At 50.5% G+C, this 70,273-nt stretch overlaps 3 protein-coding genes across 3 annotated transcripts; all 3 read right to left on the bottom strand.

Moving 5' to 3' along the window:
- Positions 1–27,220: 27,220 nt before the first annotated feature.
- LOC134810791 (exonuclease GOR-like) lies at positions 27,221–28,957 on the bottom strand (the record flags this gene model as incomplete). The annotated part of the gene is made up of 1 exon (XM_063816829.1): positions 27,221–28,957. A coding segment is annotated over exon 1 (1,737 nt), but the record flags the coding sequence as incomplete, so codon positions are not given.
- A 6,421-nt stretch (positions 28,958–35,378) lies between these two features.
- LOC134810789 (putative exonuclease GOR) lies at positions 35,379–37,397 on the bottom strand (the record flags this gene model as incomplete). The annotated part of the gene is made up of 1 exon (XM_063816828.1): positions 35,379–37,397. A coding segment is annotated over exon 1 (2,019 nt), but the record flags the coding sequence as incomplete, so codon positions are not given.
- Positions 37,398–51,976: 14,579 nt separating this feature from the next.
- LOC134810788 (exonuclease GOR-like) lies at positions 51,977–52,924 on the bottom strand (the record flags this gene model as incomplete). Its single annotated transcript, XM_063816827.1, has 1 exon — positions 51,977–52,924. A coding segment is annotated over exon 1 (948 nt), but the record flags the coding sequence as incomplete, so codon positions are not given.
- Between the last annotated feature and the right edge of the window lie 17,349 nt (positions 52,925–70,273).

Genomic DNA, 70,273 nt, shown 5'->3' with positions numbered 1-70,273 from the left:
GAAGCAATTGTGAATGGGAGCTCACTCATGATTTGGCTCTCTGTTTGCCTGTTATTGGTGTATAAGAATGCTTGTGATTTTTGCACCTCGATTTTGTATCCTGAGACTTTGCTGAAGTTGCTTATCAGCTTAAGGAGATTTTGGGCTGAGACGTTGGGGTTTTCTAAATATTCAATCATGTCATCTGCACACAGGGACAATTGGACTTCCTCTTTTCCTAATTGATTTCTCTTTATTTCTTTCTCCTGCCTGATTGCCCTGGGCAGAAGTTCCAACACTATGTTGAATAGGAGTGGTGAGAGAGGGCATCCCTGTCTTGTGGCAGTTTGCAAAGGGAATGCTTCCACTTTTTGCCCATTCAGTATGATATTGGCTGTGGGTTTGCCCTAAATAGCCCTCATTATTTTGGGAGATGTCCCATCAATACCTAATTTATTGAGAGTTGTTGGCATGAAGGGCTGTTGAATTTTGTCAAAGGCCTTTTCTGCATCTGTTGAGATAATCACGCAGTTTCTGTCTTTGGTTCTGATTATATGCTGGATTATGTTTATTGTTTTGCATATGATGGACAAGCCTTGCATGTCAGGGATGAAGCCCACTGCATCATGATGGATAAGCCCTTTGATATGCTGCTGGATTCGTTTTTCCGGTATTTTATGGAGGATTTTCCCATCGATGTTCCTCAGGGACATAGGCCTAAAATTCTCTTTTTGGGTTGTGTTTCTCTCAGGCTTTGGGATCAGGATGATGCCGGCCTCATGAAATGAGTGAGGGAGGATTCCCTCTTTTTCTGTTGATTGGAATAGTTTCAGAAGGCATGGTACCAGCTCCTCCTTGTCCTTCTGGTAGAATTCGGCTGTGAATCCGTCTGGTCCTGGAGTTTTATTGCTTGATAGGCTGTTAATTATTGCCTCAATTTCAGAGCCTGTTAGTGGTCTACTCAGGCATTCAACTTCTTCCTGGTTTACTCTGGGGAGGTTGTATGCGTCCAGGAATTTATCCATTTCTTCTAGGTTTTCTAGTTCATTAGCTTAGAGGTGCTGATAGTATTGTCTGATGGTAGTTTGTATTTCTGTGGGATCGGTGGTGATATCCCCTTTATCATTTTTTACTGCATCTGTTTGACTCTTCTTTCTTTTCTTGTTTCTTAGTCTTGCTAGTGCTCTATCAATTTTGTTGATCACTGCAAAAAACCCGCTCCTGGATTCATTGATTTGTTGAAGGGTTTATTGTGTCTCTATCTCCACCAGTTCTGCTCGGATCTTAGTTATTTCTTGCCTTCTGCTAGTTTTTGAATGTGTTTGCTCTTGCTTCTCTCATTCTTTTAATGGTGATGTTAGGGTATGCATTTTTGATCTTTCCTGCTTTCTCTCGTGGGCAATTAGTGCTATAAATTTCCCTCTACACACTGCTTTAAATGTGACCCAGAGATTCTGGTATGTTGTGCCTTTGTTTTCATTGCTTTCAGAGAATATCTTTCTTTCTGCCTTCATTTCCTTAAGTACCCAGTACTCATTCAGGAGCAGGTTGTCCGGTTTCCATGCAGTTGAGCGGTTTTGAGTGAGTTTCTTTATCCTGAGGTCTACTTTGATTGCAATGTGGTCTGAAAGACCGTTTGTAGTAATTTCTGTTATTTTACATTTACTGAGGAGTGCTTTCCTTCCAACTATGTGGTCAATGTGGAAATAAGTGTGATGTGGTGCTGAGAAGCATGTATATTCTGTCGATTTGGGGTGGAGCGTTCTGTAGATGTCTCCTAGGTCCGCTTGGTGCAGAGCTGAGTTCAATTCCTGGATATCCTTTTTAGATTTCTGTCTCGTTGGTCTGTCTAATGTTTACAGAGGGCTGTTAAAGTTTCCCATTATTATGATGTGGGAGTCTAAGTCTCTTTTGATCACACTTTAAAGATCAAAAGGTAGAAGCGCAAAGACATTATCTGTGCAATATTAGAAACCTAGTAAGTGGTGGAATTTGGCCTTGAACCCAGATATCTAACTCCAGAGCCTAAGTGCTTCACCCACCTCACTGTGGTGCCTCTCGAGAAAAACAGGTAAGCACACATTCAGAAAGCTGGTGGGCCGGGGGGCTGGCCTTGTACTCAGAGGCCATGGAAGTCCCACGTGGGGTGGCTAGTGGTGTAAGGACAGAGGTCTCGGATGGGCAGAGGGATGTGGACAGGCGCGAGGGGGCGCGGCAGGGACTCGGGGGACCGGGAGTGGCGGCTCGGTGCTGCGGGAGGCGATTAGTGGAAGGACAGAGGTCTGGGAAGGGCAGAGGGATGGGGACAGGCCCGAGGGTCCGCGGCAGGGATTCCGGGGGACTGGGAGTGGCCGGTTGGGGTTACTCTTGGCTTTTTGCCCTCTCCTGCCGTCGACTGCTCCGGTTTCTTTGGCCTTGCGGCGAGGTGGACAGGGTGAGCTCTCGGGACTGATGGCGGTTGTGGAATGGGCCTGGGGCCAAGGACAGGCCAGGGCGGCGGGAGAGGCGGACCGGTGGCGTGGCTGGATCTGGGCGCGCTGTCGGACCTTCCACATCACCAGCTGCAGGCAGGCGTTTGCGTCCTCGCTGGAGTTGTGGCCGTCCTGGCTGTCCTGGATGATCTGTCCCAGGTAGTCGGCCGCGAGATTCCTGAGGGAACGCTTGTAGGGGAAACCCAGGTAGTGCGGGAAGAGCACGGCCGTGTCCAGCACGGTGCTGTGGATGAGCTTCAGGGCCAGCAGATCGCTCTCCAGGCTGTGCCCGATGAGGATGGTTTGGGCGCTGAAAAAGCTCAGCAGGATGGCTTGCACTTGGGGCAAGGTGATGCTCGTCTTGGCGACGTCGGCCTCGGTGACTCCGGAAAACCTGGTGTTGTAGTCCACGATCTCGTTGTCGGGCTTGACGAAGGTGTCGTACACCACTCGCATGTCGGCGTCCACCACGGTGACGCGGGTCAGCTCTAGGCCATGCGTGGTGTAGCACATCTCACAGTCCAAGGCGTAGATTCCTGGATAAGCGTCTCTGGACAACTCTTTCTTGAAGGTCTCCACGAAGCCATAGAGGCTGTCCTTGCGGCCGTCCCGCACGTGCTGCTTTGCCACCTGGCAGCCCACAGAGCCAGGAGCAGCTGCACAGCAGGTGTACTGGCTAACCCGGCCTCCAGCCACCTGGCTCCAGCGGACCCGCCCCCAGTGATAATAACACAACTGGTCACGTACACAGCGGCCCGAGGAGGACACCAGGTACTCGGTGCCACAACGGCAGCAGACCCTGCAGGAGGAGTCGCCGGGCCCCTTCCCCTGGCCAGTGAAGAGGACGGCGCCTCCGGGCCGCTCGGGGTGCGGGAAGGGGTAGCCGTTCTCCTTGAGCTGGTCCTGGCTGAGCAGGAACTCCTGGAGGCGGCTGTACAGGGCGGCCCTGCTGAGGCCCGGCATGGAGCTGGGGGTCAGGCCCTTCAGTCTCTTGAGGGTGTTCAGGACCACGTTCAGGTACCTGTTCTTGTTGGGGCTGCAGTCGTAGGCCACCTTCTCCTCGTTCAGCGCCTTCTCCACGGCCTCCTGCTTGGAGGCGCAGAACTTGAGACACTCTTCGGTGAACAGTTGGAGATAGCCTCGGCGGAGGACGGTGGGGACTTGGCACCCAGACCTTCGGAGGATAATAGGTTTCTTCAAACTCGGTAGGGATGGACGACGGACGATTCGCTTAGAGCTGATGGTGGTGGTGGTCTTGCATGCCATCCCTGACCTGTTGCGCGTCTTCCCTGGCTGTCTGCCGACCTTGGAGCCACTGGAGCGTTGGCTGCTGCTGGCCACCCGGGTTCTCTTGGCATCTGTGCAACCTGTGACCAAGCAAGGGCTGGAAGAGTGGGCGATCGTCTTCCTCTTCCTGGGGGCTGAGATGCGGACTCCCGAGGGCCTCTCTGTCAGCCTTGGGGCGGCTGGCAAGCAGCAGGCCGATCCCCTCTGCGCAGGGAAGTAGGACGCCTCCGTCACCATCTTGAGACACGCTGGGGGCACCGCCGGACCCCTGTTCTGGGGCTCCGCCTGGATGTCCACAAATGCGGAGGCCTGGTTGTGCATCTGGGGCACCCGGAGCCCGAAGCTCTGGGCAGGCTGATGAGAGGGCAGGGGGAATTCTGGAGCCTCGAGGGCCGCCTCCTCGGCCACCTTCTTAGCTTCTGGGTATCCAGGTGGGAACCAGCAGGGAGCTGTGGCTCGCAACATCTTGCTGCCTTCGGGAGCAGCGGCCTGGCTCTGCTCCGCTCCCAACTGGCGGCTTCTTGCCTCCAGGGCCGCCTCCTCGGCCACCTTCTTAGCTTCTGGGTATCCAGGTGGGAACCAGCAGGGAGCTGTGGCTCGCAACATCTTGCTGCCTTCGGGAGCACCGGCCTGGCTCTGCTCCGCTCCCAACTGGCGGCTTCTTGCCTCCAGGGCCGCCTCCTCGGCCACCTTCTTAGCTTCTGGGTATCCAGGTGGGAACCAGCAGGGAGCTGTGGCTCGCAACATCTTGCTGCCTTCGGGAGCACCGGCCTGGCTCTGCTCCTCTCCCAACTGGCGGCTTCAATGAGTGCCGCGGCCGCCACCCGTCGCCTTTATAGACGCACAGGGCAGAGTGGGTGGGACTTCTCCTTGATAGGTTGGTGCTTCCATCCAATCACACTGAGCCTCATCTTCCACCAGACTCCAGCTTGGGAATGCCTCAAGGGGTGCACTAATGGAATCAACTGGAACTCCTGGTTGCTAACCTTGGAGCTAGGTTGCTTTTCCTGAGTTAATTAACTGTCCCTGTAGGGCAGTCCTATCATGGCTACTGGAATTGGGCCACCTAGGATTCATTTCAGCGTCAGGGAGTTTGGTCAACTTGCTTGGGCCCACACAGCACCCCATGGAGCCAGGACTGGGCCAGCAGTCTGCTGCATGCTGCAGGGCAGGATCTCTCTGGGGTTGCGTTTCCCTGCTCTGTGCACTCCTCCGCTGAGGGCAAATTGAGGACAGGAAGTGGACCGCACCCACTTCTCTCCCACGACTTGGGCAATGTTCAACACAGGGGTTCTTCAAAAGGTTCATAGAAAATGCACATGGTGAAGAAACTATGCATGGGTTTCCACTGGTTTGCACTCAAATAAACTTGTCCGAACTTCTTATAACCTTTCTGAACTAGATCTAGTTTGAGGCACTGAGAAGGATGAGACATCCACTGAAAAGGACTCCTATCAGAGCAACATGAATTCCACGAAAATTGCAGCAAGAGCAAACATCAAATTTCTGGTGAAGCTTGGGTGGAAGAATGAAGAAATCATTGATGTTTTAACAAAAGCTTCTAAGGACACTACCCCAAAGAAATGAACTCTTTACGAATGTATAGCTTGTTTCAAGAAGAGGTGAGAAGATGTGGGAGATGAATCCTGCAGTGGCTGTGAAAACCACTGTGCCCAGATCAGCTGCAGTTACGACGAGAGCTATCAGTGGAAATTTTAAACAGGAGGGATCACGATCCTGACGCATCCCTCTGACAAATTGTAACCGGAAGTTGGAACATGGCTTTACCAATATGACCTCGAATGCAAAGCATCATCAAAGCGACGGCTACCGAGAGGTGGCAGTGGTCCAGTCAAAGGAAAAGGAGGCCAGTCAGGAGCCAACATCATGGCATCAGTGTTTTGGGACACTCAAGGCATTTTGCTTGTTGACTTTCTGAAGGGCCAAACATCTGCTTATTAGGAGAGTGTTCCGAGAAGCTTAGAGAAAGCTTTGGTAGAAACATGCTGGGAAAGTCTCACTAGATCCCTGTTCACCACCTCAGTGCTCTGCTCATTCCTCTCATCAAACAAGGGCAATTTTGTCAGTTTCAATGGGCAGTCCTTAGGAATGCACCTTACGGGCTGCTTTCATGCCTTCTAAATTCTTTTTGTTTCCTAATTATAAAAAGTCATCTTGCTTGGAAAGATGAGAGAAAGTCTCCTTGCCATGCTTGGACAGATGAGAGATGAGATCCTCCTCTTCTCTCCCAGGACAGAATGGTCAGACTTGAGTTTCCTTTCTCCTCACTCTTCTCCTCCTTGAGGGAGGTGCTGTGCCGGACAGACCTGCTCCCGTGTCTAGACACGGGTAGACTCGTTGAAGATCCTCACAGGCAATCCTCCTTGGGGTCAAAGGAGAAGGATTTATTTCCTCAGGGGTCAGTAGTCCTCATCCTTACGCGCACCTTCACCAGCCCAGGGCGGGGTAGCGGAGGGTGAAAGGGCGTGGCTCACAGCCCGTTTCTTCCGCTCGGGCGTCTCCTGGGAGGAACCCTTGTCCAGTGAGCGGGTCTTCGTCTCCACCAAATTCCCTAGGGGGACACTTCTGGCAGCCCTTCTTGTTCAGCAGCTTACGGGGGTCAGGTGGACCTCTGCTAGTCACCAGCCTGAAGCCCTTACTCCATTTCAGCTATTTTTGCAGTTGCCTAGGTGACTTTTGAACCACATTACCCAGAACAGCCAACGGAGGAGGGGTGAGAAGAGTGGCCGTCTGGGTTTGCCGCATAGTGCTGCCTTAGAGGAGTGGTGCAGTCTTCGGTTGTGTGATACTTCACCTGGCTGATTTCTGGGAATGCCTCCACAAATTCGCTAAATTCAGTAGCTTTTGCCTTCCAAGATTCACCTGGTTGGTGTGTTGCACCCATTCACTAGTCATTTACATTAGGTATATCTCTTAATGCTATCCCTCCCCCTCCCCACGCCCATGACAGGCCCCGGTGTGTGATGTTCCCCTTCCTGTGTCCAAGCGTTCTCATACTTCAATTCCCACCTATGAATGAGAACATGCGGTGTTTGTTTTTTTTGTCCTTGCTATAGTTTGCTAACAATGATGGTTTCCAGCTTCATCCGTGTCCCTCCAAAGGGCATGAACTCATGCTTTTTCATGGCTGCATAGTATTCCATGGTGTATTTGTGCCACATTTTCTTAATCCAGTCTATCATTGATGGACATCTGGGTTGGTTCCAAGTCTTTGCTACTGTGAATGGTGCCGCAATAAACATACGTCTGCGTGTGTGCTTTTAGCAGCATGATTTCTAATCCTATGGATATATATACCCAGTAATGGGATGGCTGGGTCAAAAGGTATTTCTATTTTGAGATCCTTGAGGATTCACCACACTATCTTCCACTACCGTTGAACTAGTTTACAGTCCCACCAGCAGTGTAAAAGTGTTCCTATTTGTCCACTACCTCTCCAGCACCTGTTGTTTCCTGACGTTTTAATGATCGCTCTTCTACCTGGTGTGAGATGATATCTCATTGCGGATTTGATTTGCATTTCTCTGATGGCCAGTGTTGATGAGCATTTTTTCATGTGTCTGTTGGCTGCATAAATGTCTTCTTTTGAGAAGTGTCTCTTTATATCCTTCCCCCACTTGTTGATGGGCTTGTTTGGTTTCTCTTGTAACTCTGTTTGAGTTCTTAGTAGATTCTGGATATTAGCCCTTTGTCAGATGAGTAGATTGCAAAAATTTTCTCCCTTTCTGCAGGATGCCTGTTCACTCTCATGGGAGTTTCTTTAGCTATGCAGAACGTCTTTAGTGTAATTAGATGCTGTTTGTCAATGTCGGCTTTCGTTGCCATTGCTTTTGGCGTTTTAGACATGAGGTCCTTGCCCATGCCTGTGTCCTCAATGGTATTGGCTGGGTTTTCTCCTAGGGTTTGTATGGTTTAAGATCTAACATTTAAGTCTTTCTTCTGTCTTGAATTAATTTTTGTACAAGGTGTAAGGAAGGGATCCGATTTCAGCTTTCGACATATGGCTAGCCTGTTTTCCCAGCACCATTTTTTAAATAGGGAATCCTTTCCCCATTTCTTGTTTTTGTCAGGTTTGTCAAAGATCAGATGGTTGTAGATGTGTCGTATTATTTCTGAGGGCTCTATTCTGTTCCATTGGTCTACGGTAACCAAAACGGCAACCGATAGCATGCTCTTTGGTTACTGTAGCCTTCTACTGTAGCTTGAAGTCGGACAGCTTGATGCCTCCATCGTTGTTCTTTTGGCTTAGGAATATGTTGGCAGTGGGGGCCGTTTTGTGGTTCCATATGAGCTTTAAAGCAGATTTTTCCAGTTCTGTGAAGAAAGTCATTGGTAGTTTGATGGGGATGGCATTGAATCTATAATTTACCTTGGGCAGTATGGCCATTTTCACGATATTGATTCTTCCAATCCGTGATGGTGGAATATTCTTCCATTTGTTTGTCTCCTCTTTTAGTTCGTGGAGCAATGCTTGGTAGTTCTCCTGGAAGAGGTCCTTCACATCCCTTGTTAGTTGGATTCCTAGGCATTTTATTCTCTTTGAAGCAATTGTGAATGGGAGCTCACTCATGATTTGGCTGTCTGTTTGCCTGTTATTGGTGTATAAGAATGCTTGTGATTTTTGCACCTCGATTTTGTATCCTGAGACTTTGCTGAAGTTGCTTATCAGCTTAAGGAGATTTTGGGCTGAGACGATGGGGTTTTCTAAATATTCAATCATGTCATCTGCACACAGGGACAATTGGACTTCCTCTTTTCCTAATTGATTTCTCTTTATTTCTTTCTCCTGCCTGATTGCCCTGGGCAGAAGTTCCAACACTATGTTGAATAGGAGTGGTGAGAGAGGGCATCCCTGTCTTGTGGCAGTTTGCAAAGGGAATGCTTCCACTTTTTGCCCATTCAGTATGATATTGGCTGTGGGTTTGCCCTAAATAGCCCTCATTATTTTGGGAGATGTCCCATCAATACCTAATTTATTGAGAGTTGTTGGCATGAAGGGCTGTTGAATTTTGTCAAAGGCCTTTTCTGCATCTGTTGAGATAATCACGCAGTTTCTGTCTTTGGTTCTGATTATATGCTGGATTATGTTTATTGTTTTGCATATGATGGACAAGCCTTGCATGTCAGGGATGAAGCCCACTGCATCATGATGGATATGCCCTTTGATATGCTGCTGGATTCGTTTTTCCGGTATTTTATGGAGGATTTTCCCATCGATGTTCCTCAGGGACATAGGCCTAAAATTCTCTTTTTGGGTTGTGTTTCTCTCAGGCTTTGGGATCAGGATGATGCCGGCCTCATGAAATGAGTGAGGGAGGATTCCCTCTTTTTCTGTTGATTGGAATAGTTTCAGAAGGCATGGTACCAGCTCCTCCTTGTCCTTCTGGTAGAATTCGGCTGTGAATCCGTCTGGTCCTGGAGTTTTATTGCTTGATAGGCTGTTAATTATTGCCTCAATTTCAGAGCCCGTTAGTGGTCTACTCAGGCATTCAACTTCTTCCTGGTTTACTCTGGGGAGGTTGTATGCGTCCAGGAATTTATCCATTTCTTCTAGGTTTTCTAGTTCATTAGCTTAGAGGTGCTGATAGTATTGTCTGATGGTAGTTTGTATTTCTGTGGGATCGGTGGTGATATCCCCTTTATCATTTTTTACTGCATCTGTTTGACTCTTCTTTCTTTTCTTGTTTCTTAGTCTTGCTAGTGCTCTATCAATTTTGTTGATCACTGCAAAAAACCCGCTCCTGGATTCATTGATTTGTTGAAGGGTTTATTGTGTCTCTATCTCCACCAGTTCTGCTCGGATCTTAGTTATTTCTTGCCTTCTGCTAGTTTTTGAATGTGTTTGCTCTTGCTTCTCTCATTCTTTTAATGGTGATGTTAGGGTATGCATTTTTGATCTTTCCTGCTTTCTCTCGTGGGCAATTAGTGCTATAAATTTCCCTCTACACACTGCTTTAAATGTGACCCAGAGATTCTGGTATGTTGTGCCTTTGTTTTCATTGCTTTCAGAGAATATCTTTCTTTCTGCCTTCATTTCCTTAAGTACCCAGTACTCATTCAGGAGCAGGTTGTCCGGTTTCCATGCAGTTGAGCGGTTTTGAGTGAGTTTCTTTATCCTGAGGTCTACTTTGATTGCAATGTGGTCTGAAAGACCGTTTGTAGTAATTTCTGTTATTTTACATTTACTGAGGAGTGCTTTCCTTCCAACTATGTGGTCAATGTGGAAATAAGTGTGATGTGGTGCTGAGAAGCATGTATATTCTGTCGATTTGGGGTGGAGCGTTCTGTAGATGTCTCCTAGGTCCGCTTGGTGCAGAGCTGAGTTCAATTCCTGGATATCCTTTTTAGATTTCTGTCTCGTTGGTCTGTCTAATGTTTACAGAGGGCTGTTAAAGTTTCCCATTATTATGATGTGGGAGTCTAAGTCTCTTTTGATCACACTTTAAAGATCAAAAGGTAGAAGCGCAAAGACATTATCTGTGCAATATTAGAAACCTAGTAAGTGGTGGAATTTGGCCTTGAACCCAGATATCTAACTCCAGAGCCTAAGTGCTTCACCCACCTCACTGTGGTGCCTCTCGGGAAAAACAGGTAAGCACACATTCAGAAAGCTGGTGGGCCGGGGGGCTGGCCTTGTACTCAGAGGCCATGGAAGTCCCACGTGGGGTGGCTAGTGGTGTAAGGACAGAGGTCTCGGATGGGCAGAGGGATGTGGACAGGCGCGAGGGGGCGCGGCAGGGACTCGGGGGACTGGGAGTGGCGGCTCGGTGCTGCGGGAGGCGATTAGTGGAAGGACAGAGGTCTGGGAAGGGCAGAGGGATGGGGACAGGCCCGAGGGTCCGCGGCAGGGATTCCGGGGGACTGGGAGTGGCCGGTTGGGGTTACTCTTGGCTTTTTGCCCTCTCCTGCCGTCGACTGCTCCGGTTTCTTTGGCCTTGCGGCGAGGTGGACAGGGTGAGCTCTGGGGACTGATGGCGGTTGTGGAAGGTGCCTGGGGCCAAGGACAGGCCAGGGCGGCGGGAGAGGCGGACCGGTGGCGTGGCTGGATCTGGGCGCGCTGTCGGACCTTCCACATCACCAGCTTCAGGCAGGCGTTTGCGTCCTCGCTGGAGTTGTGGCCGTCCTGGCTGTCCTGGATGATCTGTCCCAGGTAGTCGGCCGCGAGATTCCTGAGGGAACGCTTGTAGGGGAAACCCAGGTAGTGCGGGAAGAGCACGGCCGTGTCCAGCACGGTGCTGTGGATGAGCTTCAGGGCCAGCAGATCGCTCTCCAGGCTGTGCCCGATGAGGATGGTTTGGGCGCTGAAAAAGCTCAGCAGGATGGCTTGCACTTGGGGCAAGGTGATGCTCGTCTTGGCGACGTCGGCCTCGGTGACTCCGGAAAACCTGGTGTTGTAGTCCACGATCTCGTTGTCGGGCTTGACGAAGGTGTCGTACACCACTCGCATGTCGGCGTCCACCACGGTGACGCGGGTCAGCTCTAGGCCATGCGTGGTGTAGCACATCTCACAGTCCAAGGCGTAGATTCCTGGATAAGCGTCTCTGGACAACTCTTTCTTGAAGGTCTCCACGAAGCCATCGAGGCTGTCCTTGCGGCCGTCCCGCACGTGCTGCTTTGCCACCTGGCAGCCCACAGAGCCAGGAGCAGCTGCACAGCAGGTGTACTGGCTAACCCGGCCTCCAGCCACCTGGCTCCAGCGGACCCGCCCCCAGTGATAATAACACAACTGGTCGCGTACACAGCGGCCCGAGGAGGACACCAGGTACTCGGTGCCACAACGGCAGCAGACCCTGCAGGAGGAGTCGCCGGGCCCCTTCCCCTGGCCAGTGAAGAGGACGGCGCCTCCGGGCCGCTCGGGGTGCGGGAAGGGGTAGCCGTTCTCCTTGAGCTGGTCCTGGCTGAGCAGGAACTCCTGGAGGCGGCTGTACAGGGCGGCCCTGCTGAGGCCCGGCATGGAGCTGGGGGTCAGGCCCTTCAGTCTCTTGAGGGTGTTCAGGACCACGTTCAGGTACCTGTTCTTGTTGGGGCTGCAGTCGTAGGCCACCTTCTCCTCGTTCAGCGCCTTCTCCACGGCCTCCTGCTTGGAGGCGCAGAACTTGAGACACTCTTCGGTGAACAGTTGGAGATAGCCTCGGCGGAGGACGGTGGGGACTTGGCACCCAGACCTTCGGAGGATAATAGGTTTCTTCAAACTCGGTAGGGATGGACGACGGACGATTCGCTTAGAGCTGATGGTGGTGGTGGTCTTGCATGCCATCCCTGACCTGTTGCGCGTCTTCCCTGGCTGTCTGCCGACCTTGGAGCCACTGGAGCGTTGGCTGCTGCTGGCCACCCGGGTTCTCTTGGCATCTGTGCAACCTGTGACCAAGCAAGGGCTGGAAGACTGGGCGATCGTCTTCCTCTTCCTGGGGGCTGAGATGCGGACTCCCGAGGGCCTCTCTGTCAGCCTTGGGGCGGCTGGCAAGCAGCAGGCCGATCCCCTCTGCGCAGGGAAGTAGGACGCCTCCGTCACCATCTTGAGACACGCTGGGGGCACCGCCGGACCCCTGTTCTGGGGCTCCGCCTGGATGTCCACAAATGCGGAGGCCTGGTTGTGCATCTGGGGCACCCGGAGCCCGAAGCTCTGGGCAGGCTGATGAGAGGGCAGGGGGAATTCTGGAGCCTCGAGGGCCGCCTCCTCGGCCACCTTCTTAGCTTCTGGGTATCCAGGTGGGAACCAGCAGGGAGCTGTGGCTCGCAACATCTTGCTGCCTTCGGGAGCACCGGCCTGGCTCTGCTCCGCTCCCAACTGGCGGCTTCTTGCCTCCAGGGCCGCCCCCTCGGCCACCTTCTTAGCTTCTGGGTATCCAGGTGGGAACCAGCAGGGAGCTGTGGCTCGCAACATCTTGCTGCCTTCGGGAGCACCGGCCTGGCTCTGCTCCTCTCCCAACTGGCGGCTTCAATGAGTGCCGCCCCCGCCACCCGTCGCCTTTATAGACGCACAGGGCAGAGTGGGTGGGACTTCTCCTTGATAGGTTGCTGCTTCCATCCAATCACACTGAGCCTCATCTTCCACCAGACTCCAGCTTGGGAATGCCTCAAGGGGTGCACTAATGGAATCAACTGGAACTCCTGGTTGCTAACCTTGGAGCTAGGTTGCTTTTCCTGAGTTAATTAACTGTCCCTGCAGGGCAGTCCTATCATGGCTACTGGAATTGGGCCACCTAGGATTCATTTCAGCGTCAGGGAGTTTGGTCAACTTGCTTGGGCCCACACAGCACCCCATGGAGCCAGGACTGGGCCAGCAGTCTGCTGCATGCTGCAGGGCAGGATCTCTCTGGGGTTGCGTTTCCCTGCTCTGTGCACTCCTCCGCTGAGGGCAAATTGAGGACAGGAAGTGGACCGCACCCACTTCTCTCCCACGACTTGGGCAATGTTCAACACAGGGGTTCTTCAAAAGGTTCATAGAAAATGCACATGGTGAAGAAACTATGCATGGGTTTCCACTGGTTTGCACTCAGATAAACTTGTCCGAACTTCTTATAACCTTTCTGAACTAGATCTAGTTTGAGGCACTGAGAAGGATGAGACATCCACTGAAAAGGACTCCTATCAGAGCAACATGAATTCCACGAAAATTGCAGCAAGAGCAAACATCAAATTTCTGGTGAAGCTTGGGTGGAAGAATGAAGAAATCATTGATGTTTAACAAAAGCTTCTAAGGACACTACCCCAAAGAAATGAACTCTTTACGAATGTATAGCTTGTTTCAAGAAGAGGTGAGAAGATGTGGGAGATGAATCCTGCAGTGGCTGTGAAAACCGCTGTGCCCAGATCAGCTGCAGTTACGACGAGAGCTATCAGTGGAAATTTTAAACAGGAGGGATCACGATCCTGACGCATCCCTCTGACAAATTGTAACCGGAAGTTGGAACATGGCTTTACCAATATGACCTCGAATGCAAAGCATCATCAAAGCGACGGCTACCGAGAGGTGGCAGTGGTCCAGTCAAAGGAAAAGGAGGCCAGTCAGGAGCCAACATCATGGCATCAGTGTTTTGGGACACTCAAGGCATTTTGCTTGTTGACTTTCTGAAGGGCCAAACATCTGCTTATTAGGAGAGTGTTCCGAGAAGCTTAGAGAAAGCTTTGGTAGAAACATGCTGGGAAAGTCTCACTAGATCCCTGTTCACCACCTCAGTGCTCTGCTCATTCCTCTCATCAAACAAGGGCAATTTTGTCAGTTTCAATGGGCAGTCCTTAGGAATGCACCTTACGGGCTGCTTTCATGCCTTCTAAATTCTTTTTGTTTCCTAATTATAAAAAGTCATCTTGCTTGGAAAGATGAGAGAAAGTCTCCTTGCCATGCTTGGACAGATGAGAGATGAGATCCTCCTCTTCTCTCCCAGGACAGAATGGTCAGACTTGAGTTTCCTTTCTCCTCACTCTTCTCCTCCTTGAGGGAGGTGCTGTGCCGGACAGACCTGCTCCCGTGTCTAGACACGGGTAGACTCGTTGAAGATCCTCACAGGCAATCCTCCTTGGGGTCAAAGGGGAAGGATTTATTTCTTCAGGGCTCAGTAGTCCTCATCCTTACGCGCACCTTCACCAGCCCAGGGCGGGGTAGCGGAGGGTGAAAGGGCGTGGCTCACAGCCCGTTTCTTCCGCTCGGGCGTCTCCTGGGAGGAACCCTTGTCCAGTGAGCGGGTCTTCGTCTCCACCAAATTCCCTAGGGGGACACTTCTGGCAGCCCTTCTTGTTCAGCAGCTTACGGGGGTCAGGTGGACCTCTGCTAGTCACCAGCCTGAAGCCCTTACTCCATTTCAGCTATTTTTGCAGTTGCCTAGGTGACTTTTGAACCACATTACCCAGAACAGCCAACGGAGGAGGGGTGAGAAGAGTGGCCGTCTGGGTTTGCCGCATAGTGCTGCCTTAGAGGAGTGGTGCAGTCTTCGGTTGTGTGATACTTCACCTGGCTGATTTCTGGGAATGCCTCCACAAATTCGCTAAATTCAGTAGCTTTTGCCTTCCAAGATTCACCTGGTTGGTGTGTTGCACCCATTCACTAGTCATTTACATTAGGTATATCTCTTAATGCTATCCCTCCCCCTCCCCACGCCCATGACAGGCCCCGGTGTGTGATGTTCCCCTTTCTGTGTCCAAGCGTTCTCATACTTCAATTCCCACCTATGAATGAGAACATGCGGTGTTTGGTTTTTTTGTCCTTGCGATAGTTTGCTAAGAATGATGGTTTCCAGCTTCATCCGTGTCCCTCCAAAGGGCATGAACTCATGCTTTTTCATGGCTGCATAGTATTCCATGGTGTATTTGTGCCACATTTTCTTAATCCAGTCTATCATTGATGGACATCTGGGTTGGTTCCAAGTCTTTGCTACTGTGAATGGTGCCGCAATAAACATACGTCTGCGTGTGTGCTTTTAGCAGCATGATTTCTAATCCTATGGGTATATATACCCAGTAATGGGATGGCTGGGTCAAAAGGTATTTCTATTTCGAGATCCTTGAGGATTCACCACACTATCTTCCACTACCGTTGAACTAGTTTACAGTCCCACCAACAGTGTAAAAGTGTTCCTATTTGTCCACTACCTCTCCAGCACCTGTTGTTTCCTGACGTTTTAATGATCGCTCTTCTACCTGGTGTGAGATGATATCTCATTGCGGATTTGATTTGCATTTCTCTGATGGCCAGTGTTGATGAGCATTTTTTCATGTGTCTGTTGGCTGCATAAATGTCTTCTTTTGAGAAGTGTCTCTTTATATCCTTCCCCCACTTGTTGATGGGCTTGTTTGGTTTCTCTTGTAACTCTGTTTGAGTTCTTAGTAGATTCTGGATATTAGCCCTTTGTCAGATGAGTAGATTGCAAAAATTTTCTCCCTTTCTGCAGGATGCCTGTTCACTCTCATGGGAGTTTCTTTAGCTATGCAGAACGTCTTTAGTGTAATTAGATGCTGTTTGTCAATGTTGGCTTTCGTTGCCATTGCTTTTGGCGTTTTAGACATGAGGTCTTTGCCCATGCCTGTGTCCTCAATGGTATTGGCTGGGTTTTCTCCTAGGGTTTGTATGGTTTAAGATCTAACATTTAAGTCTTTCTTCTGTCTTGAATTAATTTTTGTACAAGGTGTAAGGAAGGGATCCGATTTCAGCTTTCGACATATGGCTAGCCTGTTTTCCCAGCACCATTTTTTAAATAGGGAATCCTTTCCCCATTTCTTGTTTTTGTCAGGTTTGTCAAAGATCAGATGGTTGTAGATGTGTCGTATTATTTCTGAGGGCTCTATTCTGTTCCATTGGTCTACGGTAACCAAAACGGCAACCGATAGCATGCTCTTTGGTTACTGTAGCCTTCTACTGTAGCTTGAAGTCGGACAGCTTGATGCCTCCATCGTTGTTCTTTTGGCTTAGGAATATGTTGGCAGTGGGGGCCGTTTTGTGGTTCCATATGAGCTTTAAAGCAGATTTTTCCAGTTCTGTGAAGAAAGTCATTGGTAGTTTGATGGGGATGGCATTGAATCTATAATTTACCTTGGGCAGTATGGCCATTTTCACGATATTGATTCTTCCAATCCGTGATGGTGGAATAATCTTCAATTTGTTTGTCTCCTCTTTTAGTTCGTGGAGCAATGCTTGGTAGTTCTCCTGGAAGAGGTCCTTCACATCCCTTGTTAGTTGGATTCCTAGGCATTTTATTCTCTTTGAAGCAATTGTGAATGGGAGCTCACTCATGATTTGGCTCTCTGTTTGCCTGTTATTGGTGTATAAGAATGCTTGTGATTTTTGCACCTCGATTTTGTATCCTGAGACTTTGCTGAAGTTGCTTATCAGCTTAAGGAGATTTTGGGCTGAGACGTTGGGGTTTTCTAAATATTCAATCATGTCATCTGCACACAGGGACAATTGGACTTCCTCTTTTCCTAATTGATTTCTCTTTATTTCTTTCTCCTGCCTGATTGCCCTGGGCAGAAGTTCCAACACTATGTTGAATAGGAGTGGTGAGAGAGGGCATCCCTGTCTTGTGGCAGTTTGCAAAGGGAATGCTTCCACTTTTTGCCCATTCAGTATGATATTGGCTGTGGGTTTGCCCTAAATAGCCCTCATTATTTTGGGAGATGTCCCATCAATACCTAATTTATTGAGAGTTGTTGGCATGAAGGGCTGTTGAATTTTGTCAAAGGCCTTTTCTGCATCTGTTGAGATAATCACGCAGTTTCTGTCTTTGGTTCTGATTATATGCTGGATTATGTTTATTGTTTTGCATATGATGGACAAGCCTTGCATGTCAGGGATGAAGCCCACTGCATCATGATGGATAAGCCCTTTGATATGCTGCTGGATTCGTTTTTCCGGTATTTTATGGAGGATTTTCCCATCGATGTTCCTCAGGGACATAGGCCTAAAATTCTCTTTTTGGGTTGTATTTCTCTCAGGCTTTGGGATCAGGATGATGCCGGCCTCATGAAATGAGTGAGGGAGGATTCCCTCTTTTTCTGTTGATTGGAATAGTTTCAGAAGGCATGGTACCAGCTCCTCCTTGTCCTTCTGGTAGAATTCGGCTGTGAATCCGTCTGGTCCTGGAGTTTTATTGCTTGATAGGCTGTTAATTATTGCCTCAATTTCAGAGCCTGTTAGTGGTCTACTCAGGCATTCAACTTCTTCCTGGTTTACTCTGGGGAGGTTGTATGCGTCCAGGAATTTATCCATTTCTTCTAGGTTTTCTAGTTCATTAGCTTAGAGGTGCTGATAGTATTGTCTGATGGTAGTTTGTATTTCTGTGGGATCGGTGGTGATATCCCCTTTATCATTTTTTACTGCATCTGTTTGATTCTTCTTTCTTTTCTTCTTTCTTAGTCTTGCTAGTGCTCTATCAATTTTGTTGATCACTGCCAAAAACCCGCTCCTGGATTCATTGATTTGTTGAAGGGTTTATTGTGTCTCTATCTCCACCAGTTCTGCTCGGATCTTAGTTATTTCTTGCCTTCTGCTAGTTTTTGAATGTGTTTGCTCTTGCTTCTCTCATTCTTTTAATGGTGATGTTAGGGTATGCATTTTTGATCTTTCCTGCTTTCTCTCGTGGGCAATTAGTGCTATAAATTTCCCTCTACACACTGCTTTAAATGTGACCCAGAGATTCTGGTATGTTGTGCCTTTGTTTTCATTGCTTTCAGAGAATATCTTTCTTTCTGCCTTCATTTCCTTAAGTACCCAGTACTCATTCAGGAGCAGGTTGTCCGGTTTCCATGCAGTTGAGCGGTTTTGAGTGAGTTTCTTTATCCTGAGGTCTACTTTGATTGCAATGTGGTCTGAAAGACCGTTTGTAGTAATTTCTGTTATTTTACATTTACTGAGGAGTGCTTTCCTTCCAACTATGTGGTCAATGTGGAAATAAGTGTGATGTGGTGCTGAGAAGCATGTATATTCTGTCGATTTGGGGTGGAGCGTTCTGTAGATGTCTCCTAGGTCCGCTTGGTGCAGAGCTGAGTTCAATTCCTGGATATCCTTTTTAGATTTCTGTCTCGTTGGTCTGTCTAATGTTTACAGAGGGCTGTTAAAGTTTCCCATTATTATGATGTGGGAGTCTAAGTCTCTTTTGATCACACTTTAAAGATCAAAAGGTAGAAGCGCAAAGACATTATCTGTGCAATATTAGAAACCTAGTAAGTGGTGGAATTTGGCCTTGAACCCAGATATCTAACTCCAGAGCCTAAGTGCTTCACCCACCTCACTGTGGTGCCTCTCGAGAAAAACAGGTAAGCACACATTCAGAAAGCTGGTGGGCCGGGGGGCTGGCCTTGTACTCAGAGGCCATGGAAGTCCCACGTGGGGTGGCTAGTGGTGTAAGGACAGAGGTCTCGGATGGGCAGAGGGATGTGGACAGGCGCGAGGGGGCGCGGCAGGGACTCGGGGGACCGGGAGTGGCGGCTCGGTGCTGCGGGAGGCGATTAGTGGAAGGACAGAGGTCTGGGAAGGGCAGAGGGATGGGGACAGGCCCGAGGGTCCGCGGCAGGGATTCCGGGGGACTGGGAGTGGCCGGTTGGGGTTACTCTTGGCTTTTTGCCCTCTCCTGCCGTCGACTGCTCCGGTTTCTTTGGCCTTGCGGCGAGGTGGACAGGGTGAGCTCTCGGGACTGATGGCGGTTGTGGAATGGGCCTGGGGCCAAGGACAGGCCAGGGCGGCGGGAGAGGCGGACCGGTGGCGTGGCTGGATCTGGGCGCGCTGTCGGACCTTCCACATCACCAGCTGCAGGCAGGCGTTTGCGTCCTCGCTGGAGTTGTGGCCGTCCTGGCTGTCCTGGATGATCTGTCCCAGGTAGTCGGCCGCGAGATTCCTGAGGGAACGCTTGTAGGGGAAACCCAGGTAGTGCGGGAAGAGCACGGCCGTGTCCAGCACGGTGCTGTGGATGAGCTTCAGGGCCAGCAGATCGCTCTCCAGGCTGTGCCCGATGAGGATGGTTTGGGCGCTGAAAAAGCTCAGCAGGATGGCTTGCACTTGGGGCAAGGTGATGCTCGTCTTGGCGACGTCGGCCTCGGTGACTCCGGAAAACCTGGTGTTGTAGTCCACGATCTCGTTGTCGGGCTTGACGAAGGTGTCGTACACCACTCGCATGTCGGCGTCCACCACGGTGACGCGGGTCAGCTCTAGGCCATGCGTGGTGTAGCACATCTCACAGTCCAAGGCGTAGATTCCTGGATAAGCGTCTCTGGACAACTCTTTCTTGAAGGTCTCCACGAAGCCATAGAGGCTGTCCTTGCGGCCGTCCCGCACGTGCTGCTTTGCCACCTGGCAGCCCACAGAGCCAGGAGCAGCTGCACAGCAGGTGTACTGGCTAACCCGGCCTCCAGCCACCTGGCTCCAGCGGACCCGCCCCCAGCGATAATAACACAACTGGTCACGTACACAGCGGCCCGAGGAGGACACCAGGTACTCGGTGCCACAACGGCAGCAGACCCTGCAGGAGGAGTCGCCGGGCCCCTTCCCCTGGCCAGTGAAGAGGACGGCGCCTCCGGGCCGCTCGGGGTGCGGGAAGGGGTAGCCGTTCTCCTTGAGCTGGTCCTGGCTGAGCAGGAACTCCTGGAGGCGGCTGTACAGGGCGGCCCTGCTGAGGCCCGGCATGGAGCTGGGGGTCAGGCCCTTCAGTCTCTTGAGGGTGTTCAGGACCACGTTCAGGTACCTGTTCTTGTTGGGGCTGCAGTCGTAGGCCACCTTCTCCTCGTTCAGCGCCTTCTCCACGGCCTCCTGCTTGGAGGCGCAGAACTTGAGACACTCTTCGGTGAACAGTTGGAGATAGCCTCGGCGGAGGACGGTGGGGACTTGGCACCCAGACCTTCGGAGGATAATAGGTTTCTTCAAACTCGGTAGGGATGGACGACGGACGATTCGCTTAGAGCTGATGGTGGTGGTGGTCTTGCATGCCATCCCTGACCTGTTGCGCGTCTTCCCTGGCTGTCTGCCGACCTTGGAGCCACTGGAGCGTTGGCTGCTGCTGGCCACCCGGGTTCTCTTGGCATCTGTGCAACCTGTGACCAAGCAAGGGCTGGAAGAGTGGGCGATCGTCTTCCTCTTCCTGGGCGCTGAGATGCGGACTCCCGAGGGCCTCTCTGTCAGCCTTGGGGCGGCTGGCAAGCAGCAGGCCGATCCCCTCTGCGCAGGGAAGTAGGACGCCTCCGTCACCATCTTGAGACACGCTGGGGGCACCGCCGGACCCCTGTTCTGGGGCTCCGCCTGGATGTCCACAAATGCGGAGGCCTGGTTGTGCATCTGGGGCACCCGGAGCCCGAAGCTCTGGGCAGGCTGATGAGAGGGCAGGGGGAATTCTGGAGCCTCGAGGGCCGCCTCCTCGGCCACCTTCTTAGCTTCTGGGTATCCAGGTGGGAACCAGCAGGGAGCTGTGGCTCGCAACATCTTGCTGCCTTCGGGAGCAGCGGCCTGGCTCTGCTCCGCTCCCAACTGGCGGCTTCTTGCCTCCAGGGCCGCCTCCTCGGCCACCTTCTTAGCTTCTGGGTATCCAGGTGGGAACCAGCAGGGAGCTGTGGCTCGCAACATCTTGCTGCCTTCGGGAGCACCGGCCTGGCTCTGCTCCGCTCCCAACTGGCGGCTTCTTGCCTCCAGGGCCGCCTCCTCGGCCACCTTCTTAGCTTCTGGGTATCCAGGTGGGAACCAGCAGGGAGCTGTGGCTCGCAACATCTTGCTGCCTTCGGGAGCACCGGCCTGGCTCTGCTCCTCTCCCAACTGGCGGCTTCAATGAGTGCCGCCCCCGCCACCCGTCGCCTTTATAGACGCACAGGGCAGAGTGGGTGGAACTTCTCCTTGATAGGTTGGTGCTTCCATCCAATCACACTGAGCCTCATCTTCCACCAGACTCCAGCTTGGGAATGCCTCAAGGGGTGCACTAATGGAATCAACTGGAACTCCTGGTTGCTAACCTTGGAGCTAGGTTGCTTTTCCTGAGTTAATTAACTGTCCCTGTAGGGCAGTCCTATCATGGCTACTGGAATTGGGCCACCTAGGATTCATTTCAGCGTCAGGGAGTTTGGTCAACTTGCTTGGGCCCACACAGCACCCCATGGAGCCAGGACTGGGCCAGCAGTCTGCTGCATGCTGCAGGGCAGGATCTCTCTGGGGTTGCGTTTCCCTGCTCTGTGCACTCCTCCGCTGAGGGCAAATTGAGGACAGGAAGTGGACCGCACCCACTTCTCTCCCACGACTTGGGCAATGTTCAACACAGGGGTTCTTCAAAAGGTTCATAGAAAATGCACATGGTGAAGAAACTATGCATGGGTTTCCACTGGTTTGCACTCAAATAAACTTGTCCGAACTTCTTATAACCTTTCTGAACTAGATCTAGTTTGAGGCACTGAGAAGGATGAGACATCCACTGAAAAGGACTCCTATCAGAGCAACATGAATTCCACGAAAATTGCAGCAAGAGCAAACATCAAATTTCTGGTGAAGCTTGGGTGGAAGAATGAAGAAATCATTGATGTTTTAACAAAAGCTTCTAAGGACACTACCCCAAAGAAATGAACTCTTTACGAATGTATAGCTTGTTTCAAGAAGAGGTGAGAAGATGTGGGAGATGAATCCTGCAGTGGCTGTGAAAACCACTGTGCCCAGATCAGCTGCAGTTACGACGAGAGCTATCAGTGGAAATTTTAAACAGGAGGGATCACGATCCTGACGCATCCCTCTGACAAATTGTAACCGGAAGTTGGAACATGGCTTTACCAATATGACCTCGAATGCAAAGCATCATCAAAGCGACGGCTACCGAGAGGTGGCAGTGGTCCAGTCAAAGGAAAAGGAGGCCAGTCAGGAGCCAACATCATGGCATCAGTGTTTTGGGACACTCAAGGCATTTTGCTTGTTGACTTTCTGAAGGGCCAAACATCTGCTTATTAGGAGAGTGTTCCGAGAAGCTTAGAGAAAGCTTTGGTAGAAACATGCTGGGAAAGTCTCACTAGATCCCTGTTCACCACCTCAGTGCTCTGCTCATTCCTCTCATCAAACAAGGGCAATTTTGTCAGTTTCAATGGGCAGTCCTTAGGAATGCACCTTACGGGCTGCTTTCATGCCTTCTAAATTCTTTTTGTTTCCTAATTATAAAAAGTCATCTTGCTTGGAAAGATGAGAGAAAGTCTCCTTGCCATGCTTGGACAGATGAGAGATGAGATCCTCCTCTTCTCTCCCAGGACAGAATGGTCAGACTTGAGTTTCCTTTCTCCTCACTCTTCTCCTCCTTGAGGGAGGTGCTGTGCCGGACAGACCTGCTCCCGTGTCTAGACACGGGTAGACTCGTTGAAGATCCTCACAGGCAATCCTCCTTGGGGTCAAAGGGGAAGGATTTATTTCTTCAGGGCTCAGTAGTCCTCATCCTTACGCGCACCTTCACCAGCCCAGGGCGGGGTAGCGGAGGGTGAAAGGGCGTGGCTCACAGCCCGTTTCTTCCGCTCGGGCGTCTCCTGGGAGGAACCCTTGTCCAGTGAGCGGGTCTTCGTCTCCACCAAATTCCCTAGGGAGACACTTCTGGCAGCCCTTCTTGTTCAGCAGCTTACGGGGGTCAGGTGGACCTCTGCTAGTCACCAGCCTGAAGCCCTTACTCCATTTCAGCTATTTTTGCAGTTGCCTAGGTGACTTTTGAACCACATTACCCAGAACAGCCAACGGAGGAGGGGTGAGAAGAGTGGCCGTCTGGGTTTGCCGCATAGTGCTGCCTTAGAGGAGTGGTGCAGTCTTCGGTTGTGTGATACTTCACCTGGCTGATTTCTGGGAATGCCTCCACAAATTCGCTAAATTCAGTAGCTTTTGCCTTCCAAGATTCACCTGGTTGGTGTGTTGCACCCATTCACTAGTCATTTACATTAGGTATATCTCTTAATGCTATCCCTCCCCCTCCCCACGCCCATGACAGGCCCCGGTGTGTGATGTTCCCCTTTCTGTGTCCAAGCGTTCTCATACTTCAATTCCCACCTATGAATGAGAACATGCGGTGTTTGGTTTTTTTGTCCTTGCGATAGTTTGCTAAGAATGATGGTTTCCAGCTTCATCCGTGTCCCTCCAAAGGGCATGAACTCATGCTTTTTCATGGCTGCATAGTATTCCATGGTGTATTTGTGCCACATTTTCTTAATCCAGTCTATCATTGATGGACATCTGGGTTGGTTCCAAGTCTTTGCTACTGTGAATGGTGCCGCAATAAACATACGTCTGCGTGTGTCCTTTTAGCAGCATGATTTCTAATCCTATGGGTATATATACCCAGTAATGGGATGGCTGGGTCAAAAGGTATTTCTATTTCGAGATCCTTGAGGATTCACCACACTATCTTCCACTACCGTTGAACTAGTTTACAGTCCCACCAACAGTGTAAAAGTGTTCCTATTTGTCCACTACCTCTCCAGCACCTGTTGTTTCCTGACGTTTTAATGATCGCTCTTCTACCTGGTGTGAGATGATATCTCATTGCGGATTTGATTTGCATTTCTCTGATGGCCAGTGTTGATGAGCATTTTTTCATGTGTCTGTTGGCTGCATAAATGTCTTCTTTTGAGAAGTGTCTCTTTATATCCTTCCCCCACTTGTTGATGGGCTTGTTTGGTTTCTCTTGTAACTCTGTTTGAGTTCTTAGTAGATTCTGGATATTAGCCCTTTGTCAGATGAGTAGATTGCAAAAATTTTCTCCCTTTCTGCAGGATGCCTGTTCACTCTCATGGGAGTTTCTTTAGCTATGCAGAACGTCTTTAGTGTAATTAGATGCTGTTTGTCAATGTTGGCTTTCGTTGCCATTGCTTTTGGCGTTTTAGACATGAGGTCTTTGCCCATGCCTGTGTCCTCAATGGTATTGGCTGGGTTTTCTCCTAGGGTTTGTATGGTTTAAGATCTAACATTTAAGTCTTTCTTCTGTCTTGAATTAATTTTTGTACAAGGTGTAAGGAAGGGATCCGATTTCAGCTTTCGACATATGGCTAGCCTGTTTTCCCAGCACCATTTTTTAAATAGGGAATCCTTTCCCCATTTCTTGTTTTTGTCAGGTTTGTCAAAGATCAGATGGTTGTAGATGTGTCGTATTATTTCTGAGGGCTCTATTCTGTTCCATTGGTCTACGGTAACCAAAACGGCAACCGATAGCATGCTCTTTGGTTACTGTAGCCTTCTACTGTAGCTTGAAGTCGGACAGCTTGATGCCTCCATCGTTGTTCTTTTGGCTTAGGAATATGTTGGCAGTGGGGGCCGTTTTGTGGTTCCATATGAGCTTTAAAGCAGTTTTTTCCAGTTCTGTGAAGAAAGTCATTGGTAGTTTGATGGGGATGGCATTGAATCTATAATTTACCTTGGGCAGTATGGCCATTTTCACGATATTGATTCTTCCAATCCGTGATGGTGGAATAATCTTCAATTTGTTTGTCTCCTCTTTTAGTTCGTGGAGCAATGCTTGGTAGTTCTCCTTGAAGAGGTCCTTCACATCCCTTGTTAGTTGGATTCCTAGGCATTTTATTCTCTTTGAAGCAATTGTGAATGGGAGCTCACTCATGATTTGGCTCTCTGTTTGCCTCTTATTGGTGTATAAGAATGCTTGTGATTTTTGCACCTCGATTTTGTATCCTGAGACTTTGCTGAAGTTGCTTATCAGCTTAAGGAGATTTTGGGCTGAGACGTTGGGGTTTTCTAAATATTCAATCATGTCATCTGCACACAGGGACAATTGGACTTCCTCTTTTCCTAATTGATTTCTCTTTATTTCTTTCTCCTGCCTGATTGCCCTGGGCAGAAGTTCCAATACTATGTTGAATAGGAGTGGTGAGAGAGGGCATCCCTGTCTTGTGGCAGTTTGCAAAGGGAATGCTTCCACTTTTTGCCCATTCAGTATGATATTGGCTGTGGGTTTGCCCTAAATAGCCCTCATTATTTTGGGAGATGTCCCATCAATACCTAATTTATTGAGAGTTGTTGGCATGAAGGGCTGTTGAATTTTGTCAAAGGCCTTTTCTGCATCTGTTGAGATAATCACGCAGTTTCTGTCTTTGGTTCTGATTATATGCTGGATTATGTTTATTGTTTTGCATATGATGGACAAGCCTTGCATGTCAGGGATGAAGCCCACTGCATCATGATGGATAAGCCCTTTGATATGCTGCTGGATTCGTTTTTCCGGTATTTTATGGAGGATTTTCCCATCGATGTTCCTCAGGGACATAGGCCTAAAATTCTCTTTTTGGGTTGTATTTCTCTCAGGCTTTGGGATCAGGATGATGCCGGCCTCATGAAATGAGTGAGGGAGGATTCCCTCTTTTTCTGTTGATTGGAATAGTTTCAGAAGGCATGGTACCAGCTCCTCCTTGTCCTTCTGGTAGAATTCGGCTGTGAATCCGTCTGGTCCTGGAGTTTTATTGCTTGATAGGCTGTTAATTATTGCCTCAATTTCAGAGCCTGTTAGTGGTCTACTCAGGCATTCAACTTCTTCCTGGTTTACTCTGGGGAGGTTGTATGCGTCCAGGAATTTATCCATTTCTTCTAGGTTTTCTAGTTCATTAGCTTAGAGGTGCTGATAGTATTGTCTGATGGTAGTTTGTATTTCTGTGGGATCGGTGGTGATATCCCCTTTATCATTTTTTACTGCATCTGTTTGATTCTTCTTTCTTTTCTTCTTTCTTAGTCTTGCTAGTGCTCTATCAATTTTGTTGATCACTGCCAAAAACCCGCTCCTGGATTCATTGATTTGTTGAAGGGTTTATTGTGTCTCTATCTCCACCAGTTCTGCTCGGATCTTAGTTATTTCTTGCCTTCTGCTAGTTTTTGAATGTGTTTGCTCTTGCTTCTCTCATTCTTTTAATGGTGATGTTAGGGTATGCATTTTTGATTTTTCCTGCTTTCTCTCGTGGGCAATTAGTGCTATAAATTTCCCTCTACACACTGCTTTAAATGTGACCCAGAGATTCTGGTATGTTGTGCCTTTGTTTTCATTGGTTTCAGAGAATATCTTTCTTTCTGCCTTCATTTCCTTAAGTACCCAGTACTCATTCAGGAGCAGGTTGTCCGGTTTCCATGCAGTTGAGCGGTTTTGAGTGAGTTTCTTTATCCTGAGGTCTACTTTGATTGCAATGTGGTCTGAAAGACCGTTTGTAGTAATTTCTGTTATTTTACATTTACTGAGGAGTGCTTTCCTTCCAACTATGTGGTCAATGTGGAAATAAGTGTGATGTGGTGCTGAGAAGCATGTATATTCTGTCGATTTGGGGTGGAGCGTTCTGTAGATGTCTCCTAGGTCCGCTTGGTGCAGAGCTGAGTTCAATTCCTGGATATCCTTTTTAGATTTCTGTCTCGTTGGTCTGTCTAATGTTTACAGAGGGCTGTTAAAGTTTCCCATTATTATGATGTGGGAGTCTAAGTCTCTTTTGATCACACTTTAAAGATCAAAAGGTAGAAGCGCAAAGACATTATCTGTGCAATATTAGAAACCTAGTAAGTGGTGGAATTTGGCCTTGAACCCAGATATCTAACTCCAGAGCCTAAGTGCTTCACCCACCTCACTGTGGTGCCTCTCGAGAAAAACAGGTAAGCACACATTCAGAAAGCTGGTGGGCCGGGGGGCTGGCCTTGTACTCAGAGGCCATGGAAGTCCCACGTGGGGTGGCTAGTGGTGTAAGGACAGAGGTCTCGGATGGGCAGAGGGATGTGGACAGGCGCGAGGGGGCGCGGCAGGGACTCGGGGGACCGGGAGTGGCGGCTCGGTGCTGCGGGAGGCGATTAGTGGAAGGACAGAGGTCTGGGAAGGGCAGAGGGATGGGGACAGGCCCGAGGGTCCGCGGCAGGGATTCCGGGGGACTGGGAGTGGCCGGTTGGGGTTACTCTTGGCTTTTTGCCCTCTCCTGCCGTCGACTGCTCCGGTTTCTTTGGCCTTGCGGCGAGGTGGACAGGGTGAGCTCTCGGGACTGATGGCGGTTGTGGAAGGGGCCTGGGGCCAAGGACAGGCCAGGGCGGCGGGAGAGGCGGACCGGTGGCGTGGCTGGATCTGGGCGCGCTGTCGGACCTTCCACATCACCAGCTGCAGGCAGGCGTTTGCGTCCTCGCTGGAGTTGTGGCCGTCCTGGCTGTCCTGGATGATCTGTCCCAGGTAGTCGGCCGCGAGATTCCTGAGGGAACGCTTGTAGGGGAAACCCAGGTAGTGCGGGAAGAGCACGGCCGTGTCCAGCACGGTGCTGTGGATGAGCTTCAGGGCCAGCAGATCGCTCTCCAGGCTGTGCCCGATGAGGATGGTTTGGGCGCTGAAAAAGCTCAGCAGGATGGCTTGCACTTGGGGCAAGGTGATGCTCGTCTTGGCGACGTCGGCCTCGGTGACTCCGGAAAACCTGGTGTTGTAGTCCACGATCTCGTTGTCGGGCTTGACGAAGGTGTCGTACACCACTCGCATGTCGGCGTCCACCACGGTGACGCGGGTCAGCTCTAGGCCATGCGTGGTGTAGCACATCTCACAGTCCAAGGCGTAGATTCCTGGATAAGCGTCTCTGGACAACTCTTTCTTGAAGGTCTCCACGAAGCCATCGAGGCTGTCCTTGCGGCCGTCCCGCACGTGCTGCTTTGCCACCTGGCAGCCCACAGAGCCAGGAGCAGCTGCACAGCAGGTGTACTGGCTAACCCGGCCTCCAGCCACCTGGCTCGAGCGGACCCGCCCCCAGTGATAATAACACAACTGGTCGCGTACACAGCGGCCCGAGGAGGACACCAGGTACTCGGTGCCACAACGGCAGCAGACCCTGCAGGAGGAGTCGCCGGGCCCCTTCCCCTGGCCAGTGAAGAGGACGGCGCCTCCGGGCCGCTCGGGGTGCGGGAAGGGGTAGCCGTTCTCCTTGAGCTGGTCCTGGCTGAGCAGGAACTCCTGGAGGCGGCTGTACAGGGCGGCCCTGCTGAGGCCCGGCATGGAGCTGGGGGTCAGGCCCTTCAGTCTCTTGAGGGTGTTCAGGACCACGTTCAGGTACCTGTTCTTGTTGGGGCTGCAGTCGTAGGCCACCTTCTCCTCGTTCAGCGCCTTCTCCACGGCCTCCTGCTTGGAGGCGCAGAACTTGAGACACTCTTCGGTGAACAGTTGGAGATAGCCTCGGCGGAGGACGGTGGGGACTTGGCACCCAGACCTTCGGAGGATAATAGGTTTCTTCAAACTCGGTAGGGATGGACGACGGACGATTCGCTTAGAGCTGATGGTGGTGGTGGTCTTGCATGCCATCCCTGACCTGTTGCGCGTCTTCCCTGGCTGTCTGCCGACCTTGGAGCCACTGGAGCGTTGGCTGCTGCTGGCCACCCGGGTTCTCTTGGCATCTGTGCAACCTGTGACCAAGCAAGGGCTGGAAGACTGGGCGATCGTCTTCCTCTTCCTGGGGGCTGAGATGCGGACTCCCGAGGGCCTCTCTGTCAGCCTTGGGGCGGCTGGCAAGCAGCAGGCCGATCCCCTCTGCGCAGGGAAGTAGGACGCCTCCGTCACCATCTTGAGACACGCTGGGGGCACCGCCGGACCCCTGTTCTGGGGCTCCGCCTGGATGTCCACAAATGCGGAGGCCTGGTTGTGCATCTGGGGCACCCGGAGCCCGAAGCTCTGGGCAGGCTGATGAGAGGGCAGGGGGAATTCTGGAGCCTCGAGGGCCGCCTCCTCGGCCACCTTCTTAGCTTCTGGGTATCCAGGTGGGAACCAGCAGGGAGCTGTGGCTCGCAACATCTTGCTGCCTTCGGGAGCACCGGCCTGGCTCTGCTCCGCTCCCAACTGGCGGCTTCTTGCCTCCAGGGCCGCCCCCTCGGCCACCTTCTTAGCTTCTGGGTATCCAGGTGGGAACCAGCAGGGAGCTGTGGCTCGCAACATCTTGCTGCCTTCGGGAGCACCGGCCTGGCTCTGCTCCTCTCCCAACTGGCGGCTTCAATGAGTGCCGCCCCCGCCACCCGTCGCCTTTATAGACGCACAGGGCAGAGTGGGTGGGACTTCTCCTTGATAGGTTGCTGCTTCCATCCAATCACACTGAGCCTCATCTTCCACCAGACTCCAGCTTGGGAATGCCTCAAGGGGTGCACTAATGGAATCAACTGGAACTCCTGGTTGCTAACCTTGGAGCTAGGTTGCTTTTCCTGAGTTAATTAACTGTCCCTGCAGGGCAGTCCTATCATGGCTACTGGAATTGGGCCACCTAGGATTCATTTCAGCGTCAGGGAGTTTGGTCAACTTGCTTGGGCCCACACAGCACCCCATGGAGCCAGGACTGGGCCAGCAGTCTGCTGCATGCTGCAGGGCAGGATCTCTCTGGGGTTGCGTTTCCCTGCTCTGTGCACTCCTCCGCTGAGGGCAAATTGAGGACAGGATGTGGACCGCACCCACTTCTCTCCCACGACTTGGGCAATGTTCAACACAGGGGTTCTTCAAAAGGTTCATAGAAAATGCACATGGTGCAGAAACTATGCATGGGTTTCCACTGGTTTGCACTCAAATAAACTTGTCCGAACTTCTTATAACCTTTCTGAACTAGATCTAGTTTGAGGCACTGAGAAGGATGAGACATCTACTGAAAAGGACTCCTATCAGAGCAACATGAATTCCACGAAAATTGCAGCAAGAGCAAACATCAAATTTCTGGTGAAGCTTGGGTGGAAGAATGAAGAAATCATTGATGTTTTAACAAAAGCTTCTAAGGACACTACCCCAAAGAAATGAACTCTTTACGAATGTATAGCTTGTTTCAAGAAGAGGTGAGAAGATGTGGGAGATGAATCCTGCAGTGGCTGTGAAAACCACTGTGCCCAGATCAGCTGCAGTTACGACGAGAGCTATCAGTGGAAATTTTAAACAGGAGGGATCACGATCCTGACGCATCCCTCTGACAAATTGTAACCGGAAGTTGGAACATGGCTTTACCAATATGACCTCGAATGCAAAGCATCATCAAAGCGACGGCTACCGAGAGGTGGCAGTGGTCCAGTCAAAGGAAAAGGAGGCCAGTCAGGAGCCAACATCATGGCATCAGTGTTTTGGGACACTCAAGGCATTTTGCTTGTTGACTTTCTGAAGGGCCAAACATCTGCTTATTAGGAGAGTGTTCCGAGAAGCTTAGAGAAAGCTTTGGTAGAAACATGCTGGGAAAGTCTCACTAGATCCCTGTTCACCACCTCAGTGCTCTGCTCATTCCTCTCATCAAACAAGGGCAATTTTGTCAGTTTCAATGGGCAGTCCTTAGGAATGCACCTTACGGGCTGCTTTCATGCCTTCTAAATTCTTTTTGTTTCCTAATTATAAAAAGTCACCTTGCTTGGAAAGATGAGAGAAAGTCTCCTTGCCATGCTTGGACAGATGAGAGATGAGATCCTCCTCTTCTCTCCCAGGACAGAATGGTCAGACTTGAGTTTCCTTTCTCCTCACTCTTCTCCTCCTTGAGGGAGGTGCTGTGCCGGACAGACCTGCTCCCGTGTCTAGACACGGGTAGACTCGTTGAAGATCCTCACAGGCAATCCTCCTTGGGGTCAAAGGGGAAGGATTTATTTCTTCAGGGCTCAGTAGTCCTCATCCTTACGCGCACCTTCACCAGCCCAGGGCGGGGTAGCGGAGGGTGAAAGGGCGTGGCTCACAGCCCGTTTCTTCCGCTCGGGCGTCTCCTGGGAGGAACCCTTGTCCAGTGAGCGGGTCTTCGTCTCCACCAAATTCCCTAGGGGGACACTTCTGGCAGCCCTTCTTGTTCAGCAGCTTACGGGGGTCAGGTGGACCTCTGCTAGTCACCAGCCTGAAGCCCTTACTCCATTTCAGCTATTTTTGCAGTTGCCTACGTGACTTTTGAACCACATTACCCAGAACAGCCAACGGAGGAGGGGTGAGAAGAGTGGCCGTCTGGGTTTGCCGCATAGTGCTGCCTTAGAGGAGTGGTGCAGTCTTCGGTTGTGTGATACTTCACCTGGCTGATTTCTGGGAATGCCTCCACAAATTTGCTAAATTCAGTAGCTTTTGCCTTCCAAGATTCACCTGGTTGGTGTGTTGCACCCATTCACTAGTCATTTACATTAGGTATATCTCTTAATGCTATCCCTCCCCCTCCCCACGCCCATGACAGGCCCCGGTGTGTGATGTTCCCCTTTCTGTGTCCAAGCGTTCTCATACTTCAATTCCCACCTTTGAATGAGAACATGCGGTGTTTGGTTTTTTTGTCCTTGCGATAGTTTGCTAAGAATGATGGTTTCCAGCTTCATCCGTGTCCCTCCAAAGGGCATGAACTCATGCTTTTTCATGGCTGCATAGTATTCCATGGTGTATTTGTGCCACATTTTCTTAATCCAGTCTATCATTGATGGACATCTGGGTTGGTTCCAAGTCTTTGCTACTGTGAATGGTGCCGCAATAAACATACGTCTGCGTGTGTCCTTTTAGCAGCATGATTTCTAATCCTATGGGTATATATACCCAGTAATGGGATGGCTGGGTCAAAAGGTATTTCTATTTCGAGATCCTTGAGGATTCACCACACTATCTTCCACTACCGTTGAACTAGTTTACAGTCCCACCAACAGTGTAAAAGTGTTCCTATTTGTCCACTACCTCTCCAGCACCTGTTGTTTCCTGACGTTTTAATGATCGCTCTTCTACCTGGTGTGAGATGATATCTCATTGCGGATTTGATTTGCATTTCTCTGATGGCCAGTGTTGATGAGCATTTTTTCATGTGTCTGTTGGCTGCATAAATGTCTTCTTTTGAGAAGTGTCTCTTTATATCCTTCCCCCACTTGTTGATGGGCTTGTTTGGTTTCTCTTGTAACTCTGTTTGAGTTCTTAGTAGATTCTGGATATTAGCCCTTTGTCAGATGAGTAGATTGCAAAAATTTCCTCCCTTTCTGCAGGATGCCTGTTCACTCTCATGGGAGTTTCTTTAGCTATGCAGAACGTCTTTAGTGTAATTAGATGCTGTTTGTCAATGTTGGCTTTCGTTGCCATTGCTTTTGGCGTTTTAGACATGAGGTCCTTGCCCATGCCTGTGTCCTCAATGGTATTGGCTGGGTTTTCTCCTAGGGTTTGTATGGTTTAAGATCTAACATTTAAGTCTTTCTTCTGTCTTGAATTAATTTTTGTACAAGGTGTAAGGAAGGGATCCGATTTCAGCTTTCGACATATGGCTAGCCTGTTTTCCCAGCACCATTTTTTAAATAGGGAATCCTTTCCCCATTTCTTGTTTTTGTCAGGTTTGTCAAAGATCAGATGGTTGTAGATGTGTCGTATTATTTCTGAGGGCTCTATTCTGTTCCATTGGTCTACGGTAACCAAAACGGCAACCGATAGCATGCTCTTTGGTTACTGTAGCCTTCTACTGTAGCTTGAAGTCGGACAGCTTGATGCCTCCATCGTTGTTCTTTTGGCTTAGGAATATGTTGGCAGTGGGGGCCGTTTTGTGGTTCCATATGAGCTTTAAAGCAGATTTTTCCAGTTCTGTGAAGAAAGTCATTGGTAGTTTGATGGGGATGGCATTGAATCTATAATTTACCTTGGGCAGTATGGCCATTTTCACGATATTGATTCTTCCAATCCGTGATGGTGGAATATTCTTCCATTTGTTTGTCTCCTCTTTTAGTTCGTGGAGCAATGCTTGGTAGTTCTCCTGGAAGAGGTCCTTCACATCCCTTGTTAGTTGGATTCCTAGGCATTTTATTCTCTTTGAAGCAATTGTGAATGGGAGCTCACTCATGATTTGGCTCTCTGTTTGCCTGTTATTGGTGTATAAGAATGCTTGTGATTTTTGCACCTCGATTTTGTATCCTGAGACTTTGCTGAAGTTGCTTATCAGCTTAAGGAGATTTTGGGCTGAGACGATGGGGTTTTCTAAATATTCAATCATGTCATCTGCACACAGGGACAATTGGACTTCCTCTTTTCCTAATTGATTTCTCTTTATTTCTTTCTCCTGCCTGATTGCCCTGGGCAGAAGTTCCAACACTATGTTGAATAGGAGTGGTGAGAGAGGGCATCCCTGTCTTGTGGCAGTTTGCAAAGGGAATGCTTCCACTTTTTGCCCATTCAGTATGATATTGGCTGTGGGTTTGCCCTAAATAGCCCTCATTATTTTGGGAGATGTCCCATCAATACCTAATTTATTGAGAGTTGTTGGCATGAAGGGCTGTTGAATTTTGTCAAAGGCCTTTTCTGCATCTGTTGAGATAATCACGCAGTTTCTGTCTTTGGTTCTGATTATATGCTGGATTATGTTTATTGTTTTGCATATGATGGACAAGCCTTGCATGTCAGGGATGAAGCCCACTGCATCATGATGGATAAGCCCTTTGATATGCTGCTGGATTCGTTTTTCCGGTATTTTATGGAGGATTTTCCCATCGATGTTCCTCAGGGACATAGGCCTAAAATTCTCTTTTTGGGTTGTGTTTCTCTCAGGCTTTGGGATCAGGATGATGCCGGCCTCATGAAATGAGTGAGGGAGGATTCCCTCTTTTTCTGTTGATTGGAATAGTTTCAGAAGGCATGGTACCAGCTCCTCCTTGTCCTTCTGGTAGAATTCGGCTGTGAATCCGTCTGGTCCTGGAGTTTTATTGCTTGATAGGCTGTTAATTATTGCCTCAATTTCAGAGCCTGTTAGTGGTCTACTCAGGCATTCAACTTCTTCCTGGTTTACTCTGGGGAGGTTGTATGCGTCCAGGAATTTATCCATTTCTTCTAGGTTTTCTAGTTCATTAGCTTAGAGGTGCTGATAATATTGTCTGATGGTAGTTTGTATTTCTGTGGGATCGGTGGTGATATCCCCTTTATCATTTTTTACTGCATCTGTTTGATTCTTCTTTCTTTTCTTCTTTCTTAGTCTTGCTAGTGCTCTATCAATTTTGTTGATCACTGCCAAAAACCCGCTCCTGGATTCATTGATTTGTTGAAGGGTTTATTGTGTCTCTATCTCCACCAGTTCTGCTCGGATCTTAGTTATTTCTTGCCTTCTGCTAGTTTTTGAATGTGTTTGCTCTTGCTTCTCTCATTCTTTTAATGGTGATGTTAGGGTATGCATTTTTGATTTTTCCTGCTTTCTCTCGTGGGCAATTAGTGCTATAAATTTCCCTCTACACACTGCTTTAAATGTGACCCAGAGATTCTGGTATGTTGTGCCTTTGTTTTCATTGGTTTCAGAGAATATCTTTCTTTCTGCCTTCATTTCCTTAAGTACCCAGTACTCATTCAGGAGCAGGTTGTCCGGTTTCCATGCAGTTGAGCGGTTTTGAGTGAGTTTCTTTATCCTGAGGTCTACTTTGATTGCAATGTGGTCTGAAAGACCGTTTGTAGTAATTTCTGTTATTTTACATTTACTGAGGAGTGCTTTCCTTCCAACTATGTGGTCAATGTGGAAATAAGTGTGATGTGGTGCTGAGAAGCATGTATATTCTGTCGATTTGGGGTGGAGCGTTCTGTAGATGTCTCCTAGGTCCGCTTGGTGCAGAGCTGAGTTCAATTCCTGGATATCCTTTTTAGATTTCTGTCTCGTTGGTCTGTCTAATGTTTACAGAGGGCTGTTAAAGTTTCCCGTTATTATGATGTGGGAGTCTAAGTCTCTTTTGATCACACTTTAAAGATCAAAAGGTAGAAGCGCAAAGACATTATCTGTGCAATATTAGAAACCTAGTAAGTGGTGGAATTTGGCCTTGAACCCAGATATCTAACTCCAGAGCCTAAGTGCTTCACCCACCTCACTGTGGTGCCTCTCGAGAAAAACAGGTAAGCACACATTCAGAAAGCTGGTGGGCCGGGGGGCTGGCCTTGTACTCAGAGGCCATGGAAGTCCCACGTGGGGTGGCTAGTGGTGTAAGGACAGAGGTCTCGGATGGGCAGAGGGATGTGGACAGGCGCGAGGGGGCGCGGCAGGGACTCGGGGGACTGGGAGTGGCGGCTCGGTGCTGCGGGAGGCGATTAGTGGAAGGACAGAGGTCTGGGAAGGGCAGAGGGATGGGGACAGGCCCGAGGGTCCGCGGCAGGGATTCCGGGGGACTGGGAGTGGCCGGTTGGGGTTACTCTTGGCTTTTTGCCCTCTCCTGCCGTCGACTGCTCCGGTTTCTTTGGCCTTGCGGCGAGGTGGACAGGGTGAGCTCTCGGGACTGATGGCGGTTGTGGAAGGGGCCTGGGGCCAAGGACAGGCCAGGGCGGCGGGAGAGGCGGACCGGTGGCGTGGCTGGATCTGGGCGCGCTGTCGGACCTTCCACATCACCAGCTGCAGGCAGGCGTTTGCGTCCTCGCTGGAGTTGTGGCCGTCCTGGCTGTCCTGGATGATCTGTCCCAGGTAGTCGGCCGCGAGATTCCTGAGGGAACGCTTGTAGGGGAAACCCAGGTAGTGCGGGAAGAGCACGGCCGTGTCCAGCACGGTGCTGTGGATGAGCTTCAGGGCCAGCAGATCGCTCTCCAGGCTGTGCCCGATGAGGATGGTTTGGGCGCTGAAAAAGCTCAGCAGGATGGCTTGCACTTGGGGCAAGGTGATGCTCGTCTTGGCGACGTCGGCCTCGGTGACTCCGGAAAACCTGGTGTTGTAGTCCACGATCTCGTTGTCGGGCTTGACGAAGGTGTTGTACACCACTCGCATGTCGGCGTCCACCACGGTGACGCGGGTCAGCTCTAGGCCATGCGTGGTGTAGCACATCTCACAGTCCAAGGCGTAGATTCCTGGATAAGCGTCTCTGGACAACTCTTTCTTGAAGGTCTCCACGAAGCCATCGAGGCTGTCCTTGCGGCCGTCCCGCACGTGCTGCTTTGCCACCTGGCAGCCCACAGAGCCAGGAGCAGCTGCACAGCAGGTGTACTGGCTAACCCGGCCTCCAGCCACCTGGCTCGAGCGGACCCGCCCCCAGTGATAATAACACAACTGGTCGCGTACACAGCGGCCCGAGGAGGACACCAGGTACTCGGTGCCACAACGGCAGCAGACCCTGCAGGAGGAGTCGCCGGGCCCCTTCCCCTGGCCAGTGAAGAGGACGGCGCCTCCGGGCCGCTCGGGGTGCGGGAAGGGGTAGCCGTTCTCCTTGAGCTGGTCCTGGCTGAGCAGGAACTCCTGGAGGCGGCTGTACAGGGCGGCCCTGCTGAGGCCCGGCATGGAGCTGGGGGTCAGGCCCTTCAGTCTCTTGAGGGTGTTCAGGACCACGTTCAGGTACCTGTTCTTGTTGGGGCTGCAGTCGTAGGCCACCTTCTCCTCGTTCAGCGCCTTCTCCACGGCCTCCTGCTTGGAGGCGCAGAACTTGAGACACTCTTCGGTGAACAGTTGGCGATAGCCTCGGCGGAGGACGGTGGGGACTTGGCACCCAGACCTTCGGAGGATAATAGGTTTCTTCAAACTCGGTAGGGATGGACGACGGACGATTCGCTTAGAGCTGATGGTGGTGGTGGTCTTGCATGCCATCCCTGACCTGTTGCGCGTCTTCCCTGGCTGTCTGCCGACCTTGGAGCCACTGGAGCGTTGGCTGCTGCTGGCCACCCGGGTTCTCTTGGCATCTGTGCAACCTGTGACCAAGCAAGGGCTGGAAGAGTGGGCGATCGTCTTCCTCTTCCTGGGGGCTGAGATGCGGACTCCCGAGGGCCTCTCTGTCAGCCTTGGGGCGGCTGGCAAGCAGCAGGCCGATCCCCTCTGCGCAGGGAAGTAGGACGCCTCCGTCACCATCTTGAGACACGCTGGGGGCACCGCCGGACCCCTGTTCTGGGGCTCCGCCTGGATGTCCACAAATGCGGAGGCCTGGTTGTGCATCTGGGGCACCCGGAGCCCGAAGCTCTGGGCAGGCTGATGAGAGGGCAGGGGGAATTCTGGAGCCTCGAGGGCCGCCTCCTCGGCCACCTTCTTAGCTTCTGGGTATCCAGGTGGGAACCAGCAGGGAGCTGTGGCTCGCAACATCTTGCTGCCTTCGGGAGCACCGGCCTGGCTCTGCTCCGCTCCCAACTGGCGGCTTCTTGCCTCCAGGGCCGCCTCCTCGGCCACCTTCTTAGCTTCTGGGTATCCAGGTGGGAACCAGCAGGGAGCTGTGGCTCGCAACATCTTGCTCTCTTCGGGAGCACCGGCCTGGCTCTGCTCCGCTCCCAACTGGCGGCTTCTTGCCTCCAGGGCCGCCTCCTCGGCCACCTTCTTAGCTTCTGGGTATCCAGGTGGGAACCAGCAGGGAGCTGTGGCTCGCAACATCTTGCTGCCTTCGGGAGCACCGGCCTGGCTCTGCTCCTCTCCCAACTGGCGGCTTCAATGAGTGCCGCCCCCGCCACCCGTCGCCTTTATAGACGCACAGGGCAGAGTGGGTGGGACTTCTCCTTGATAGGTTGCTGCTTCCATCCAATCACACTGAGCCTCATCTTCCACCAGACTCCAGCTTGGGAATGCCTCAAGGGGTGCACTAATGGAATCAACTGGAACTCCTGGTTGCTAACCTTGGAGCTAGGTTGCTTTTCCTGAGTTAATTAACTGTCCCTGCAGGGCAGTCCTATCATGGCTACTGGAATTGGGCCACCTAGGATTCATTTCAGCGTCAGGGAGTTTGGTCAACTTGCTTGGGCCCACACAGCACCCCATGGAGCCAGGACTGGGCCAGCAGTCTGCTGCATGCTGCAGGGCAGGATCTCTCTGGGGTTGCGTTTCCCTGCTCTGTGCACTCCTCCGCTGAGGGCAAATTGAGGACAGGAAGTGGACCGCACCCACTTCTCTCCCACGACTTGGGCAATGTTCAACACAGGGGTTCTTCAAAAGGTTCATAGAAAATGCACATGGTGAAGAAACTATGCATGGGTTTCCACTGGTTTGCACTCAAATAAACTTGTCCGAACTTCTTATAACCTTTCTGAACTAGATCTAGTTTGAGGCACTGAGAAGGATGAGACATCCACTGAAAAGGACTCCTATCAGAGCAACATGAATTCCACGAAAATTGCAGCAAGAGCAAACATCAAATTTCTGGTGAAGCTTGGGTGGAAGAATGAAGAAATCATTGATGTTTTAACAAAAGCTTCTAAGGACACTACCCCAAAGAAATGAACTCTTTACGAATGTATAGCTTGTTTCAAGAAGAGGTGAGAAGATGTGGGAGATGAATCCTGCAGTGGCTGTGAAAACCACTGTGCCCAGATCAGCTGCAGTTACGACGAGAGCTATCAGTGGAAATTTTAAACAGGAGGGATCACGATCCTGACGCATCCCTCTGACAAATTGTAACCGGAAGTTGGAACATGGCTTTACCAATATGACCTCGAATGCAAAGCATCATCAAAGCGACGGCTACCGAGAGGTGGCAGTGGTCCAGTCAAAGGAAAAGGAGGCCAGTCAGGAGCCAACATCATGGCATCAGTGTTTTGGGACACTCAAGGCATTTTGCTTGTTGACTTTCTGAAGGGCCAAACATCTGCTTATTAGGAGAGTGTTCCGAGAAGCTTAGAGAAAGCTTTGGTAGAAACATGCTGGGAAAGTCTCACTAGATCCCTGTTCACCACCTCAGTGCTCTGCTCATTCCTCTCATCAAACAAGGGCAATTTTGTCAGTTTCAATGGGCAGTCCTTAGGAATGCACCTTACGGGCTGCTTTCATGCCTTCTAAATTCTTTTTGTTTCCTAATTATAAAAAGTCATCTTGCTTGGAAAGATGAGAGAAAGTCTCCTTGCCATGCTTGGACAGATGAGAGATGAGATCCTCCTCTTCTCTCCCAGGACAGAATGGTCAGACTTGAGTTTCCTTTCTCCTCACTCTTCTCCTCCTTGAGGGAGGTGCTGTGCCGGACAGACCTGCTCCCGTGTCTAGACACGGGTAGACTCGTTGAAGATCCTCACAGGCAATCCTCCTTGGGGTCAAAGGGGAAGGATTTATTTCTTCAGGGCTCAGTAGTCCTCATCCTTACGCGCACCTTCACCAGCCCAGGGCGGGGTAGCGGAGGGTGAAAGGGCGTGGCTCACAGCCCGTTTCTTCCGCTCGGGCGTCTCCTGGGAGGAACCCTTGTCCAGTGAGCGGGTCTTCGTCTCCACCAAATTCCCTAGGGGGACACTTCTGGCAGCCCTTCTTGTTCAGCAGCTTACGGGGGTCAGGTGGACCTCTGCTAGTCACCAGCCTGAAGCCCTTACTCCATTTCAGCTATTTTTGCAGTTGCCTGGGTGACTTTTGAACCACATTACCCAGAACAGCCAACGGAGGAGGGGTGAGAAGAGTGGCCGTCTGGGTTTGCCGCATAGTGCTGCCTTAGAGGAGTGGTGCAGTCTTCGGTTGTGTGATACTTCACCTGGCTGATTTCTGGGAATGCCTCCACAAATTCGCTAAATTCAGTAGCTTTTGCCTTCCAAGATTCACCTGGTTGGTGTGTTGCACCCATTCACTAGTCATTTACATTAGGTATATCTCTTAATGCTATCCCTCCCCCTCCCCACGCCCATGACAGGCCCCGGTGTGTGATGTTCCCCTTTCTGTGTCCAAGCGTTCTCATACTTCAATTCCCACCTATGAATGAGAACATGCGGTGTTTGGTTTTTTTGTCCTTGCGATAGTTTGCTAAGAATGATGGTTTCCAGCTTCATCCGTGTCCCTCCAAAGGGCATGAACTCATGCTTTTTCATGGCTGCATAGTATTCCATGGTGTATTTGTGCCACATTTTCTTAATCCAGTCTATCATTGATGGACATCTGGGTTGGTTCCAAGTCTTTGCTACTGTGAATGGTGCCGCAATAAACATACGTCTGCGTGTGTCCTTTTAGCAGCATGATTTCTAATCCTATGGGTATATATACCCAGTAATGGGATGGCTGGGTCAAAAGGTATTTCTATTTCGAGATCCTTGAGGATTCCCCACACTATCTTCCACTACCGTTGAACTAGTTTACAGTCCCACCAACAGTGTAAAAGTGTTCCTATTTGTCCACTACCTCTCCAGCACCTGTTGTTTCCTGACGTTTTAATGATCGCTCTTCTACCTGGTGTGAGATGATATCTCATTGCGGATTTGATTTGCATTTCTCTGATGGCCAGTGTTGATGAGCATTTTTTCATGTGTCTGTTGGCTGCATAAATGTCTTCTTTTGAGAAGTGTCTCTTTATATCCTTCCCCCACTTGTTGATGGGCTTGTTTGGTTTCTCTTGTAACTCTGTTTGAGTTCTTAGTAGATTCTGGATATTAGCCCTTTGTCAGATGAGTAGATTGCAAAAATTTTCTCCCTTTCTGCAGGATGCCTGTTCACTCTCATGGGAGTTTCTTTAGCTATGCAGAACGTCTTTAGTGTAATTAGATGCTGTTTGTCAATGTTGGCTTTCGTTGCCATTGCTTTTGGCGTTTTAGACATGAGGTCCTTGCCCATGCCTGTGTCCTCAATGGTATTGGCTGGGTTTTCTCCTAGGGTTTGTATGGTTTAAGATCTAACATTTAAGTCTTTCTTCTGTCTTGAATTAATTTTTGTACAAGGTGTAAGGAAGGGATCCGATTTCAGCTTTCGACATATGGCTAGCCTGTTTTCCCAGCACCATTTTTTAAATAGGGAATCCTTTCCCCATTTCTTGTTTTTGTCAGGTTTGTCAAAGATCAGATGGTTGTAGATGTGTCGTATTATTTCTGAGGGCTCTATTCTGTTCCATTGGTCTACGGTAACCAAAACGGCAACCGATAGCATGCTCTTTGGTGACTGTAGCCTTCTACTGTAGCTTGAAGTCGGACAGCTTGATGCCTCCATCGTTGTTCTTTTGGCTTAGGAATATGTTGGCAGTGGGGGCCGTTTTGTGGTTCCATATGAGCTTTAAAGCAGATTTTTCCAGTTCTGTGAAGAAAGTCATTGGTAGTTTGATGGGGATGGCATTGAATCTATAATTTACCTTGGGCAGTATGGCCATTTTCACGATATTGATTCTTCCAATCCGTGATGGTGGAATATTCTTCCATTTGTTTGTCTCCTCTTTTAGTTCGTGGAGCAATGCTTGGTAGTTCTCCTTGAAGAGGTCCTTCACATCCCTTGTTAGTTGGATTCCTAGGCATTTTATTCTCTTTGAAGCAATTGTGAATGGGAGCTCACTCATGATTTGGCTCTCTGTTTGCCTCTTATTGGTGTATAAGAATGCTTGTGATTTTTGCACCTCGATTTTGTATCCTGAGACTTTGCTGAAGTTGCTTATCAGCTTAAGGAGATTTGGGGCTGAGACGATGGGGTTTTCTAAATATTCAATCATGTCATCTGCACACAGGGACAATTGGACTTCCTCTTTTCCTAATTGATTTCTCTTTATTTCTTTCTCCTGCCTGATTGCCCTGGGCAGAAGTTCCAACACTATGTTGAATAGGAGTGGTGAGAGAGGGCATCCCTGTCTTGTGGCAGTTTGCAAAGGGAATGCTTCCACTTTTTGCCCATTCAGTATGATATTGGCTGTGGGTTTGCCCTAAATAGCCCTCATTATTTTGGGAGATGTCCCATCAATACCTAATTTATTGAGAGTTGTTGGCATGAAGGGCTGTTGAATTTTGTCAAAGGCCTTTTCTGCATCTGTTGAGATAATCACGCAGTTTCTGTCTTTGGTTCTGATTATATGCTGGATTATGTTTATTGTTTTGCATATGATGGACAAGCCTTGCATGTCAGGGATGAAGCCCACTGCATCATGATGGATAAGCCCTTTGATATGCTGCTGGATTCGTTTTTCCGGTATTTTATGGAGGATTTTCCCATCGATGTTCCTCAGGGACATAGGCCTAAAATTCTCTTTTTGGGTTGTGTTTCTCTCAGGCTTTGGGATCAGGATGATGCCGGCCTCATGAAATGAGTGAGGGAGGATTCCCTCTTTTTCTGTTGATTGGAATAGTTTCAGAAGGCATGGTACCAGCTCCTCCTTGTCCTTCTGGTAGAATTCGGCTGTGAATCCGTCTGGTCCTGGAGTTTTATTGCTTGATAGGCTGTTAATTATTGCCTCAATTTCAGAGCCTGTTAGTGGTCTACTCAGGCATTCAACTTCTTCCTGGTTTACTCTGGGGAGGTTGTATGCGTCCAGGAATTTATCCATTTCTTCTAGGTTTTCTAGTTCATTAGCTTAGAGGTGCTGATAATATTGTCTGATGGTAGTTTGTATTTCTGTGGGATCGGTGGTGATATCCCCTTTATCATTTTTTACTGCATCTGTTTGATTCTTCTTTCTTTTCTTCTTTCTTAGTCTTGCTAGTGCTCTATCAATTTTGTTGATCACTGCCAAAAACCCGCTCCTGGATTCATTGATTTGTTGAAGGGTTTATTGTGTCTCTATCTCCACCAGTTCTGCTCGGATCTTAGTTATTTCTTGCCTTCTGCTAGTTTTTGAATGTGTTTGCTCTTGCTTCTCTCATTCTTTTAATGGTGATGTTAGGGTATGCATTTTTGATTTTTCCTGCTTTCTCTCGTGGGCAATTAGTGCTATAAATTTCCCTCTACACACTGCTTTAAATGTGACCCAGAGATTCTGGTATGTTGTGCCTTTGTTTTCATTGGTTTCAGAGAATATCTTTCTTTCTGCCTTCATTTCCTTAAGTACCCAGTACTCATTCAGGAGCAGGTTGTCCGGTTTCCATGCAGTTGAGCGGTTTTGAGTGAGTTTCTTTATCCTGAGGTCTACTTTGATTGCAATGTGGTCTGAAAGACCGTTTGTAGTAATTTCTGTTATTTTACATTTACTGAGGAGTGCTTTCCTTCCAACTATGTGGTCAATGTGGAAATAAGTGTGATGTGGTGCTGAGAAGCATGTATATTCTGTCGATTTGGGGTGGAGCGTTCTGTAGATGTCTCCTAGGTCCGCTTGGTGCAGAGCTGAGTTCAATTCCTGGATATCCTTTTTAGATTTCTGTCTCGTTGGTCTGTCTAATGTTTACAGAGGGCTGTTAAAGTTTCCCGTTATTATGATGTGGGAGTCTAAGTCTCTTTTGATCACACTTTAAAGATCAAAAGGTAGAAGCGCAAAGACATTATCTGTGCAATATTAGAAACCTAGTAAGTGGTGGAATTTGGCCTTGAACCCAGATATCTAACTCCAGAGCCTAAGTGCTTCACCCACCTCACTGTGGTGCCTCTCGAGAAAAACAGGTAAGCACACATTCAGAAAGCTGGTGGGCCGGGGGGCTGGCCTTGTACTCAGAGGCCATGGAAGTCCCACGTGGGGTGGCTAGTGGTGTAAGGACAGAGGTCTCGGATGGGCAGAGGGATGTGGACAGGCGCGAGGGGGCGCGGCAGGGACTCGGGGGACTGGGAGTGGCGGCTCGGTGCTGCGGGAGGCGATTAGTGGAAGGACAGAGGTCTGGGAAGGGCAGAGGGATGGGGACAGGCCCGAGGGTCCGCGGCAGGGATTCCGGGGGACTGGGAGTGGCCGGTTGGGGTTACTCTTGGCTTTTTGCCCTCTCCTGCCGTCGACTGCTCCGGTTTCTTTGGCCTTGCGGTGAGGTGGACAGGGTGAGCTCTCGGGACTGATGGCGGTTGTGGAAGGGGCCTGGGGCCAAGGACAGGCCAGGGCGGCGGGAGAGGCGGACCGGTGGCGTGGCTGGATCTGGGCGCGCTGTCGGACCTTCCACATCACCAGCTGCAGGCAGGCGTTTGCGTCCTCGCTGGAGTTGTGGCCGTCCTGGCTGTCCTGGATGATCTGTCCCAGGTAGTCGGCCGCGAGATTCCTGAGGGAACGCTTGTAGGGGAAACCCAGGTAGTGCGGGAAGAGCACGGCCGTGTCCAGCACGGTGCTGTGGATGAGCTTCAGGGCCAGCAGATCGCTCTCCAGGCTGTGCCCGATGAGGATGGTTTGGGCGCTGAAAAAGCTCAGCAGGATGGCTTGCACTTGGGGCAAGGTGATGCTCGTCTTGGCGACGTCGGCCTCGGTGACTCCGGAAAACCTGGTGTTGTAGTCCACGATCTCGTTGTCGGGCTTGACGAAGGTGTCGTACACCACTCGCATGTCGGCGTCCACCACGGTGACGCGGGTCAGCTCTAGGCCATGCGTGGTGTAGCACATCTCACAGTCCAAGGCGTAGATTCCTGGATAAGCGTCTCTGGACAACTCTTTCTTGAAGGTCTCCACGAAGCCATCGAGGCTGTCCTTGCGGCCGTCCCGCACGTGCTGCTTTGCCACCTGGCAGCCCACAGAGCCAGGAGCAGCTGCACAGCAGGTGTACTGGCTAACCCGGCCTCCAGCCACCTGGCTCCAGCGGACCCGCCCCCAGTGATAATAACACAACTGGTCGCGTACACAGCGGCCCGAGGAGGACACCAGGTACTCGGTGCCACAACGGCAGCAGACCCTGCAGGAGGAGTCGCCGGGCCCCTTCCCCTGGCCAGTGAAGAGGACGGCGCCTCCGGGCCGCTCGGGGTGCGGGAAGGGGTAGCCGTTCTCCTTGAGCTGGTCCTGGCTGAGCAGGAACTCCTGGAGGCGGCTGTACAGGGCGGCCCTGCTGAGGCCCGGCATGGAGCTGGGGGTCAGGCCCTTCAGTCTCTTGAGGGTGTTCAGGACCACGTTCAGGTACCTGTTCTTGTTGGGGCTGCAGTCGTAGGCCACCTTCTCCTCGTTCAGCGCCTTCTCCACGGCCTCCTGCTTGGAGGCGCAGAACTTGAGACACTCTTCGGTGAACAGTTGGCGATAGCCTCGGCGGAGGACGGTGGGGACTTGGCACCCAGACCTTCGGAGGATAATAGGTTTCTTCAAACTCGGTAGGGATGGACGACGGACGATTCGCTTAGAGCTGATGGTGGTGGTGGTCTTGCATGCCATCCCTGACCTGTTGCGCGTCTTCCCTGGCTGTCTGCCGACCTTGGAGCCACTGGAGCGTTGGCTGCTGCTGGCCACCCGGGTTCTCTTGGCATCTGTGCAACCTGTGACCAAGCAAGGGCTGGAAGACTGGGCGATCGTCTTCCTCTTCCTGGGGGCTGAGATGCGGACTCCCGAGGGCCTCTCTGTCAGCCTTGGGGCGGCTGGCAAGCAGCAGGCCGATCCCCTCTGCGCAGGGAAGTAGGACGCCTCCGTCACCATCTTGAGACACGCTGGGGGCACCGCCGGACCCCTGTTCTGGGGCTCCGCCTGGATGTCCACAAATGCGGAGGCCTGGTTGTGCATCTGGGGCACCCGGAGCCCGAAGCTCTGGGCAGGCTGATGAGAGGGCAGGGGGAATTCTGGAGCCTCGAGGGCCGCCTCCTCGGCCACCTTCTTAGCTTCTGGGTATCCAGGTGGGAACCAGCAGGGAGCTGTGGCTCGCAACATCTTGCTGCCTTCGGGAGCACCGGCCTGGCTCTGCTCCGCTCCCAACTGGCGGCTTCTTGCCTCCAGGGCCGCCTCCTCGGCCACCTTCTTAGCTTCTGGGTATCCAGGTGGGAACCAGCAGGGAGCTGTGGCTCGCAACATCTTGCTGCCTTCGGGAGCACCGGCCTGGCTCTGCTCCGCTCCCAACTGGCGGCTTCTTGCCTCCAGGGCCGCCTCCTCGGCCACCTTCTTAGCTTCTGGGCATCCAGGTGGGAACCAGCAGGGAGCTGTGGCTCGCAACATCTTGCTGCCTTCGGGAGCACCGGCCTGGCTCTGCTCCTCTCCCAACTGGCGGCTTCAATGAGTGCCGCCCCCGCCACCCGTCGCCTTTATAGACGCACAGGGCAGAGTGGGTGGGACTTCTCCTTGATAGGTTGCTGCTTCCATCCAATCACACTGAGCCTCATCTTCCACCAGACTCCAGCTTGGGAATGCCTCAAGGGGTGCACTAATGGAATCAACTGGAACTCCTGGTTGCTAACCTTGGAGCTAGGTTGCTTTTCCTGAGTTAATTAACTGTCCCTGCAGGGCAGTCCTATCATGGCTACTGGAATTGGGCCACCTAGGATTCATTTCAGCGTCAGGGAGTTTGGTCAACTTGCTTGGGCCCACACAGCACCCCATGGAGCCAGGACTGGGCCAGCAGTCTGCTGCATGCTGCAGGGCAGGATCTCTCTGGGGTTGCGTTTCCCTGCTCTGTGCACTCCTCCGCTGAGGGCAAATTGAGGACAGGAAGTGGACCGCACCCACTTCTCTCCCACGACTTGGGCAATGTTCAACACAGGGGTTCTTCAAAAGGTTCATAGAAAATGCACATGGTGAAGAAACTATGCATGGGTTTCCACTGGTTTGCACTCAAATAAACTTGTCCGAACTTCTTATAACCTTTCTGAACTAGATCTAGTTTGAGGCACTGAGAAGGATGAGACATCCACTGAAAAGGACTCCTATCAGAGCAACATGAATTCCACGAAAATTGCAGCAAGAGCAAACATCAAATTTCTGGTGAAGCTTGGGTGGAAGAATGAAGAAATCATTGATGTTTTAACAAAAGCTTCTAAGGACACTACCCCAAAGAAATGAACTCTTTACGAATGTATAGCTTGTTTCAAGAAGAGGTGAGAAGATGTGGGAGATGAATCCTGCAGTGGCTGTGAAAACCACTGTGCCCAGATCAGCTGCAGTTACGACGAGAGCTATCAGTGGAAATTTTAAACAGGAGGGATCACGATCCTGACGCATCCCTCTGACAAATTGTAACCGGAAGTTGGAACATGGCTTTACCAATATGACCTCGAAGGCAAAGCATCATCAAAGCGACGGCTACCGAGAGGTGGCAGTGGTCCAGTCAAAGGAAAAGGAGGCCAGTCAGGAGCCAACATCATGGCATCAGTGTTTTGGGACACTCAAGGCATTTTGCTTGTTGACTTTCTGAAGGGCCAAACATCTGCTTATTAGGAGAGTGTTCCGAGAAGCTTAGAGAAAGCTTTGGTAGAAACATGCTGGGAAAGTCTCACTAGATCCCTGTTCACCACCTCAGTGCTCTGCTCATTCCTCTCATCAAACAAGGGCAATTTTGTCAGTTTCAATGGGCAGTCCTTAGGAATGCACCTTACGGGCTGCTTTCATGCCTTCTAAATTCTTTTTGTTTCCTAATTATAAAAAGTCACCTTGCTTGGAAAGATGAGAGAAAGTCTCCTTGCCATGCTTGGACAGATGAGAGATGAGATCCTCCTCTTCTCTCCCAGGACAGAATGGTCAGACTTGAGTTTCCTTTCTCCTCGCTCTTCTCCTCCTTGAGGGAGGTGCTGTGCCGGACAGACCTGCTCCCGTGTCTAGACACGGGTAGACTCGTTGAAGATCCTCACAGGCAATCCTCCTTGGGGTCAAAGGGGAAGGATTTATTTCTTCAGGGCTCAGTAGTCCTCATCCTTACGCGCACCTTCACCAGCCCAGGGCGGGGTAGCGGAGGGTGAAAGGGCGTGGCTCACAGCCCGTTTCTTCCGCTCGGGCGTCTCCTGGGAGGAACCCTTGTCCAGTGAGCGGGTCTTCGTCTCCACCAAATTCCCTAGGGGGACACTTCTGGCAGCCCTTCTTGTTCAGCAGCTTAAGGGGGTCAGGTGGACCTCTGCTAGTCACCAGCCTGAAGCCCTTACTCCATTTCAGCTATTTTTGCAGTTGCCTGGGTGACTTTTGAACCACATTACCCAGAACAGCCAACGGAGGAGGGGTGAGAAGAGTGGCCGTCTGGGTTTGCCGCATAGTGCTGCCTTAGAGGAGTGGTGCAGTCTTCGGTTGTGTGATACTTCACCTGGCTGATTTCTGGGAATGCCTCCACAAATTCGCTAAATTCAGTAGCTTTTGCCTTCCAAGATTCACCTGGTTGGTGTGTTGCACCCATTCACTAGTCATTTACGTTAGGTATATCTCTTAATGCTATCCCTCCCCCTCCCCACGCCCATGACAGGCCCCGGTGTGTGATGTTCCCCTTTCTGTGTCCAAGCGTTCTCATACTTCAATTCCCACCTATGAATGAGAACATGCGGTGTTTGGTTTTTTTGTCCTTGCGATAGTTTGCTAAGAATGATGGTTTCCAGCTTCATCCGTGTCCCTCCAAAGGGCATGAACTCATGCTTTTTCATGGCTGCATAGTATTCCATGGTGTATTTGTGCCACATTTTCTTAATCCAGTCTATCATTGATGGACATCTGGGTTGGTTCCAAGTCTTTGCTACTGTGAATGGTGCCGCAATAAACATACGTCTGCGTGTGTGCTTTTAGCAGCATGAATTCTAATCCTATGGGTACATATACCCAGTAATGGGATGGCTGGGTCAAAAGGTATTTCTATTTCGAGATCCTTGAGGATTCACCACACTATCTTCCACTACCGTTGAACTAGTTTACAGTCCCACCAACAGTGTAAAAGTGTTCCTATTTGTCCACTACCTCTCCAGCACCTGTTGTTTCCTGACGTTTTAATGATCGCTCTTCTACCTGGTGTGAGATGATATCTCATTGCGGATTTGATTTGCATTTCTCTGATGGCCAGTGTTGATGAGCATTTTTTCATGTGTCTGTTGGCTGCATAAATGTCTTCTTTTGAGAAGTGTCTCTTTATATCCTTCCCCCACTTGTTGATGGGCTTGTTTGGTTTCTCTTGTAACTCTGTTTGAGTTCTTAGTAGATTCTGGATATTAGCCCTTTGTCAGATGAGTAGATTGCAAAAATTTTCTCCCTTTCTGCAGGATGCCTGTTCACTCTCATGGGAGTTTCTTTAGCTATGCAGAACGTCTTTAGTGTAATTAGATGCTGTTTGTCAATGTTGGCTTTCGTTGCCATTGCTTTTGGCGTTTTAGACATGAGGTCCTTGCCCATGCCTGTGTCCTCAATGGTATTGGCTGGGTTTTCTCCTAGGGTTTGTATGGTTTAAGATCTAACATTTAAGTCTTTCTTCTGTCTTGAATTAATTTTTGTACAAGGTGTAAGGAAGGGATCCGATTTCAGCTTTCGACATATGGCTAGCCTGTTTTCCCAGCACCATTTTTTAAATAGGGAATCCTTTCCCCATTTCTTGTTTTTGTCAGGTTTGTCAAAGATCAGATGGTTGTAGATGTGTCGTATTATTTCTGAGGGCTCTATTCTGTTCCATTGGTCTACGGTAACCAAAACGGCAACCGATAGCATGCTCTTTGGTTACTGTAGCCTTCTACTGTAGCTTGAAGTCGGACAGCTTGATGCCTCCATCGTTGTTCTTTTGGCTTAGGAATATGTTGGCAGTGGGGGCCGTTTTGTGGTTCCATATGAGCTTTAAAGCAGATTTTTCCAGTTCTGTGAAGAAAGTCATTGGTAGTTTGATGGGGATGGCATTGAATCTATAATTTACCTTGGGCAGTATGGCCATTTTCACGATATTGATTCTTCCAATCCGTGATGGTGGAATATTCTTCCATTTGTTTGTCTCCTCTTTTAGTTCGTGGAGCAATGCTTGGTAGTTCTCCTGGAAGAGGTCCTTCACATCCCTTGTTAGTTGGATTCCTAGGCATTTTATTCTCTTTGAAGCAATTGTGAATGGGAGCTCACTCATGATTTGGCTGTCTGTTTGCCTGTTATTGGTGTATAAGAATGCTTGTGATTTTTGCACCTCGATTTTGTATCCTGAGACTTTGCTGAAGTTGCTTATCAGCTTAAGGAGATTTTGGGCTGAGACGATGGGGTTTTCTAAATATTCAATCATGTCATCTGCACACAGGGACAATTGGACTTCCTCTTTTCCTAATTGATTTCTCTTTATTTCTTTCTCCTGCCTGATTGCCCTGGGCAGAAGTTCCAACACTATGTTGAATAGGAGTGGTGAGAGAGGGCATCCCTGTCTTGTGGCAGTTTGCAAAGGGAATGCTTCCACTTTTTGCCCATTCAGTATGATATTGGCTGTGGGTTTGCCCTAAATAGCCCTCATTATTTTGGGAGATGTCCCATCAATACCTAATTTATTGAGAGTTGTTGGCATGAAGGGCTGTTGAATTTTGTCAAAGGCCTTTTCTGCATCTGTTGAGATAATCACGCAGTTTCTGTCTTTGGTTCTGATTATATGCTGGATTATGTTTATTGTTTTGCATATGATGGACAAGCCTTGCATGTCAGGGATGAAGACCACTGCATCATGATGGATATGCCCTTTGATATGCTGCTGGATTCGTTTTTCCGGTATTTTATGGAGGATTTTCCCATCGATGTTCCTCAGGGACATAGGCCTAAAATTCTCTTTTTGGGTTGTGTTTCTCTCAGGCTTTGGGATCAGGATGATGCCGGCCTCATGAAATGAGTGAGGGAGGATTCCCTCTTTTTCTGTTGATTGGAATAGTTTCAGAAGGCATGGTACCAGCTCCTCCTTGTCCTTCTGGTAGAATTCGGCTGTGAATCCGTCTGGTCCTGGAGTTTTATTGCTTGATAGGCTGTTAATTATTGCCTCAATTTCAGAGCCTGTTAGTGGTCTACTCAGGCATTCAACTTCTTCCTGGTTTACTCTGGGGAGGTTGTATGCGTCCAGGAATTTATCCATTTCTTCTAGGTTTTCTAGTTCATTAGCTTAGAGGTGCTGATAGTATTGTCTGATGGTAGTTTGTATTTCTGTGGGATCGGTGGTGATATCCCCTTTATCATTTTTTACTGCATCTGTTTGACTCTTCTTTCTTTTCTTGTTTCTTAGTCTTGCTAGTGCTCTATCAATTTTGTTGATCACTGCAAAAAACCCGCTCCTGGATTCATTGATTTGTTGAAGGGTTTATTGTGTCTCTATCTCCACCAGTTCTGCTCGGATCTTAGTTATTTCTTGCCTTCTGCTAGTTTTTGAATGTGTTTGCTCTTGCTTCTCTCATTCTTTTAATGGTGATGTTAGGGTATGCATTTTTGATCTTTCCTGCTTTCTCTCGTGGGCAATTAGTGCTATAAATTTCCCTCTACACACTGCTTTAAATGTGACCCAGAGATTCTGGTATGTTGTGCCTTTGTTTTCATTGGTTTCAGAGAATATCTTTCTTTCTGCCTTCATTTCGTTATGTACCCAGTACTCATTCAGGAGCAGGTTGTCCGGTTTCCATGCAGTTGAGCGGTTTTGAGTGAGTTTCTTTATCCTGAGGTCTACTTTGATTGCAATGTGGTCTGAAAGACCGTTTGTAGTAATTTCTGTTATTTTACATTTACTGAGGAGTGCTTTCCTTCCAACTATGTGGTCAATGTGGAAATAAGTGTGATGTGGTGCTGAGAAGCATGTATATTCTGTCGATTTGGGGTGGAGCGTTCTGTAGATGTCTCCTAGGTCCGCTTGGTGCAGAGCTGAGTTCAATTCCTGGATATCCTTTTTAGATTTCTGTCTCGTTGGTCTGTCTAATGTTTACAGAGGGCTGTTAAAGTTTCCCATTATTATGATGTGGGAGTCTAAGTCTCTTTTGATCACACTTTAAAGATCAAAAGGTAGAAGCGCAAAGACATTATCTGTGCAATATTAGAAACCTAGTAAGTGGTGGAATTTGGCCTTGAACCCAGATATCTAACTCCAGAGCCTAAGTGCTTCACCCACCTCACTGTGGTGCCTCTCGAGAAAAACAGGTAAGCACACATTCAGAAAGCTGGTGGGCCGGGGGGCTGGCCTTGTACTCAGAGGCCATGGAAGTCCCACGTGGGGTGGCTAGTGGTGTAAGGACAGAGGTCTCGGATGGGCAGAGGGATGTGGACAGGCGCGAGGGGGCGCGGCAGGGACTCGGGGGACTGGGAGTGGCGGCTCGGTGCTGCGGGAGGCGATTAGTGGAAGGACAGAGGTCTGGGAAGGGCAGAGGGATGGGGACAGGCCCGAGGGTCCGCGGCAGGGATTCCGGGGGACTGGGAGTGGCCGGTTGGGGTTACTCTTGGCTTTTTGCCCTCTCCTGCCGTCGACTGCTCCGGTTTCTTTGGCCTTGCGGCGAGGTGGACAGGGTGAGCTCTGGGGACTGATGGCGGTTGTGGAAGGTGCCTGGGGCCAAGGACAGGCCAGGGCGGCGGGAGAGGCGGACCGGTGGCGTGGCTGGATCTGGGCGCGCTGTCGGACCTTCCACATCACCAGCTGCAGGCAGGCGTTTGCGTCCTCGCTGGAGTTGTGGCCGTCCTGGCTGTCCTGGATGATCTGTCCCAGGTAGTCGGCCGCGAGATTCCTGAGGGAACGCTTGTAGGGGAAACCCAGGTAGTGCGGGAAGAGCACGGCCGTGTCCAGCACGGTGCTGTGGATGAGCTTCAGGGCCAGCAGATCGCTCTCCAGGCTGTGCCCGATGAGGATGGTTTGGGCGCTGAAAAAGCTCAGCAGGATGGCTTGGACTTGGGGCAAGGTGATGCTCGTCTTGGCGACGTCGGCCTCGGTGACTCCGGAAAACCTGGTGTTGTAGTCCACGATCTCGTTGTCGGGCTTGACGAAGGTGTCGTACACCACTCGCATGTCGGCGTCCACCACGGTGACGCGGGTCAGCTCTAGGCCATGCGTGGTGTAGCACATCTCACAGTCCAAGGCGTAGATTCCTGGATAAGCGTCTCTGGACAACTCTTTCTTGAAGGTCTCCACGAAGCCATCGAGGCTGTCCTTGCGGCCGTCCCGCACGTGCTGCTTTGCCACCTGGCAGCCCACAGAGCCAGGAGCAGCTGCACAGCAGGTGTACTGGCTAACCCGGCCTCCAGCCACCTGGCTGCAGCGGACCCGCCCCCAGTGATAATAACACAACTGGTCACGTACACAGCGGCCCGAGGAGGACACCAGGTACTCGGTGCCACAACGGCAGCAGACCCTGCAGGAGGAGTCGCCGGGCCCCTTCCCCTGGCCAGTGAAGAGGACGGCGCCTCCGGGCCGCTCGGGGTGCGGGAAGGGGTAGCCGTTCTCCTTGAGCTGGTCCTGGCTGAGCAGGAACTCCTGGAGGCGGCTGTACAGGGCGGCCCTGCTGAGGCCCGGCATGGAGCTGGGGGTCAGGCCCTTCAGTCTCTTGAGGGTGTTCAGGACCACGTTCAGGTACCTGTTCTTGTTGGGGCTGCAGTCGTAGGCCACCTTCTCCTCGTTCAGCGCCTTCTCCACGGCCTCCTGCTTGGAGGCGCAGAACTTGAGACACTCTTCGGTGAACAGTTGGAGATAGCCTCGGCGGAGGACGGTGGGGACTTGGCACCCAGACCTTCGGAGGATAATAGGTTTCTTCCAACTCGGTAGGGATGGACGACGGACGATTCGCTTAGAGCTGATGGTGGTGGTGGTCTTGCATGCCATCCCTGACCTGTTGCGCGTCTTCCCTGGCTGTCTGCCGACCTTGGAGCCACTGGAGCGTTGGCTGCTGCTGGCCACCCGGGTTCTCTTGGCATCTGTGCAACCTGTGACCAAGCAAGGGCTGGAAGACTGGGCGATCGTCTTCCTCTTCCTGGGGGCTGAGATGCGGACTCCCGAGGGCCTCTCTGTCAGCCTTGGGGCGGCTGGCAAGCAGCAGGCCGATCCCCTCTGCGCAGGGAAGTAGGACGCCTCCGTCACCATCTTGAGACACGCTGGGGGCACCGCCGGACCCCTGTTCTGGGGCTCCGCCTGGATGTCCACAAATGCGGAGGCCTGGTTGTGCATCTGGGGCACCCGGAGCCCGAAGCTCTGGGCAGGCTGATGAGAGGGCAGGGGGAATTCTGGAGCCTCGAGGGCCGCCTCCTCGGCCACCTTCTTAGCTTCTGGGTATCCAGGTGGGAACCAGCAGGGAGCTGTGGCTCGCAACATCTTGCTGCCTTCGGGAGCACCGGCCTGGCTCTGCTCCGCTCCCAACTGGCGGCTTCTTGCCTCCAGGGCCGCCTCCTCGGCCACCTTCTTAGCTTCTGGGTATCCAGGTGGGAACCAGCAGGGAGCTGTGGCTCGCAACATCTTGCTCTCTTCGGGAGCACCGGCCTGGCTCTGCTCCGCTCCCAACTGGCAGCTTCTTGCCTCCAGGGCCGCCTCCTCGGCCACCTTCTTAGCTTCTGGGTATCCAGGTGGGAACCAGCAGGGAGCTGTGGCTCGCAACATCTTGCTGCCTTCGGGAGCACCGGCCTGGCTCTGCTCCTCTCCCAACTGGCGGCTTCAATGAGTGCCGCCCCCGCCACCCGTCGCCTTTATAGACGCACAGGGCAGAGTGGGTGGGACTTCTCCTTGATAGGTTGGTGCTTCCATCCAATCACACTGAGCCTCATCTTCCACCAGACTCCAGCTTGGGAATGCCTCAAGGGGTGCACTAATGGAATCAACTGGAACTCCTGGTTGCTAACCTTGGAGCTAGGTTGCTTTTCCTGAGTTAATTAACTGTCCCTGCAGGGCAGTCCTATCATGGCTACTGGAATTGGGCCACCTAGGATTCATTTCAGCGTCAGGGAGTTTGGTCAACTTGCTTGGGCCCACACAGCACCCCATGGAGCCAGGACTGGGCCAGCAGTCTGCTGCATGCTGCAGGGCAGGATCTCTCTGGGGTTGCGTTTCCCTGCTCTGTGCACTCCTCCGCTGAGGGCAAATTGAGGACAGGAAGTGGACCGCACCCACTTCTCTCCCACGACTTGGGCAATGTTCAACACAGGGGTTCTTCAAAAGGTTCATAGAAAATGCACATGGTGAAGAAACTATGCATGGGTTTCCACTGGTTTGCACTCAAATAAACTTGTCCGAACTTCTTATAACCTTTCTGAACTAGATCTAGTTTGAGGCACTGAGAAGGATGAGACATCCACTGAAAAGGACTCCTATCAGAGCAACATGAATTCCACGAAAATTGCAGCAAGAGCAAACATCAAATTTCTGGTGAAGCTTGGGTGGAAGAATGAAGAAATCATTGATGTTTTAACAAAAGCTTCTAAGGACACTACCCCAAAGAAATGAACTCTTTACGAATGTATAGCTTGTTTCAAGAAGAGGTGAGAAGATGTGGGAGATGAATCCTGCAGTGGCTGTGAAAACCACTGTGCCCAGATCAGCTGCAGTTACGACGAGAGCTATCAGTGGAAATTTTAAACAGGAGGGATCACGATCCTGACGCATCCCTCTGACAAATTGTAACCGGAAGTTGGAACATGGCTTTACCAATATGACCTCGAATGCAAAGCATCATCAAAGCGACGGCTACCGAGAGGTGGCAGTGGTCCAGTCAAAGGAAAAGGAGGCCAGTCAGGAGCCAACATCATGGCATCAGTGTTTTGGGACACTCAAGGCATTTTGCTTGTTGACTTTCTGAAGGGCCAAACATCTGCTTATTAGGAGAGTGTTCCGAGAAGCTTAGAGAAAGCTTTGGTAGAAACATGCTGGGAAAGTCTCACTAGATCCCTGTTCACCACCTCAGTGCTCTGCTCATTCCTCTCATCAAACAAGGGCAATTTTGTCAGTTTCAATGGGCAGTCCTTAGGAATGCACCTTACGGGCTGCTTTCATGCCTTCTAAATTCTTTTTGTTTCCTAATTATAAAAAGTCATCTTGCTTGGAAAGATGAGAGAAAGTCTCCTTGCCATGCTTGGACAGATGAGAGATGAGATCCTCCTCTTCTCTCCCAGGACAGAATGGTCAGACTTGAGTTTCCTTTCTCCTCACTCTTCTCCTCCTTGAGGGAGGTGCTGTGCCGGACAGACCTGCTCCCGTGTCTAGACACGGGTAGACTCGTTGAAGATCCTCACAGGCAATCCTCCTTGGGGTCAAAGGGGAAGGATTTATTTCTTCAGGGCTCAGTAGTCCTCATCCTTACGCGCACCTTCACCAGCCCAGGGCGGGGTAGCGGAGGGTGAAAGGGCGTGGCTCACAGCCCGTTTCTTCCGCTCGGGCGTCTCCTGGGAGGAACCCTTGTCCAGTGAGCGGGTCTTCGTCTCCACCAAATTCCCTAGGGGGACACTTCTGGCAGCCCTTCTTGTTCAGCAGCTTAAGGGGGTCAGGTGGACCTCTGCTAGTCACCAGCCTGAAGCCCTTACTCCATTTCAGCTATTTTTGCAGTTGCCTAGGTGACTTTTGAACCACATTACCCAGAACAGCCAACGGAGGAGGGGTGAGAAGAGTGGCCGTCTGGGTTTGCCGCATAGTGCTGCCTTAGAGGAGTGGTGCAGTCTTCGGTTGTGTGATACTTCACCTGGCTGATTTCTGGGAATGCCTCCACAAATTCGCTAAATTCAGTAGCTTTTGCCTTCCAAGATTCACCTGGTTGGTGTGTTGCACCCATTCACTAGTCATTTACGTTAGGTATATCTCTTAATGCTATCCCTCCCCCTCCCCACGCCCATGACAGGCCCCGGTGTGTGATGTTCCCCTTTCTGTGTCCAAGCGTTCTCATACTTCAATTCCCACCTATGAATGAGAACATGCGGTGTTTGGTTTTTTTGTCCTTGCGATAGTTTGCTAAGAATGATGGTTTCCAGCTTCATCCGTGTCCCTCCAAAGGGCATGAACTCATGCTTTTTCATGGCTGCATAGTATTCCATGGTGTATTTGTGCCACATTTTCTTAATCCAGTCTATCATTGATGGACATCTGGGTTGGTTCCAAGTCTTTGCTACTGTGAATGGTGCCGCAATAAACATACGTCTGCGTGTGTGCTTTTAGCAGCATGATTTCTAATCCTATGGGTACATATACCCAGTAATGGGATGGCTGGGTCAAAAGGTATTTCTATTTCGAGATCCTTGAGGATTCACCACACTATCTTCCACTACCGTTGAACTAGTTTACAGTCCCACCAACAGTGTAAAAGTGTTCCTATTTGTCCACTACCTCTCCAGCACCTGTTGTTTCCTGACGTTTTAATGATCGCTCTTCTACCTGGTGTGAGATGATATCTCATTGCGGATTTGATTTGCATTTCTCTGATGGCCAGTGTTGATGAGCATTTTTTCATGTGTCTGTTGGCTGCATAAATGTCTTCTTTTGAGAAGTGTCTCTTTATATCCTTCCCCCACTTGTTGATGGGCTTGTTTGGTTTCTCTTGTAACTCTGTTTGAGTTCTTAGTAGATTCTGGATATTAGCCCTTTGTCAGATGAGTAGATTGCAAAAATTTTCTCCCTTTCTGCAGGATGCCTGTTCACTCTCATGGGAGTTTCTTTAGCTATGCAGAACGTCTTTAGTGTAATTAGATGCTGTTTGTCAATGTTGGCTTTCGTTGCCATTGCTTTTGGCGTTTTAGACATGAGGTCCTTGCCCATGCCTGTGTCCTCAATGGTATTGGCTGGGTTTTCTCCTAGGGTTTGTATGGTTTAAGATCTAACATTTAAGTCTTTCTTCTGTCTTGAATTAATTTTTGTACAAGGTGTAAGGAAGGGATCCGATTTCAGCTTTCGACATATGGCTAGCCTGTTTTCCCAGCACCATTTTTTAAATAGGGAATCCTTTCCCCATTTCTTGTTTTTGTCAGGTTTGTCAAAGATCAGATGGTTGTAGATGTGTCGTATTATTTCTGAGGGCTCTATTCTGTTCCATTGGTCTACGGTAACCAAAACGGCAACCGATAGCATGCTCTTTGGTGACTGTAGCCTTCTACTGTAGCTTGAAGTCGGACAGCTTGATGCCTCCATCGTTGTTCTTTTGGCTTAGGAATATGTTGGCAGTGGGGGCCGTTTTGTGGTTCCATATGAGCTTTAAAGCAGATTTTTCCAGTTCTGTGAAGAAAGTCATTGGTAGTTTGATGGGGATGGCATTGAATCTATAATTTACCTTGGGCAGTATGGCCATTTTCACGATATTGATTCTTCCAATCCGTGATGGTGGAATATTCTTCCATTTGTTTGTCTCCTCTTTTAGTTCGTGGAGCAATGCTTGGTAGTTCTCCTGGAAGAGGTCCTTCACATCCCTTGTTAGTTGGATTCCTAGGCATTTTATTCTCTTTGAAGCAATTGTGAATGGGAGCTCACTCATGATTTGGCTGTCTGTTTGCCTGTTATTGGTGTATAAGAATGCTTGTGATTTTTGCACCTCGATTTTGTATCCTGAGACTTTGCTGAAGTTGCTTATCAGCTTAAGGAGATTTTGGGCTGAGACGATGGGGTTTTCTAAATATTCAATCATGTCATCTGCACACAGGGACAATTGGACTTCCTCTTTTCCTAATTGATTTCTCTTTATTTCTTTCTCCTGCCTGATTGCCCTGGGCAGAAGTTCCAACACTATGTTGAATAGGAGTGGTGAGAGAGGGCATCCCTGTCTTGTGGCAGTTTGCAAAGGGAATGCTTCCACTTTTTGCCCATTCAGTATGATATTGGCTGTGGGTTTGCCCTAAATAGCCCTCATTATTTTGGGAGATGTCCCATCAATACCTAATTTATTGAGAGTTGTTGGCATGAAGGGCTGTTGAATTTTGTCAAAGGCCTTTTCTGCATCTGTTGAGATAATCACGCAGTTTCTGTCTTTGGTTCTGATTATATGCTGGATTATGTTTATTGTTTTGCATATGATGGACAAGCCTTGCATGTCAGGGATGAAGCCCACTGCATCATGATGGATATGCCCTTTGATATGCTGCTGGATTCGTTTTTCCGGTATTTTATGGAGGATTTTCCCATCGATGTTCCTCAGGGACATAGGCCTAAAATTCTCTTTTTGGGTTGTGTTTCTCTCAGGCTTTGGGATCAGGATGATGCCGGCCTCATGAAATGAGTGAGGGAGGATTCCCTCTTTTTCTGTTGATTGGAATAGTTTCAGAAGGCATGGTACCAGCTCCTCCTTGTCCTTCTGGTAGAATTCGGCTGTGAATCCGTCTGGTCCTGGAGTTTTATTGCTTGATAGGCTGTTAATTATTGCCTCAATTTCAGAGCCTGTTAGTGGTCTACTCAGGCATTCAACTTCTTCCTGGTTTACTCTGGGGAGGTTGTATGCGTCCAGGAATTTATCCATTTCTTCTAGGTTTTCTAGTTCATTAGCTTAGAGGTGCTGATAGTATTGTCTGATGGTAGTTTGTATTTCTGTGGGATCGGTGGTGATATCCCCTTTATCATTTTTTACTGCATCTGTTTGACTCTTCTTTCTTTTCTTGTTTCTTAGTCTTGCTAGTGCTCTATCAATTTTGTTGATCACTGCAAAAAACCCGCTCCTGGATTCATTGATTTGTTGAAGGGTTTATTGTGTCTCTATCTCCACCAGTTCTGCTCGGATCTTAGTTATTTCTTGCCTTCTGCTAGTTTTTGAATGTGTTTGCTCTTGCTTCTCTCATTCTTTTAATGGTGATGTTAGGGTATGCATTTTTGATCTTTCCTGCTTTCTCTCGTGGGCAATTAGTGCTATAAATTTCCCTCTACACACTGCTTTAAATGTGACCCAGAGATTCTGGTATGTTGTGCCTTTGTTTTCATTGGTTTCAGAGAATATCTTTCTTTCTGCCTTCATTTCGTTATGTACCCAGTACTCATTCAGGAGCAGGTTGTCCGGTTTCCATGCAGTTGAGCGGTTTTGAGTGAGTTTCTTTATCCTGAGGTCTACTTTGATTGCAATGTGGTCTGAAAGACCGTTTGTAGTAATTTCTGTTATTTTACATTTACTGAGGAGTGCTTTCCTTCCAACTATGTGGTCAATGTGGAAATAAGTGTGATGTGGTGCTGAGAAGCATGTATATTCTGTCGATTTGGGGTGGAGCGTTCTGTAGATGTCTCCTAGGTCCGCTTGGTGCAGAGCTGAGTTCAATTCCTGGATATCCTTTTTAGATTTCTGTCTCGTTGGTCTGTCTAATGTTTACAGAGGGCTGTTAAAGTTTCCCATTATTATGATGTGGGAGTCTAAGTCTCTTTTGATCACACTTTAAAGATCAAAAGGTAGAAGCGCAAAGACATTATCTGTGCAATATTAGAAACCTAGTAAGTGGTGGAATTTGGCCTTGAACCCAGATATCTAACTCCAGAGCCTAAGTGCTTCACCCACCTCACTGTGGTGCCTCTCGAGAAAAACAGGTAAGCACACATTCAGAAAGCTGGTGGGCCGGGGGGCTGGCCTTGTACTCAGAGGCCATGGAAGTCCCACGTGGGGTGGCTAGTGGTGTAAGGACAGAGGTCTCGGATGGGCAGAGGGATGTGGACAGGCGCGAGGGGGCGCGGCAGGGACTCGGGGGACTGGGAGTGGCGGCTCGGTGCTGCGGGAGGCGATTAGTGGAAGGACAGAGGTCTGGGAAGGGCAGAGGGATGGGGACAGGCCCGAGGGTCCGCGGCAGGGATTCCGGGGGACTGGGAGTGGCCGGTTGGGGTTACTCTTGGCTTTTTGCCCTCTCCTGCCGTCGACTGCTCCGGTTTCTTTGGCCTTGCGGCGAGGTGGACAGGGTGAGCTCTGGGGACTGATGGCGGTTGTGGAAGGTGCCTGGGGCCAAGGACAGGCCAGGGCGGCGGGAGAGGCGGACCGGTGGCGTGGCTGGATCTGGGCGCGCTGTCGGACCTTCCACATCACCAGCTGCAGGCAGGCGTTTGCGTCCTCGCTGGAGTTGTGGCCGTCCTGGCTGTCCTGGATGATCTGTCCCAGGTAGTCGGCCGCGAGATTCCTGAGGGAACGCTTGTAGGGGAAACCCAGGTAGTGCGGGAAGAGCACGGCCGTGTCCAGCACGGTGCTGTGGATGAGCTTCAGGGCCAGCAGATCGCTCTCCAGGCTGTGCCCGATGAGGATGGTTTGGGCGCTGAAAAAGCTCAGCAGGATGGCTTGGACTTGGGGCAAGGTGATGCTCGTCTTGGCGACGTCGGCCTCGGTGACTCCGGAAAACCTGGTGTTGTAGTCCACGATCTCGTTGTCGGGCTTGACGAAGGTGTCGTACACCACTCGCATGTCGGCGTCCACCACGGTGACGCGGGTCAGCTCTAGGCCATGCGTGGTGTAGCACATCTCACAGTCCAAGGCGTAGATTCCTGGATAAGCGTCTCTGGACAACTCTTTCTTGAAGGTCTCCACGAAGCCATCGAGGCTGTCCTTGCGGCCGTCCCGCACGTGCTGCTTTGCCACCTGGCAGCCCACAGAGCCAGGAGCAGCTGCACAGCAGGTGTACTGGCTAACCCGGCCTCCAGCCACCTGGCTCCAGCGGACCCGCCCCCAGTGATAATAACACAACTGGTCACGTACACAGCGGCCCGAGGAGGACACCAGGTACTCGGTGCCACAACGGCAGCAGACCCTGCAGGAGGAGTCGCCGGGCCCCTTCCCCTGGCCAGTGAAGAGGACGGCGCCTCCGGGCCGCTCGGGGTGCGGGAAGGGGTAGCCGTTCTCCTTGAGCTGGTCCTGGCTGAGCAGGAACTCCTGGAGGCGGCTGTACAGGGCGGCCCTGCTGAGGCCCGGCATGGAGCTGGGGGTCAGGCCCTTCAGTCTCTTGAGGGTGTTCAGGACCACGTTCAGGTACCTGTTCTTGTTGGGGCTGCAGTCGTAGGCCACCTTCTCCTCGTTCAGCGCCTTCTCCACGGCCTCCTGCTTGGAGGCGCAGAACTTGAGACACTCTTCGGTGAACAGTTGGAGATAGCCTCGGCGGAGGACGGTGGGGACTTGGCACCCAGACCTTCGGAGGATAATAGGTTTCTTCAAACTCGGTAGGGATGGACGACGGACGATTCGCTTAGAGCTGATGGTGGTGGTGGTCTTGCATGCCATCCCTGACCTGTTGCGCGTCTTCCCTGGCTGTCTGCCGACCTTGGAGCCACTGGAGCGTTGGCTGCTGCTGGCCACCCGGGTTCTCTTGGCATCTGTGCAACCTGTGACCAAGCAAGGGCTGGAAGAGTGGGCGATCGTCTTCCTCTTCCTGGGGGCTGAGATGCGGACTCCCGAGGGCCTCTCTGTCAGCCTTGGGGCGGCTGGCAAGCAGCAGGCCGATCCCCTCTGCGCAGGGAAGTAGGATGCCTCCGTCACCATCTTGAGACACGCTGGGGGCACCGCCGGACCCCTGTTCTGGGGCTCCGCCTGGATGTCCACAAATGCGTAGGCCTGGTTGTGCATCTGGGGCACCCGGAGCCCGAAGCTCTGGGCAGGCTGATGAGAGGGCAGGGGGAATTCTGGAGCCTCGAGGGCCGCCTCCTCGGCCACCTTCTTAGCTTCTGGGTATCCAGGTGGGAACCAGCAGGGAGCTGTGGCTCGCAACATCTTGCTGCCTTCGGGAGCACCGGCCTGGCTCTGCTCCGCTCCCAACTGGCGGCTTCTTGCCTCCAGGGCCGCCTCCTCGGCCACCTTCTTAGCTTCTGGGTATCCAGGTGGGAACCAGCAGGGAGCTGTGGCTCGCAACATCTTGCTCTCTTCGGGAGCACCGGCCTGGCTCTGCTCCGCTCCCAACTGGCAGCTTCTTGCCTCCAGGGCCGCCTCCTCGGCCACCTTCTTAGCTTCTGGGTATCCAGGTGGGAACCAGCAGGGAGCTGTGGCTCGCAACATCTTGCTGCCTTCGGGAGCACCGGCCTGGCTCTGCTCCTCTCCCAACTGGCGGCTTCAATGAGTGCCGCCCCCGCCACCCGTCGCCTTTATAGACGCACAGGGCAGAGTGGGTGGGACTTCTCCTTGATAGGTTGCTGCTTCCATCCAATCACACTGAGCCTCATCTTCCACCAGACTCCAGCTTGGGAATGCCTCAAGGGGTGCACTAATGGAATCAACTGGAACTCCTGGTTGCTAACCTTGGAGCTAGGTTGCTTTTCCTGAGTTAATTAACTGTCCCTGCAGGGCAGTCCTATCATGGCTACTGGAATTGGGCCACCTAGGATTCATTTCAGCGTCAGGGAGTTTGGTCAACTTGCTTGGGCCCACACAGCACCCCATGGAGCCAGGACTGGGCCAGCAGTCTGCTGCATGCTGCAGGGCAGGATCTCTCTGGGGTTGCGTTTCCCTGCTCTGTGCACTCCTCCGCTGAGGGCAAATTGAGGACAGGAAGTGGACCGCACCCACTTCTCTCCCACGACTTGGGCAATGTTCAACACAGGGGTTCTTCAAAAGGTTCATAGAAAATGCACATGGTGAAGAAACTATGCATGGGTTTCCACTGGTTTGCACTCAAATAAACTTGTCCGAACTTCTTATAACCTTTCTGAACTAGATCTAGTTTGAGGCACTGAGAAGGATGAGACATCCACTGAAAAGGACTCCTATCAGAGCAACATGAATTCCACGAAAATTGCAGCAAGAGCAAACATCAAATTTCTGGTGAAGCTTGGGTGGAAGAATGAAGAAATCATTGATGTTTTAACAAAAGCTTCTAAGGACACTACCCCAAAGAAATGAACTCTTTACGAATGTATAGCTTGTTTCAAGAAGAGGTGAGAAGATGTGGGAGATGAATCCTGCAGTGGCTGTGAAAACCACTGTGCCCAGATCAGCTGCAGTTACGACGAGAGCTATCAGTGGAAATTTTAAACAGGAGGGATCACGATCCTGACGCATCCCTCTGACAAATTGTAACCGGAAGTTGGAACATGGCTTTACCAATATGACCTCGAATGCAAAGCATCATCAAAGCGACGGCTACCGAGAGGTGGCAGTGGTCCAGTCAAAGGAAAAGGAGGCCAGTCAGGAGCCAACATCATGGCATCAGTGTTTTGGGACACTCAAGGCATTTTGCTTGTTGACTTTCTGAAGGGCCAAACATCTGCTTATTAGGAGAGTGTTCCGAGAAGCTTAGAGAAAGCTTTGGTAGAAACATGCTGGGAAAGTCTCACTAGATCCCTGTTCACCACCTCAGTGCTCTGCTCATTCCTCTCATCAAACAAGGGCAATTTTGTCAGTTTCAATGGGCAGTCCTTAGGAATGCACCTTACGGGCTGCTTTCATGCCTTCTAAATTCTTTTTGTTTCCTAATTATAAAAAGTCATCTTGCTTGGAAAGATGAGAGAAAGTCTCCTTGCCATGCTTGGACAGATGAGAGATGAGATCCTCCTCTTCTCTCCCAGGACAGAATGGTCAGACTTGAGTTTCCTTTCTCCTCACTCTTCTCCTCCTTGAGGGAGGTGCTGTGCCGGACAGACCTGCTCCCGTGTCTAGACACGGGTAGACTCGTTGAAGATCCTCACAGGCAATCCTCCTTGGGGTCAAAGGGGAAGGATTTATTTCTTCAGGGCTCAGTAGTCCTCATCCTTACGCGCACCTTCACCAGCCCAGGGCGGGGTAGCGGAGGGTGAAAGGGCGTGGCTCACAGCCCGTTTCTTCCGCTCGGGCGTCTCCTGGGAGGAACCCTTGTCCAGTGAGCGGGTCTTCGTCTCCACCAAATTCCCTAGGGGGACACTTCTGGCAGCCCTTCTTGTTCAGCAGCTTAAGGGGGTCAGGTGGACCTCTGCTAGTCACCAGCCTGAAGCCCTTACTCCATTTCAGCTATTTTTGCAGTTGCCTAGGTGACTTTTGAACCACATTACCCAGAACAGCCAACGGAGGAGGGGTGAGAAGAGTGGCCGTCTGGGTTTGCCGCATAGTGCTGCCTTAGAGGAGTGGTGCAGTCTTCGGTTGTGTGATACTTCACCTGGCTGATTTCTGGGAATGCCTCCACAAATTCGCTAAATTCAGTAGCTTTTGCCTTCCAAGATTCACCTGGTTGGTGTGTTGCACCCATTCACTAGTCATTTACGTTAGGTATATCTCTTAATGCTATCCCTCCCCCTCCCCACGCCCATGACAGGCCCCGGTGTGTGATGTTCCCCTTTCTGTGTCCAAGCGTTCTCATACTTCAATTCCCACCTATGAATGAGAACATGCGGTGTTTGGTTTTTTTGTCCTTGCGATAGTTTGCTAAGAATGATGGTTTCCAGCTTCATCCGTGTCCCTCCAAAGGGCATGAACTCATGCTTTTTCATGGCTGCATAGTATTCCATGGTGTATTTGTGCCACATTTTCTTAATCCAGTCTATCATTGATGGACATCTGGGTTGGTTCCAAGTCTTTGCTACTGTGAATGGTGCCGCAATAAACATACGTCTGCGTGTGTGCTTTTAGCAGCATGATTTCTAATCCTATGGGTACATATACCCAGTAATGGGATGGCTGGGTCAAAAGGTATTTCTATTTCGAGATCCTTGAGGATTCACCACACTATCTTCCACTACCGTTGAACTAGTTTACAGTCCCACCAACAGTGTAAAAGTGTTCCTATTTGTCCACTACCTCTCCAGCACCTGTTGTTTCCTGACGTTTTAATGATCGCTCTTCTACCTGGTGTGAGATGATATCTCATTGCGGATTTGATTTGCATTTCTCTGATGGCCAGTGTTGATGAGCATTTTTTCATGTGTCTGTTGGCTGCATAAATGTCTTCTTTTGAGAAGTGTCTCTTTATATCCTTCCCCCACTTGTTGATGGGCTTGTTTGGTTTCTCTTGTAACTCTGTTTGAGTTCTTAGTAGATTCTGGATATTAGCCCTTTGTCAGATGAGTAGATTGCAAAAATTTTCTCCCTTTCTGCAGGATGCCTGTTCACTCTCATGGGAGTTTCTTTAGCTATGCAGAACGTCTTTAGTGTAATTAGATGCTGTTTGTCAATGTTGGCTTTCGTTGCCATTGCTTTTGGCGTTTTAGACATGAGGTCCTTGCCCATGCCTGTGTCCTCAATGGTATTGGCTGGGTTTTCTCCTAGGGTTTGTATGGTTTAAGATCTAACATTTAAGTCTTTCTTCTGTCTTGAATTAATTTTTGTACAAGGTGTAAGGAAGGGATCCGATTTCAGCTTTCGACATATGGCTAGCCTGTTTTCCCAGCACCATTTTTTAAATAGGGAATCCTTTCCCCATTTCTTGTTTTTGTCAGGTTTGTCAAAGATCAGATGGTTGTAGATGTGTCGTATTATTTCTGAGGGCTCTATTCTGTTCCATTGGTCTACGGTAACCAAAACGGCAACCGATAGCATGCTCTTTGGTTACTGTAGCCTTCTACTGTAGCTTGAAGTCGGACAGCTTGATGCCTCCATCGTTGTTCTTTTGGCTTAGGAATATGTTGGCAGTGGGGGCCGTTTTGTGGTTCCATATGAGCTTTAAAGCAGATTTTTCCAGTTCTGTGAAGAAAGTCATTGGTAGTTTGATGGGGATGGCATTGAATCTATAATTTACCTTGGGCAGTATGGCCATTTTCACGATATTGATTCTTCCAATCCGTGATGGTGGAATATTCTTCCATTTGTTTGTCTCCTCTTTTAGTTCGTGGAGCAATGCTTGGTAGTTCTCCTGGAAGAGGTCCTTCACATCCCTTGTTAGTTGGATTCCTAGGCATTTTATTCTCTTTGAAGCAATTGTGAATGGGAGCTCACTCATGATTTGGCTGTCTGTTTGCCTGTTATTGGTGTATAAGAATGCTTGTGATTTTTGCACCTCGATTTTGTATCCTGAGACTTTGCTGAAGTTGCTTATCAGCTTAAGGAGATTTTGGGCTGAGACGATGGGGTTTTCTAAATATTCAATCATGTCATCTGCACACAGGGACAATTGGACTTCCTCTTTTCCTAATTGATTTCTCTTTATTTCTTTCTCCTGCCTGATTGCCCTGGGCAGAAGTTCCAACACTATGTTGAATAGGAGTGGTGAGAGAGGGCATCCCTGTCTTGTGGCAGTTTGCAAAGGGAATGCTTCCACTTTTTGCCCATTCAGTATGATATTGGCTGTGGGTTTGCCCTAAATAGCCCTCATTATTTTGGGAGATGTCCCATCAATACCTAATTTATTGAGAGTTGTTGGCATGAAGGGCTGTTGAATTTTGTCAAAGGCCTTTTCTGCATCTGTTGAGATAATCACGCAGTTTCTGTCTTTGGTTCTGATTATATGCTGGATTATGTTTATTGTTTTGCATATGATGGACAAGCCTTGCATGTCAGGGATGAAGCCCACTGCATCATGATGGATATGCCCTTTGATATGCTGCTGGATTCGTTTTTCCGGTATTTTATGGAGGATTTTCCCATCGATGTTCCTCAGGGACATAGGCCTAAAATTCTCTTTTTGGGTTGTGTTTCTCTCAGGCTTTGGGATCAGGATGATGCCGGCCTCATGAAATGAGTGAGGGAGGATTCCCTCTTTTTCTGTTGATTGGAATAGTTTCAGAAGGCATGGTACCAGCTCCTCCTTGTCCTTCTGGTAGAATTCGGCTGTGAATCCGTCTGGTCCTGGAGTTTTATTGCTTGATAGGCTGTTAATTATTGCCTCAATTTCAGAGCCTGTTAGTGGTCTACTCAGGCATTCAACTTCTTCCTGGTTTACTCTGGGGAGGTTGTATGCGTCCAGGAATTTATCCATTTCTTCTAGGTTTTCTAGTTCATTAGCTTAGAGGTGCTGATAGTATTGTCTGATGGTAGTTTGTATTTCTGTGGGATCGGTGGTGATATCCCCTTTATCATTTTTTACTGCATCTGTTTGACTCTTCTTTCTTTTCTTGTTTCTTAGTCTTGCTAGTGCTCTATCAATTTTGTTGATCACTGCAAAAAACCCGCTCCTGGATTCATTGATTTGTTGAAGGGTTTATTGTGTCTCTATCTCCACCAGTTCTGCTCGGATCTTAGTTATTTCTTGCCTTCTGCTAGTTTTTGAATGTGTTTGCTCTTGCTTCTCTCATTCTTTTAATGGTGATGTTAGGGTATGCATTTTTGATCTTTCCTGCTTTCTCTCGTGGGCAATTAGTGCTATAAATTTCCCTCTACACACTGCTTTAAATGTGACCCAGAGATTCTGGTATGTTGTGCCTTTGTTTTCATTGGTTTCAGAGAATATATTTCTTTCTGCCTTCATTTCGTTATGTACCCAGTACTCATTCAGGAGCAGGTTGTCCGGTTTCCATGCAGTTGAGCGGTTTTGAGTGAGTTTCTTTATCCTGAGGTCTACTTTGATTGCAATGTGGTCTGAAAGACCGTTTGTAGTAATTTCTGTTATTTTACATTTACTGAGGAGTGCTTTCCTTCCAACTATGTGGTCAATGTGGAAATAAGTGTGATGTGGTGCTGAGAAGCATGTATATTCTGTCGATTTGGGGTGGAGCGTTCTGTAGATGTCTCCTAGGTCCGCTTGGTGCAGAGCTGAGTTCAATTCCTGGATATCCTTTTTAGATTTCTGTCTCGTTGGTCTGTCTAATGTTTACAGAGGGCTGTTAAAGTTTCCCATTATTATGATGTGGGAGTCTAAGTCTCTTTTGATCACACTTTAAAGATCAAAAGGTAGAAGCGCAAAGACATTATCTGTGCAATATTAGAAACCTAGTAAGTGGTGGAATTTGGCCTTGAACCCAGATATCTAACTCCAGAGCCTAAGTGCTTCACCCACCTCACTGTGGTGCCTCTCGAGAAAAACAGGTAAGCACACATTCAGAAAGCTGGTGGGCCGGGGGGCTGGCCTTGTACTCAGAGGCCATGGAAGTCCCACGTGGGGTGGCTAGTGGTGTAAGGACAGAGGTCTCGGATGGGCAGAGGGATGTGGACAGGCGCGAGGGGGCGCGGCAGGGACTCGGGGGACTGGGAGTGGCGGCTCGGTGCTGCGGGAGGCGATTAGTGGAAGGACAGAGGTCTGGGAAGGGCAGAGGGATGGGGACAGGCCCGAGGGTCCGCGGCAGGGATTCCGGGGGACTGGGAGTGGCCGGTTGGGGTTACTCTTGGCTTTTTGCCCTCTCCTGCCGTCGACTGCTCCGGTTTCTTTGGCCTTGCGGCGAGGTGGACAGGGTGAGCTCTGGGGACTGATGGCGGTTGTGGAAGGTGCCTGGGGCCAAGGACAGGCCAGGGCGGCGGGAGAGGCGGACCGGTGGCGTGGCTGGATCTGGGCGCGCTGTCGGACCTTCCACATCACCAGCTGCAGGCAGGCGTTTGCGTCCTCGCTGGAGTTGTGGCCGTCCTGGCTGTCCTGGATGATCTGTCCCAGGTAGTCGGCCGCGAGATTCCTGAGGGAACGCTTGTAGGGGAAACCCAGGTAGTGCGGGAAGAGCACGGCCGTGTCCAGCACGGTGCTGTGGATGAGCTTCAGGGCCAGCAGATCGCTCTCCAGGCTGTGCCCGATGAGGATGGTTTGGGCGCTGAAAAAGCTCAGCAGGATGGCTTGGACTTGGGGCAAGGTGATGCTCGTCTTGGCGACGTCGGCCTCGGTGACTCCGGAAAACCTGGTGTTGTAGTCCACGATCTCGTTGTCGGGCTTGACGAAGGTGTCGTACACCACTCGCATGTCGGCGTCCACCACGGTGACGCGGGTCAGCTCTAGGCCATGCGTGGTGTAGCACATCTCACAGTCCAAGGCGTAGATTCCTGGATAAGCGTCTCTGGACAACTCTTTCTTGAAGGTCTCCACGAAGCCATCGAGGCTGTCCTTGCGGCCGTCCCGCACGTGCTGCTTTGCCACCTGGCAGCCCACAGAGCCAGGAGCAGCTGCACAGCAGGTGTACTGGCTAACCCGGCCTCCAGCCACCTGGCTCCAGCGGACCCGCCCCCAGTGATAATAACACAACTGGTCACGTACACAGCGGCCCGAGGAGGACACCAGGTACTCGGTGCCACAACGGCAGCAGACCCTGCAGGAGGAGTCGCCGGGCCCCTTCCCCTGGCCAGTGAAGAGGACGGCGCCTCCGGGCCGCTCGGGGTGCGGGAAGGGGTAGCCGTTCTCCTTGAGCTGGTCCTGGCTGAGCAGGAACTCCTGGAGGCGGCTGTACAGGGCGGCCCTGCTGAGGCCCGGCATGGAGCTGGGGGTCAGGCCCTTCAGTCTCTTGAGGGTGTTCAGGACCACGTTCAGGTACCTGTTCTTGTTGGGGCTGCAGTCGTAGGCCACCTTCTCCTCGTTCAGCGCCTTCTCCACGGCCTCCTGCTTGGAGGCGCAGAACTTGAGACACTCTTCGGTGAACAGTTGGAGATAGCCTCGGCGGAGGACGGTGGGGACTTGGCACCCAGACCTTCGGAGGATAATAGGTTTCTTCAAACTCGGTAGGGATGGACGACGGACGATTCGCTTAGAGCTGATGGTGGTGGTGGTCTTGCATGCCATCCCTGACCTGTTGCGCGTCTTCCCTGGCTGTCTGCCGACCTTGGAGCCACTGGAGCGTTGGCTGCTGCTGGCCACCCGGGTTCTCTTGGCATCTGTGCAACCTGTGACCAAGCAAGGGCTGGAAGACTGGGCGATCGTCTTCCTCTTCCTGGGGGCTGAGATGCGGACTCCCGAGGGCCTCTCTGTCAGCCTTGGGGCGGCTGGCAAGCAGCAGGCCGATCCCCTCTGCGCAGGGAAGTAGGACGCCTCCGTCACCATCTTGAGACACGCTGGGGGCACCGCCGGACCCCTGTTCTGGGGCTCCGCCTGGATGTCCACAAATGCGGAGGCCTGGTTGTGCATCTGGGGCACCCGGAGCCCGAAGCTCTGGGCAGGCTGATGAGAGGGCAGGGGGAATTCTGGAGCCTCGAGGGCCGCCTCCTCGGCCACCTTCTTAGCTTCTGGGTAT

This window comes from Pan troglodytes, chromosome 7 (genome assembly GCF_028858775.2).
Source record: "Pan troglodytes isolate AG18354 chromosome 7, NHGRI_mPanTro3-v2.0_pri, whole genome shotgun sequence".
Taxonomy (NCBI): domain Eukaryota; kingdom Metazoa; phylum Chordata; class Mammalia; order Primates; family Hominidae; genus Pan; species Pan troglodytes.
The sequence above is the reverse complement of the archived record's forward strand: the minus strand, read 5'-3'. Positions and strand labels throughout refer to the sequence as shown.